Consider the following 72089-nt stretch of genomic DNA (forward strand, 5'->3'; position numbering starts at 1 on the left):
GACCAGGGTTTGAGTCCCACACTGTCTGTAAGGAATTTGTACTAACATTCCAATTGCTGGCGCTGTAAAGGCGTTGTGCTAGCCACTACGCTGACCGTGCCGCCTCACAGTATTATTTCCTGTTTAAACTTTGTCCTATCTTTGATGTTTACATAGGGGGGTTCCCTTAGGGTTCAATTTCTTCTTTCCAGCATTTTCTGTGCTCCGGCAATGGCCATGTCCCAATGTCGTCAGATTAAAGAGTTACAATCTGTATTCACTTGCCTTCTGCATTATTATAATACAATATAAACCTGATGATCTGAAATGGTCATGACCGGGACTATTTCGGATAAACAATATTTTCGGATAACTGGTCATTTTTTAAAAACAGCCTAGTAGCAACAGCAAATCACTTGTAACAGTGTTTAAACAACAAACAACAAGGGAAGGCTTTTTAAGTGTGCAATAACGTTTAATTTTCACCAAAAAAGCAACCTGAACAAAATAAGATTTTTTAAATTAAATTTTTTCAACCTGTCACATCAGTTTCGGATAACTGAGGATTCCTAATTGTTTCAGATATCCTCATTTATCCAAAATTTTTCGGAATCAAAATGACATAATTTCAGCTTTGAAGTTTTTCAGTTAAATGAGGATTTTGGATTTTTCCGAAATCCTCAATTACCCCAAAAAATTTTGGAGTCAAACAGACGCCATTCCAGGTCCAAAAAATTTGGATACTGAGGTTTTGAATAATCTGATTTTGGATAATTGGAGTTGTACTATAGATCATTTTCATTCAAGATATTTAAAATAATGACCAATCATCAAGGCCATAATTAAACACCACTTGGCATAGTTAGACTACAATATATTGCGTTTTGGGGAAAAAGAAACTGTGTATTCAGAAAGGGACTCGTGCTTGACATTCCTGTAAAGGTCTTTGAGGCATTATGAGCATGGTAGCTATCGGAAATGTGATGAATACTGTATATGTAGAATTAAGGAAGCTTTTGGTGGAGGATGAAAGCAAAATTACTTTAATAGAAAAGAATGTAACATAAAATATCAATTTTTCAGATTGCTTGGAAATCTATGATAGCCCACTGGGATTCTGTTCTCGTGCCAAATTTAGTATAGGTACTACTGATTGAGTGACATGTTTGCAAATAATAAGCAGGGGATAGACTCTTTGGAAGTGTGAGGGAAATTGGGAAAGCATATTGATTAGATGGAAAAATGAGTTAAAACTACCAAACCAGAATTCAATATCATAACTTCTTAGAGGATTTTTTTAATAATATGAAATCTAATAGTTATGCTTGTGTTGAAATAAGCTTTGTGCTGTGGGATTTGACATATACCACTTCACAAGGCATCCCCTCATTTTGAAGCCATAACACTATTCTTGTTTATATCTTGGGTTTGTAAAATATAAAACCCAAGAGGTTATGGCCAATATATAATGCTCTAGCAACTTCTTGGTAAAGTATTAGTCTTCACATTATGGGGGGTTTGGGGGTGGGGGAAAGCATTGAGAAACCTCAAAGCAGGTTTATTAGAATGGTGTCTGTTGCCAGGAAACAAATATAAGAAAAGAAGGATTATTTTCCTTCAGGGCATTATAAAAATAATTAAAGATTAGTAGATACTTGCTGACTATTTCCAATGATCTTTTCAGGGTTGAAAGGTTTTCAAAATTAGAACTTTTGGCTTGCACGGAGCATGAGCAGTGACAGGTTTTGCCATTTTTGCCTTTCCATGTGAACTTCTGAATCCTTTTCCTGTGATTATTAACTCCCAGAGAAGGCCATTCAATGATAAGAATTTAATTACTTTTGGATAAAATGGATTGGACTAGATGCTGTGACCCAGATGGATTTAAATAGGTATTGAGATAGGTAGTCGAGCCCACATGAATAAATATTTAGTAAAATAACATGATGGAAAACTTTGGATGCTGCAATAATATTCCACTCTAGCATTACTGATTCAATCCTTGATGAACTCTGGTGTGAAATAAACTGACTTGCTTTGTTTGACAGATGATTCTTCAGCATGGTGAATTGTCTCCAGAAGGCTTGCAGGGAGCTCATCAATTCTCTTAAAGGTTTTGGTTTTAGTTCTGCTGGGTGTCTTCTAGGCTAGCCCAGAGTGGTAAAGAGGGGGAGGAGGGAAGTATAGGGATTTGCTGTTTTAATCATCATTGATCTATGGAACAAGCTGTATTACTTGTTACCAGTTATTAGCTGACTCGCCCCCCCCCCCCATCTTCATTCCCCTGTCTCCTTTCCTCTAGTTCTCTCTCTCTCTCCTCCCCCTTTTTCCATCTGTCTCCTTTTACAGATCAATTCTCACCTCTCCTCTTATCATAACCATATAACCATTTACGGAGCGGAAACAGGCCATCTTGGCCTTTCGAGTCCGCACCGGTTCACTGATTTTGTGCGTCCCGTTCTTCTTCTTAATATCCAATAACACCTTTTGTTTGTTGGTGTCCAGACTCCACACCCTCTCATTCTTCCACCTTTCTCTCTCAGTGAGACACCTGTCTGCTTTTTGCTTATACCTTAAAGAAGGGCTCAGGCCCAATATGTTGGTAATTACCTCCCATGGACGCTGCGAGGTCGGCTGAGTTGCTCCTGCATTTACTGAGTGTTTTTACTACAATCAAAGCGTCTGCAAACTTCTGTGTTTCACTCCATTAGGTGAAGAAAAGCGTGGCCTGAGAAGGAAGGGGATAGGGTCAGTTAGAATATATTGGTCAAAGGTCCAGTTTGGAGTGAGCTTCATCTGATAATCCCAGGGATTTGATCAGAGAAGATACACCCTCAAACCTGGTAGATGCTAATTTGCTTTAGTGGAAAATTGATAAACAATTTTGAGAAAATCCTTGCTTCCTCCTTGTGTCATTCTCTTCTACCATATTTATAAACATCTTTCTTTAAAGACTTATTCATTGAATAACCCTGGACTGACTGGATTGAGATGTAGCACAGGCAATACACAATGCAGCACCTCACTAACGAACCCTTAGGGGTTGTTTACTGCATCTGGGGCTCCTGATGCGGCCTCTTTCTCAGGAAGGCTGGGTGCAGATTGGGAGATTGCTTCTTTGAGCATCTTTGCTCTGTCCACTGCAAAAGCAAGGTCCCCGCAGTGGCCAGCCATATCCCACTGGCACGTCTTTCCATGGCTTCTTGGACTAGCAGATTTAGACCACACGTAAATTAGAGGAATAACGCCTTGTATTCAATTTTGGCAGTCTCCAAGCAGGTGACATCAAAACTGACCTCCGATTTCCAGTAATCCACTTCCCCTGTTCTGTCATCTCTCTGACCCCTTTCCCATGCCTTTGTTTGTCCAGCTCTTCACTCCTTCCCTTCCTTTCTCCTTCCCTTCCTTTTTCCTATCCTAGAGCATCTTAGCCCTTCCCCCAGCTCCACTATCAACTTTCAACTTTTTTCCCCCCTCCCCTGCCTATATCTACCTATCATCTACTAGTTTGTGTTCCTCCCCCTTCCCTGTCCTGCCCTCTTACTCGGGTGTTTACCCAATTTTTTGACGTGCCTGAAGAAGGGCTGAGGCCTCAAATGCCTATTGCTTCCCATGGATGTTGCTATGGAAAATAAACCACATGAACTATTTGTACTAGGCATTATCCATTCATTAATCCATTACTATGTAACAATTTACACACACTGTTACAAAAGTAATAATCCATAATGCATTTGCTACACAAGGCCACAGTAATGAATAGAAGGTGGTGAGAGACGATGAATCACGTGGTGAGAATACAGGGTAAGGAGGATGGGTAAAAGTTAATGGTGGCGGAATAGCGTGGAGTATGCCGTCTGAAGCATGATTAGATAAGGGAATGAGAAACAATAGTGGCAAACCAAGGATTGGTATGCTTCTAAGATAGGGACATGATTGAACAAGCAAGGTTAGAATTGAACATAAAAAGAGGATGCATTATGTGATCAGTGGGCAGTCAAATGACTGGTTCTTTTGATCGCTTCAGCTTTTGTTTGCAAATAAAGGCTTTAAACTTTTCTGAAGAATTCTCCACGTTGCCTGACTCATTTTTGGACATCAAAAAAACCGTATGATTGCATGAACTGCTGAGTTCCAGAGCACTTTTTTCCAACATTCTTTTACTGACATATTTAAAAAAAAAAATCCTCCTAGCTTTTCCATTGTTAAACACAATCTGTTGCAGGAACTCATTAGGTCAAGCAGCATCAATGGGAGAAAAAGAAAGGTCGGTTTTGAGCTGATTCCCCTGATTGAGACTACCCATCTCCACAAAGGGTTTTGGCTTGAAACGCAAATCACTCTTTTTCTCTCCCTGATGCTGCTTGACTTGGCTGAGTTTCTCCGGTGTTTCACTTCTGATTCCAGCATCTGCCGTCTCCTGCACTTTTCTCTTGGTTGGGACTCTATTGAAGGTATTGCATTAGCATAAAATAAACATTTACTGACATGTTTTTTTGTTGTTCTTCAAAAAAAATTGTGAATGATTTGACTATTTGAGAAAAGATTAAAGGCAATATTTAATCCTATATTCCTTTAAATATCTTTGGAATTTATTTGCCATTTAACTTGATACATGTCAAAATAAATAATTAATATTTTCTGCTGCCATGTTTGGGTGTCAGCATTACTGCTTGTAGTTCAATTGTAATTATCCACTATGCAATTAAAACAGCAGATGCCTTTGACATTTTAAACTCTGGACAGGAGGGAAATGCAGCAACTGCTGTGATTCCCTTTTGATAATGTCATTTACAAACAATAATTACTACATGGCGGATAAGTGTTTTGAAGACTTAATTATTTAAGGTGTCCAAACACATGCTGTTTCTTGTAAGGGAGGAAAGATTTTTCATTAATAATTAACTTGAAGTAAATTAAATTGAAGGAGGCCATAATCCTAATAGAAACGGCATGTCATTTTCTCCATAATGTAGAATTTGTAATCAGGCAAAGGTGTGGTCCTGAAAGTGTCGACCATTTATGCTGTGAGGCAATGTCTCTTGAAACAGGTCCTTCTCATGATTTATTAGGTGCAATGTTACACTGAGGGGCATGTCAAAGACCACATTATTTTAAAGAAGAACAATGTGCTCCCTGCTGCCATGGTTAATATTTGCTCCTCAACCAATATCAACAAACAAGTTGTCTGATTATTTTCAGATTGTTGAACCCTGGAATTGGCAGATATGTTTTCTACTTTAAAATATTCTTTTGGACCCTGTGAAAAGTGCCGTGTTAAAAAGGAGTTCTTTCTTGCTTTAACTGTCCCAGGGACGTTTTACTTCTGACCCATTGTTTACTCCATCCAGAACAGAACATCCTGCAGGGTGTCAGTGCAGGAGATCATCTAGTAGAGAACACTAGCACAAAAATGAGGACACATTTCAATTATAGATGCTGAATACCAAAAAGAAAAACTCTGTTCCTTTAAAACTAATTAAAATGACATGTAAACTGATTCAAGCTGGATTGTGTCGAGGTTGTTGTGGTAGGACTGGTTAGTTCCACTTCATTGGTATTCTACTGCAGCAAATAACATGATTTCTTTTTGTAGGATGTCATGTTCATTTGGATTATTAATTTTATAGTAATTGGAGTGTTTATGGTAATATGTATAATTTGCATATTTACTAAATATCTCAGAATAAATCTACAGTTAATTAGAATGGCAATAATTCAAGGGTTATTGCTCAAGTTATAATTTTATTTCCTAAAGAAACTTAAATTAACATTTTAAAATACTTGTTCTGCTTTAGATGGAAATTAGTAATGAACATCTACAAAGAGAACTACTGAAGAGAAAACAAGAATTAGCACACTGATTTTAAAAAGGTGAGCTGAGTGAAAATTAAGTAACAAAAGTACAAAAAATTGAAGCATGCAATTATCAGAGCTTTTAAAAAGCCGACAAACTGAGCTTCATTAATGCAAAAACTAAAGCAACATGTTTGAAAAGATTTTGACTTCGATGGTCCTCACTGAAAAAACATTTATTAAGTACTTTATAAATGAATGAATGTATCAAGATAATTGAGTGGGTTCAGGGATTATTTGATTAAGGTTTGTAGAATTTCGATAAGAATTAAAAAAAAATCACCTAAAGGATATTGGACAAGGGACAAAACTTCAATCAGAACAGTGCTTTACAGAAAAGTAGAGATACTTTTCCACCCATGTGTAGGTTTCTCCCCAACACAATAAATGAATTGATGTTGTTGATAATTTTGAATTGGGGATTAATAAATCTTTAATATGATGTTAAGTGAATCAGTGGATCAGCAAAAATCTCACTGAATGACAGGACAGGGTGAAAGGTCTGGATAATATTCCCTGAAACAGAAGGCGAGGTAAAACTGATCTGATTCCAAGCCATTGAGGAGAAGCTGGTAATATTTGTGGGGTTTCTTCAGTATATTAGGTTTAAGGAGACTTCCCTAAATGAAGAGGGAAAGTCTAATAGAGAAGTGATTTTTAGCTCTGGAGTGGGATTGTATAAAAGATCTCCCACCAAGAGGGGAACACAGGGAATAAATAATAGATAGAGCTGGACAAATGTAGAGATAGGGAATTGTATGATAGTCTCAAAAATTTATTTCATAAGTTTAAATTTTCTGGGGGGCTTGGCAAGATGGCATAGAATCTAGACGTGCAATCTCGACCTCTCTGGCCAGACTTTTAAATACCCGTTTTTTAACCCTTTGTTTTCGAGTTTAAACTTTTAAAATTTTAGTTTAAGGTATTAAGGAATTATTATGGCCACTAATGGTAAAAAGACTAAACCTCAAGTTCAAAAGAAGTTACATTTTCAAAGTGCTGAAGATTTGGGGCCTAGACGACTTGATACAGCCCCAGGCTCAATTTCTTCATTGCCTAAATCCCAAAGATTGCCTGTGGGGGCTGAAAAAAAACCTGTTGCTCACCAAATGAAGGATGGCGCTGGAATTACCCGTCCTCCAGAAGAAGGTGCGTGTTCCCAAGAAGTGGACCCCGATTTGCAAAGCCTTTTGATTTCAACGGAGAGAGCACGCAGGAAGACTATTCCATTGTTGGAAATGCATCAGGTAGCATTTCAATCTGAAGAAATAGTTTTTCTTCGCGAATTGAAGTTTAAATTTTATTAATTTCAGGACAGAAACCCATTGATTCTACTGAAATCATGATGGTTATTGAATTTTGGAATTAAAAGGGAGTTGGAGGTTGAGAGGCCAGAACATTCATTTAGATTCCTTGAATGGTGTTGGACTCTGGCTTTAACTTACTCTTAATTTAGTCTATGTGCAGTCTGAGTCCAGCGCGTTCTTTGAATGAAGTGATAGGAGAAGGTATTCGGTTCAACAGTCAATTTATTACACAGCACAAGAATAAAACTTAACAGAGCTCTGGGTCAGTCTGTTAGTTCATAGGTCACCTGCCAGTGAGCTACTCCCCGAGACTGACCCCTATTGTCCAATTGGCACAGTTTATATAGGTCAATCTTATCACACAGAACAAAAGTTGTTTTCCCTGCTAGATCTTTTTGCATAAGGGTTATCACAAGTCATCTCCTGTTTTGCAGATTTCTGGGGTGTAGCATTCCCATGTTAATCCTCCAGGCCAGACTATCCTGTTGTTTAGATCTGAAATTAATTCATCCCCAGATATTTCTAATCACCATTCGGTCCCTGTCTGGCCAATTTCTGCTGTTCTCTTTAACACCTCCTCGTGCCTTAATCTTCCTCCTAGACTGGTTTTCCATTCCCTTTGATTCTTGCGGGCCATTCTTTGTTCTGATCTGGCCTGTGTCTCCTGTGCTACTTCCCACCTCCTTCAGTTGAGCATACCTCCTAAATCGTTTTATGCATATCCTCTCCCTGTATCTTGGGAGCGGCCAATTTCTGTTCAGCCAACTTTGCTCCATGCTGTGACAGCCACTTAGCCACATTCCTCTTTCCCTGACTCATGCAGTACAAATAAACTTATTAATTAATCATTTATTTCATAATGTTTTAACCCCTAGATTCCAACATGGAGAGGGGTGATGGCTGGAAATAGAAACTGGGAGGATTGGGAATGGTTATTTAATAAACTGTGCGGATGTGCAGAATGCTCCATGAATCCTCCACGCTAAATTTTGGAGTGAGAAAATACAAAAAATATATTTAAATTTCAACAAACAGCATGGCAATAGGCCTTTTCAGCCGGCAAGCCCATGCTGCCCAATTACACCCAATTAACCTACACCCCGTACATTTAGAAGGGTGAGAGTAAATCGGAGGAAATCCACGGAGACACGGAGAACACACAAACTCCTTACAGATACTGCTGGATTCGAACCCCCGTTGCTAGCGCTGGAACCGTATTGCGCTAACTGCTACATTAACCGTGCCGCCCCCACTTATATTGCTGCTCCCAGCCTAAGTCTTCAGTATACCTATGAAATAGTGAAACGGCTGAACCAAGAGTGATACCTGCTTGAACTTGATGGATAATATCAGTGACGTATCTGGTGCTACCCAGCTTGTGCTTCAGTTCAAGAAAGGGAAGATGGAATGATCAGAGCAGTAAATAATGACCAATTTTAAAATACACTTAATACATGGATAGGAATAGTTTGGAAGAGTATGGACCAAATACTGACAATTGGGACTAGCCCAGATTGCATCTTGGTCAACAGGGGCAAGTTAGACTCCATGTAGAAACAAAATCTATATGATGGAAGTGCATAGGTTCCAGGTTTTGATGGGTATGGGCTAGAGTGCATTGAGATGTTCAATAGATGCTCAGTCCTTGAGCCAAGATACAATGACTTGATGCACAGAAAAGGGTTCAAAATAAGTCAAAGTTTCTGTACTGTAAATATGAAGTAAGCAGATTTACATTTTGGCAAATTATGAGATTGGAAATTAATTTCTTGTTACTAGACTTGAGTTCTGGTCAGCTGGAGTTACATATTCCAGCTTCACAATTATTCCTCTTGAATACTGAGCTTGTATTAATTTCTGTTTGAACAACTTCACACAAATATAAATGTTCAAAACACTTAGAAATACAACATAATTTGTCATTTTGGATGCAGGCATGGCCTCAGTACTGCAAGTAATGAATCTTCCCTCTACGAGAACTTTGCAACTACATTTACCACGACCACATTACACAATGTGGGAAATTAAGTGAGCTGACCTCTTTCCATCCTCATATAAACCCCACGAACTGAGCCTTCACAACTTGAGCCAAAGCCTTTTCTCTCTGGATCACCCTTCAGACTCTTCATCAGATCAGGATTTTCAAAACAAAAAAAAACACTAAAGGTTTCAATTATTTGATTATCTGTTTAAAATGCAGAGTGCCTTTAATTTCAGAATTAATAATCTTAGATTATATTTAAAAAAACATTTTAAATCAAAGGAACTTTATAAATAAAGGCCTTGCATTAGGCAACATTGAGAATACGATAAACCCAGTAGTTATAGAACACCTTTGATGTCTTCACACTGACTTAACATTGGAACAAATTTCATCTGAAATATTGGTTCTGATGTTATAGAGATAAATGCAAATACCAATTTGTAAACCAAGTTCTATAAAGAACTAAGATAAATGATCAATTAATAATGGCAACAGTTGAGGCTCTCTCGGTAGAATTCCAAAACTGTTCAGAAAGATGAAACATAAAATCTCATCTGAAAGATGCCATCTCCAGTATCCTGGATCTGTTCAGCTTGCGTAGCTGTGTAATAGAGAGGAATCCACATCCATAACAGAGCTCCTCACAATGATTCATGCCTTTCAAGAGGAGAACAATGAAGGTTATGGAAAATATAATTGAGTCTGCCTACAGAGAGCAATAAAAATTTCCTTTCTTTGACAGTGCTTTCATCAAAAGTGCTTTGTGAATTACTACCAAATGTGAATGCAGCCTCAGGGGGGATAAAAATTTGATAGCCCCAGAAATCAGTTCAAGGGATTGTGATATGTGATTAACTTGTTCCCGTTGATTGACAACAAGCCATCTTGTCTCGATATTTGACTGCTTTCAGTGTGCAGCCAGGGTTGTTGACTGGATGCATCAGTGTGAAGGGCGATACAAAATTATGACTGGTTAGATCCAGCTAAAATTTGCCATGCTAATTAATGCTAGAATGCATATGTTAAAGAAGAGGTAGCTGAAGTGAGTGTCAGCGATGATTTTTGGATAAATCTGACTTGGGAAACTGTGGGTGGTGAGTCTGTGGAACTCGTTGCCACAGGTGACCATAGAAACGAAGTTGTTGGTCATATTTAAGGCAGAGATTGACAGATTTTTGATTAGTCAGGACATCAAGGGTTACGGGGAGAAAGCCAGTGGGGCTGAGTTGAAGGATGGATCAGCTCATGGTTAGAATAGCAGAGCAGGCTCGATTGACCAATGAGCCTTCTTCTGCTCCTATATCTTGTGATGAAAGATGATGCTCCTTTTTAACTGTATTTTTTCTCCAGTTCCTGCACTTTGCCCAAGTAACATTTACCTTGCACTTTTTGACAGTGTAACAGAATACTCTGCTCCTTCGCTCATTATTGCACTACTTGCTGTACTTATGTATGGGTTGACATGGCTGGATAGCATGCTTTTCACTGGATCTTGGTGCACATGACAATAAACAATTCAGTGTTTTAAATACTTAATCCTTATGAGTCTCTTGATTTGATTCAAGATTCCTTTATGTTCATGTAATAGTACATAATATGTACTATTACACAACATTTCAGTCTGCTCTACATAAAAGAGTCACATTTATCGTTGCCCGGTGCCCCTTACAGTAAGAGAGAAAGAGAAGCCAAAGCCACCATCTTGGTCACATAGCCCCAGGGTTGCAGGATTTAAAAATAAAACACTGTTGGCTCATTCGACAGGCCATTTAAAGCCTGCACAGAGCAGTGAGCATGAGAAGCAGGTACTTGAACCCCTTGGAGTAGTGCTGTGTCTCCGCTCCCTGGTTTTCCAGGTCTGCATCAGTGGCAGCGCTGCTGTGACAGCAGCTCTGGCAGCTCAAATTGTGGCTTCTAACTTTTTGCTCTATTCAATTTGTTGTCATATTCACTTCACTGACCTAAAGTATTGCTAGTATTTTTTGTAAAGGTTGTTTTATTCTTGCATGTAATTTATGTGTGTCCCTATAATGGACCATATCTCTATGTTAGAATATAAACATAAGAAATAGGATCAGGAGTAGGCCATCCGGCCCATCAAGCTTGCTCTGCCATTCAATGAGATCATGTCTGATCTAATCATTGAATCAACTCCACCGACCTGCCTTTTCCCCATATCCCTTAATTCCTTTTTTATGTAAAAACCTATCTGAATAAACCTTAAATATGTTTAATGAAGTAGCCTCAACTGCTTCCCTGGGTAGAGTATGCCACAGATTCACTACTCCCTGGGAAAAACAGTTTCTCCTCATTTCTGTCTTAAATCTACTCCACTGAATCTTGAGTTCTGGTCTCACCTACCAGTGAAAACAATTTTACTACCTCTATCTTATCTCTCCCTTTCATAATTTTATATGTTTCTATACAATCTCCTCTCATTCATCTGAATTCGAGTGAGTATAATCCTAGACAATGTAGTCTCTCGTAGGCCAACCTGCTCATCTCTGGGATTATCTGGGTGAAATTCCTCTGGACTGCCTCCAAGGCCAGTATATCCTTCCTCAAGAATGGAGACCAGAACTGCACACAGTTCTCCAGTTGTGGCCTCACCAGTACTTTGTACAGTTGCAGCGTGACCGGATTGAATTCACTTCCTCAAGCGATGAAGGCCAACATTCCATTTGCCTTCTTAATAACCTGTTGCACCTGCAACCCAACTTATTGCCATTCATGCACAAGCACTCCCAAGTCCTTCTGCACTACAGCATGCTGTAGTTTTTCATTATCAATGATCTTTGTTCAATCTAGTTCTCAATTGCTTCCATCTGCTTTTCAGTTCCTAAAGAGAGTAGCTGTGAAACTGTCAGATTTAATGGGTTAGGAGTCTCCTTTGCACACAAACAATGTCAATGAAATTGAAATGATGATATTTGTGAGAAAACAAATGTTATTCTGACTGCAGATGTTCAGTTCAATCTCCAACTCTCCTTGTTATAGAATCTCAATCATGAGAATTTGATTTGCCAGAACAGCTCCCATTTGATGCTAATCAGATTTTGACATGCTCTAATCCTTTATCACTATCAGAATTCTTTGTACTCTGTCAAAGGACACTGAAATCAAATATTGCATTTTAAATGAAAAAAAACTATAGTATAATTCAATGTTCCTTCAAAGGTCTTAAAATTAATTTTGGTTAGCAAAATGTCAAGCTCATTCCATGTCAGCTTGTCAGGAATCTTTCACGAAGCATGACAATTATAGTCCCGAACAGCTTGCGATTTGTAATTATAATTGTGTGGAGAAAGGTCTGTCTAATCTTCAGAAGCACAGAATCTGAACTATGAGAATGTCAAATATTGCATTGGATGTCATTTTGGCTGCCATTTGAGATGAAGGATTGTGCTGAATTAAATCAGCTTCAGATATCGAGTAAAGAATAGGGCAGCAACAATACTAAACCATTGCATTTGAACAAATAGGTTAAATCAGAATACAGTTTCAAATGATACATGAATTGGATTGCATAGGATAGAATGGACAAGGAATCTACATCAGTTAGAAGTTATTATGGACAGCAGAATGAATAACTTGTGATAACTGAATGCCATTTTGTCATCATATACTCCAAACTTTTTTTTGTACCTTAACTGCTAACTCATTCCTGAAATCAGCTATTAGAGATATTCCCTGAATGAATATTCACTAAACAATGGATCTATAAGGCAAGATGGCTAATTCTTTGACTGGAATGCTTCTGTGGGAAGGCTCCACTTCAATAACTCCCATATTTGTGCTTTTATTATCCTTGATAAGTAAAGGTTATCTTGACTTTCCTTCTTACTCTCCTCAACATTTGAATTTGTCTTCATGTATAAACACAGTTTATGATATGTTTAAATTAATGTGAATGTGATAGTACAGATTCTATCACCAATGTGTCTATGTACAGATGGTAATGGAGGATGACTGTGATTGGCTGAGAGTGTAGCCACACCTACTGGCAGGTCTTAAAGGATTGCTCCTAGCCAGACCAGGTCATTCTGGACTGGTCGACCTACTTGTGATACGCTCCAGTCTTTTAGTTAATAAAAGCCTTGGTTTGGATCAACAATTCTTTGGTTCTTTCGATGCGCTCTACAGTGATTACTTTCATATTTTTGATATTATGAATCTTAAATTTGCCTCTTTTCCAATAAAAAAAAGCCCATGATCATTTGCATTTTATTTTCCTCGCAGGACAAATTTGCCCATTCTCAGTTGATTTGGCTGTGCATGAGAAAGTGTGTACACTCTCGAATGATGAAAGAAAGAGAAAAGAGCTTAATTGTTTCCCATGTACCTACAAAAGATCAATGTTCTTTCAACCAGAGCTCTGAACTTCCATTGCAAACAGTGGTATAGAAAGGTGAGTCAATAATGTGCAGAAAGATGCCAGGGAGCAATAAACTACTGTTATTTTCTGCCTTGCAGTTCTTCTTCCATAAGTTCTGCTTTTGACAATAATGGAACTATATAAGGAGAAAATAATTGCACTTCAGGCCCTTCAGCAGCTCTGAATGTCACAGCTGTTTGAATTCACCATAAATGTATCTACCTAATTTTGTTACAAATGTGTTTTTAACTGTTATATGTCTATATCCTCTGATTTCAGCAAGTACTTGTGCATGGTGTATCATTCTTGCCAAAAATGCAATATCCAGGTCAATTTATTAATGTTTTGCGTTGGAAGCGGGCAAGGTGGGGGTGGGGGGGGGGGGGAGAGGAAGACTCCCATACTCCAGTGATCTTTTCTTTCTTTTTAAAATATTTTTATTGAGTTGAATAGAAAAAAAACCCTTTATATGTGGTCTTCTAACTAAGGACTTAAATCAAATTGTATCATATACATGTCACATGAAAACTGTAAATTCGAAGTATAACCTGAATTATTAACTTATACCATTCAAAACATTGAATTCTATGATTATATTGAGTTAACAGTTCACCCATTCTTCATAATGTAGCCAAAATCAATGTTGAATAGAAAATAGATAAGATACAAGATATAAGATTCCCTTATATATAAAGAAAGGATATATTTCTCAGGTATTTTCATCTTATTCTATGATATGATCAATGTTAATGATCCACTAGTTTCCTAGTTTATCTTTACTAATAAAAAGAAAAAAATAGGAAAGAAAAAGAAACCTTAATAATCCAAACCCCCCCTCCCTCTAAATAAACAACCACATTGTTAAAGTAATATTAAGACTGGAGGCTCCTGTGGGGCTAGCAATTGTCCAGACCGGTTGATGCCACTCCTGCTGGACGCATCTTCCACTGATTTTGATATACTTCTGATCTGAGATCACGTCAACACTAAGAATGAAATCACCACTATCAAACTGTTTTCATTTTAGCAACCAGATAAGCACGATGTTTTGGAAAGTTGATAAAGAAAATACAAATTAAATGGAAAAATCAAGGAATAGTAATTCAAGCACAAATTCAAGTTTATTATTTTTATCCAATTGCATAAATACAACTGAAGAAAACAGCATTCTTCAGTCCTCAGTGTTTAAACATGAGGATACGAAAGTTGAGGAGTTGTGGATGGAGTTGAAGGTTGTCCAAGGTTATAAGAGGATAGAGACAGGATGCAAAGTTGGGCAGAAAAGTGGCAAATGGAGTTCAATCTGGACAAGTGTGAGGTGATGTAGGCTGAGTACAGGGTTAATGGTCGGTGTGGATGAACAGAGACCTTGGGGTCTGTGGTGGTACACCACCGGCCTACTGCAGGGGGCAACCTTTGTACCTGCAGGAGTGTAAGGGGACAGGATAACACCTGGCCGGCTGTTAATCAGTCGGCCTGAATGGATCAAGCCCCACCTGGTCGGGTGTCAATCACCCTCCGGGATATAAGCCTGTACCGGCCTCCTGAGGCCTCACCCAGATTTGCTGCAGCCACAGCCAGCCTGGCTCTGTGGAAGTCTTTGTGGATTAAAGCCTGTTGTACAGTCTTTACCTTGTTTGTGTCTGATTCTGTCTAACAGTGCACCACAGGGTCCAAATCCAAACAAATCCAAAGGTCGCTGCACAGGTTGACAGGAGAGTTAAGAAGGCTGATGTGATGCTGAGGGATTGAGTTCGGGTGTAGAGAGGTCATGTTGCAACTCTACAAATCTCTGATAAGACCACACTTAGAGTATTGTGTTCAGTTCTGGTCACCTCATTATAGGAAGGATATGGAAGGTATGGAGAGGGTGCAGAGGAGATTTACCAGGATGTTGCCTGCATTGGGAAACAAGTCTTATGAGGCAAGGTTAGCAGAGCTAGGCTTTTCTCTTTGAAGTGTGGAAGGATGAGAGGAGACTTAGAGGTTTACAAGATTATGAGAGGCATAGGAAGGATGGACAGCCAGTACCTTTACCCAGGGCAAGAGTAGCCAACACCAGAGGACACGTATACAAAGTGAAGGGAGGGAGGTTTATGGTAGACATAAGGGGTATATACATGTTCGGCACAACATCAAGGGCTGAAGGGCCTGTACTGTGCTGTAGTGTTCTATGTTCTACATATATACAAATAGCACACAAATTTATATATTGAAAACCAAGAATAGTAAGAATTAAATTGAATAAGCTGGGGAAAAAAAACTGATTTGGTAAAGATGTAAATTATATGAAATGTTACACTATTTTAATTAAAATTGTTAAAGATGCAAGTTATAAAATAAGTTTTGGTGGTTTAATTTAAAATCTTTTTTAAAAAATTGATGAAAAGATGATTATTTTTGCCTAGGATTATAAAATCATTTTGAGTCGTTAACTAGGGCATTTATTTCTCAGTATTCATTATTGTCCAAACAATGAATAAAATGAGAATTATTGATACATTTCTCAGGACTACAAGTTGTTTTTGTGCCAATAAATGTAATTTAATGTAATTGATAATCAATATTTTTAGCTTTCAAATAATTAAAAAAGACAATTGACACAGTTTTAGATTCTTGGAAGTGAGCAGCAGAGAATGAGGGTAACGCTGCGGCATAACTCTTTCTCCCTGATTTGCACAACCTTTAACATTCCTGCATGACAAAAATGTAACAGTCTTGGTTGAAAATGTTTAACTGATTCATCATTGGGGAAAAGATTCATTGACCTTTTATGAAGAAGGACTACCTTGCTAAAGGCTTGGGTCTAATTTGAAGGCAAGGTCTTCTTGTTCTGGACTCTCATACTAGATGAAATTTGTTCTCTCCATTTTTCCTTTCACTCCTAACACATTAGGCCCTTTTTTATGCTGAAACCCCATATTAAAGCCAGCTCAAGTAAAATAAAAAGGTCATTTTATGTTTTACGGTGATGCCCTATAATGTGGATTCTGCGTTGCCTTTATGGAGAGTAAAATCGGGAGCTGGCTTCCAGAGCTGAGGGAGGCCAGGTGAATGGTGCAGTCAAACATACGTGCCGGGAAGTGAAAGTGCCAAATTCGCAGATGGGTCCAACATTGTGTGTTTTTACTCTATTGGACCTGCTGAACTTCTGCAGGATTATGTGGTTTCACTATATATATATCTATATAAATCTATCTATTTATTAATTTATATATTTTTCTTCTTTGGCTTGGCTTCGCGGACGAAGATTTATGGAGGGGGTAAATGTCCACGTCAGCTGCAGGCTCGTTTGTGGCTGACGAGTCCGATGCGGGACAGGCAGACGCGGTTGCAGGGGAAAATTGGTTGGTTGGGTGTTGGGTTTTTCCTCCTTTGTCTTTTGTCAGTGAGGTGGGCTCTGCGGTCTTCTTCAAAGGAGGTTGCTGCCCGCCGAACTGTGAGGTGCCAAGATGCGGGGTTTGAGGTGATATCAGCCCACTGGCGGAGGTCAATGTGGCAGGCACCAAGAGATTTCTTTAGGCAGTCCTTGTACCTCTTCTTTGGTGCACCTCTGTCACAGTGGCCAGTGGAGAGCTCGCCATATAACACGATCTCGGGAAGGCGATGGTCCTCCATTCTGGAGACGTGACCTACCCAGCGCAGTTGGATCTTCAGCAGCTTGGATTCGATGCTGTCGGCCTCTGCCATCTCGAGTACTTCGACGTTAGGGATGAAGTCGCTCCAATGGATGTTGAGGATGGAGCGGAGACAACCCTGGTGGAAGCGTTCTAGGTGATGCCGGTAGAGGACCCATGATTCAGAGCCGAACAGGAGTGTGGGTATGACAACGGCTCTGTATACGCTAATCTTTGTGAGGTTTTTCAGTTGGTTGTTTTTCCAGACTCTTTTGTGTAGTCTTCGAAAGGCGCTATTTGCCTTGGCAGGTCACGGGCTGACAGCGTCATCGTGACATGATCAGCGCTCCCCTTTGCAGCCACTTTAAGCAGCATTCCTTTCATGGAGGAAGTGGAGAGACTACACTTTTTAAGTACCCCCCCTTTAAGTGTATCCATCCCCCAGGCAGATGGAAGCTGGAGTGTATTTCACAGTCCATCCGCCTTTGGACCTTTTATGGAGGCAAGTGCAGTGATGTAAAGATGGAGAATCTCTGTCTTTATATTCGCCTTTTTTCTTTATGAAGGGGTCCTTACATTGGTAATTACTAGACCCAACTTTCTATGGAGAGTTTAATGGGAGTCTTGAGTAGCCACAAAAAGCACTGTGAGTGCTAGTAAAGAACACGGAAATATGGCAGATGAGTAGTGATGATTTATGTTTCAGGTATGTCTTGTCTCCTGGCATTTGACTGGCTAATTTGTGAATTGATAAGTCATTTACCTCCTCTTTCCCCCTCCCCCCACTTTAATCTGTCTGACTTCTCTACCAGTCAGCAGGAGATACTTAAGTATACTGTATAGCATTACATTTATCGGAATTAGCACTTATTTTAGGTTTTTTAAAAATTGTGTCCCTTGGTGCAATAATTTTAACAATGACACTATGTATGCACAGTACTTACTATTAATTCTCTAAACAGTGTGATTTCCGGCTCATGCTCTGCCCTATCGACTTGATTGCTAGATTACAGGATGTATACTGCCTGAGTCAAATAACGAAGGAAGCTGTCCACATCAACAAACTCTGTAAATAAAGAATGGCACACATTGGACTCCAACACAAGTTGTGATTTCGAAATCAAAATTGCCACAAGTCCTGCTATTAGGAATGTGTTAATGCTTTCGTCCAGCCATTCTCAATGGCGGGGGGGGGGGGGGAGGGGTTGGGTCCCTGCACATTTAAGGGGAACACGGACTGAAAGAATAAATATTTTTGTTTTCTATGCTGTTAGTAGGAAAACAAGTACGGAAGAAACCAACTAAAATTGACTGCTTCACAAGGAAGGGGATCCATATCTTTGTGCAGAGTCCTAAGGGGGGGGGGGGGCACAGCCACAATAAAACCTTGGGATTGGCTGAGCTCAACTTATTTTGCATTATGGCAGACATAAGTTGAAGTATATCATGAATAATTACATTTTTATTTATTAATGCATGCCAAAAAAAGGAATCCTGAACCTTGTTTTATCATTGAGTGTGAACATTTATTTGTTCAATCTCAATAAACATGCTCATTGTAAGTCAAAGTCATACTGTGTTAAATATGGTATCTGCACCTTACTCTGGATAGTTAGCATGGTATTATCGTATATGCATGTGTGATAGTTGGCACCGTGTAAAAGTTGATCATGTAAAAGTTTGACCCATCTGGTCTTCTGATGCCCCGACCGCAGACGCCGCGGCCACAGGCTCTCGACTCTCGATGTCCCCTGGCCAGAGGTCCCAACACCATGACTGCCAACTCTCCCCCAGGACCAGGCCCGGCCGCCCACCAAACCGGTCTCCCGACACCCCGACTGCGGACCCTCATCCCAGCCACCCACCTACCTGTGCTCCCAAAGCATTGTAAGTGGATTTACCACTGGGTTCTGGCCAGTCGCCTGCTCATTCGAGCTCCGATGACCCGAGCTCCACAGATACTTTCTCTGGCCAAAAGTAACATATGTGTAATAGTCAATCCCGTAAATTTTACCCTAAAAAATCAATCCACAAAATTTGACTGTTACACCTGCACATTTGGTACCAATGCACTCCACTACTGGAGTCCACAAAGCACTGGATCTTGCTGAGATTCTCCACAGTGGGTTCTCAGCTCCTGTACATTGGTACTTAAGATATGGTAGTCTGGACCTTACTCTGGATAGTTAGTGTGGTATTATTGTTTTATGGGGATTATGGGCTGGTGGAAGGGAAGGCAAGATGATTAGTTATTTTTTTATTGAAGGTGATTTATTTAATGATTTAATATTTTTATTTGAGTTTATTTATATTTAATCATTTTAAATTAATTTAATGCATTTGAGAATGTTTAATCTTATTTTCAATAGTTTTTAAATGGTTCTGAAAGTCAAATCCATTCAGAAACCATTTAAAAACCAGTATGCAAAGCTGGGGAAATACATTGCTGTTGTTCAAGATTTTGGAGCTGTCTTTGTTACCAGGGGTTCTAGTTTATTAACATAATTTCTTCATGTCATTTGAAGCCATTTCAGGACTTTGTTGCTGGACTTCCAGATGCTTTGGCTTGGGCCAGCAAAGTATGCATCCAGATTAGGTGAGGTAAGAGCAAAACACTAAAGTCTGTAGACACTGTTACTGAGGTAAAAAGACATTGCTGGAGAAACTCAGCCAGACAAACAGTGTACTTTATATAGCAAAGATAAGAAACATAACCAACGTTCCAAGCTTGTGCCCGTTATCAAAGTATGAGCAAAATGTAGGCAGATGCCCAAACCAAATGGTGGGGGGAGGGGGTGGGGTCAGGGGAAGGTGCACTATCCCAAAGGCAGGAGGTGGGTAAGGGAGGGAGGCAACACCAACAAACAGGGAGAGGTGGGATTGCTCTGTGAATGGAGAGGAAAGGGGTTGGAGTTGAGAGCTGCAGGAAAGAAGACAGAGGATGGGGAAGAGAGGGAGAGAACACAAAGGTCTGCGGACACTGTGATTGAAGTGCTGGAGGTCAATTCGCTGAGCACCTTCATTCTGTCTGCATCAATGACAGGAGCCTCCCAGTGGCCAACAATTTCAATTCTACAGCCCACTCCCCATGATTTCATGTACTGTGAAACCAAGACCACCCAAAAGTTGGAAGAGCAACACCTAATATTCCATCTGGGCTCTCTCCAACAAGATGGCATTGACTTCTTCGGCTTACTGTCAGCCTGTTCCCTCTCTACCCTGTCTCTGTCTTCTTCCCTCCAGCTCTCCACCCTTCTCCATTCACAGAGCCATCCCCCCTCACCCTGTTTGCTGGTGTGCCTTCCCTCCCTGTGGGACTGTGCACCTCCCCTTGCCCCTCCTCCCCACCATTTTGATCGGTCACCTGCCCACATTTTGCTCATACCTTGATGAAGGCCTCAAGCCCAAAACGTTGGTTTTATATCTTCATCTTTGCTGCTTAACCTGTTGAGTTTCTCCAGCATTGTGTTCTCACTCAGTGAGATCAAAGAATGATGCTTATGAATGTTGAGCTGGTGCCTGTGAAAATGGAATCACGTTGCTGAGTTGTTCTGTTCATATTTCATTATTTGCTTATGGGACTGTGTTTAATATTGCCTGTCTTGTTCGGAACATTATTTAATGTTAAAGCTGATGATATAACCAAGAAAAGATTAAATTATAATGATAGATTTTTCTGCAAATAATATAAAATAAAATCTTTACATGAGCAACCACAAATATAAGTATTTAAAAAGCGATACACAATTGAGAGCTATCTGATAACGCTGAATAATGTTGCCCTCTGCTTCATTTTGGAACTGATAAGATATTCCAAATTTTGCAAAAACAGAAGAATTGTTTGAGGACCTCCACTGGGAGGTCCCTCTCATTGATGCCGACAGAGCAAAGGTGCTCAGCGAAGCAATTTCCAGCATGATGCTTCTACTTCAATCAAGTGTCCGCTCTACATTAGATGAAATAACGTGAGTCTAACACTTGAGGCACAATCGAGGCATCTGTGGGAGGAAAAGAATGGTCGACGTTTTTTTTTGGCCTGAATCCCTTCATCAAGGGTTGAGAAGCTGGTGTAAAGAAGCTGGTGTAGGTGGAGTAGACGTGCCTGGTGGTGGGGTCTAGTTGCAGTTGGCAGAGATGACGGAGGATAATGTGCTGAACGCAGAGGCTGGTGGAGTGAAAAGTGACGAGCAGAGAAACCCTTGTCCCTCTTCTGTTTGAAGGGTGGGGAGTGGGTTAAGAGTGGAGCTTCAAGAAATGGAGGGTATGCAGGAGAAGGATCTGCTCACAAGAGTAGAAAGGAAGCCATGATCCCTGATAAAGGAAGCGATTTCAGCTGCCCTGGAATGGAAGCCCTCAGATGCACTGAAGGAAGAGAAACTGGGAGAAAGGGATTGCATGCTTACAGGGGACTGGGTGGGAGGAGGTGTAGTCGAGATATATAGCTTGTTTTGTGAGATGGAGACAGAGAGATCTCGAAAAGGAGAGAATAGTCCATGCCTACCTTTCTTCACTTCTAACCATCTTCTACAGGGATCATTCCCTTGTTTACTCATCCCTCCCCACCAACCTGACTCCTGATACTTTCCATTGCAATGCAGTGTAACGTGTTCTTACACCTCTTCCCTCACTACCTTCCTGGGCCACAAAAAAAACCCTTCCACATGAGGCAAAGATTCACATGCTCCTCCTTCAACCTCCCTGACTGCATTTGGTGCTGCTGATGTGGCCTCCTTTACATCGCAGACCTGGGGAGCGTTTTGCAGCGCATCTACACTTTGTCTACAATGGCCACCTGAGATGTGGAGAACAAGTTCAGAGGGTCTAAAAAGTGATGAGTCTGAGCACAGTTTAACCACAAACAAGGATCTTTATTTACACATGGGGGAAATCGCAACAGCAATCACACTCACACACACACAGACAGAAAAACTACACGTGTTTCATGTGCATCAGACGCAGTTAAATAACTAACACTGGCTACTCCCGACAGATTGCTTTGAATCACGGTTCTCTCAGCTAAACGCGAGGACAAAACAAAGAGTACCCACCGTCCTTTGCTAATGTCAGCAAAACCAAGGAAATGATTGTGGACTTCAGGGGGGAAGCCAGGGGAACATGACCCAGTCCTCATCGAGGGCTCAGTAGTGGAGAGAGTCAAGAACTTCAAATTCCTGGGTGTCATTATCTCCAAAGATCTGACCTGCACCATCCACGTTGATGCAATCACAAAGAAGGCTCGCCAGTGGCTATACTTTGCGAGGTGTCTTGAGGAGATTCGATAAGACTCTCGAAAACTTCTACAGGTATACTGTGGAGAGCATTCTGCCTGGTTGCATTACTGCCTAGTATGGAGGCGCCTACTCTCGGACAAGAATAAAATCCAGGGGTTGCTAACTCAGCCTGCAACATCACAGGCACCAGACTTCACTCCATCGAGGACATCTACATAGGTGGTATCTTAAGAAGGCAACCCCTATCCTCAAAGACCCAGGCCATGACCTCTTCACTCTGCTACCATCAGAAGAAAGGTACAGGAGCCTAAAATCGAGCACTCAACGGCTCAAGGACAGCTTCATCCCTGCTGCCATCAGATGCCTCCATAATCAATGAACCAAAGACACTGGCTTACTTTTTGTGCTCTATTATTTAAATTTTTTTATAGTAATGTTGTAAGATGGTTATAATATGTATGTTTGTACAATGACGCTGCTGGATAACACCGATTTCATAACTTGTTCATGACAATAAATTCTGATTCTAACTAGTAGCACAGCATCCCGATTAACTACAGAATGTAATTACACTGATATAATGAATAAGGCACAATAATCCTTTATAGGTTTGCACCACAATAGAACCTCCCACTCTCTGTCCCGGCACACACCTAACAATTGAATCTCCAGTATCGCCCATGGCTCACAACCTGGTCTGGAGCTAGGGTTCTTTTCTGGGGGAAAGAGAGAGAGCTGCTCCAGGTGGTGGTCTTTATTCTGCAATCGGCTGGAGGGGCCAGCTCTGGTATACCCAAATAAGGCAAGGTGTGCTCTCACCTATGGATGAGCTCGACCTTGATTTGAAGGGGAGGTGACTTCCGCCAAAGAGGTCATGTGACTCTTCACACTACACCACCCTGAGTTCCCAGTTGCAACTGGGATTTCAACTCCCCTTCCTGTTCCCACTCTGACCTGCCCTGGGCCTTCACTGCCCGAGTGAGGCCCAGTGTGAAATAGAGCAGCCATTCTATACCTTTTTTTACTATGGCCCCCTTAGGAATCTGCTCAAAGTTTTCGGGCACACTTCGCTGTGAAGCAGTCAAGTTTAGTTGGTTTCTTCCAGATGTCTCTTCAACCCAACCACATTAAAAATATTTTATGGTTTCAGTCCATGGCCCCCCTTTAAATATGCTGTGCCCCCGGAAGTGGGGGGCATGTGGCCCACATCGATAATGGTTGAACTTGAGGAACAACATCTCATGTTCCTCCTGGCTATGTGTGGCCAAATGATATGATCTTAGAATTTTCTGATTTCAAATAATGAGTCCCCTCTCTCTTTTTCTTATTTTTTTCCCTTTCCTTCCCCTTCTTTTTGTCCTCACTCCCACCCAGCCCCCATCCATTCTCATCCCCCTCCTCTTTGATTCCCTACTCCTCCACTTCTATCTCCCCACTGGTTTCTTTCACTCTCCCCCCTCCCGACACTATGAATCTATCTGGTCCCTCTTTATACCATCATTCTCATCTTCCCTTCTTATCATATTCAAGCACTGACATCCTTTGTCTTCTAATCCCCCACTCCACTTGAGATTACTCCTCTCTCTCCACTTGACCATTTTGTATTCTTTCCCTCTCTCTCTCTTTGTCTGGCATCTGGCATTCTACCACCTCTGTCCGTCTTGCTTCTCCTCTCCTGGTCCACCAATTCCACACAGCCCCCTGTCTTTGCACCAGCTCTCTTCTCCACATCCTCTATTTTGAGTGAAGGGTTTTGGCATGAAGCGTCGACCAATCTTTTTCTCTCACTCATGAGCCGAGGCTGAATGAGAACTGCATACATGTGCAGGAAGTCCCAGCCACTGGGATATGGTCAGATTGGTCATGAATGATGCAGCTGGTGGCAGTGACGGGCAGAGGGAGCGGGGGATGCAAACCACATACCATTGCCATTCTACCTCTTGAACTCACTGCTCTCTATCAATTGCTGCCCACCCCTCTCCACTGAACATGCCTGTTGTAGGGCTGATAGGCAGGTCAAAGTAACAAGAAAACCACAGTCGACCATGTTTGCCAAATGAATCCTGACTTTCTATCTTTCAGAAGGCAGAATGTACACAGCACATAGGTCAGTGGGCAACTGAAGCACATAATGTAGGGGAGCATGAAAATGAGTCAGGCATGGAAGGGAGAAGGAGATGTGGACTGGAAGGTATGCTGTCTGTACAAGAAATATTTTCAGCTAGGGTGGCTGCGCTGAAAAGAAAATTATAGTCATTCAAATGGAGCTAAACTCCCAAATAGATTTATGCTCAGTTTCAATTTTCTGGTCATTGACTGGAATGGGAAAACCTGGAAATGGACCATAAACCTCCTTTGAGCTTTGCAAATATACCTCCAAAAAAAATTCACTGTATTTCATTTCCTGTGGAATTGTTAATCTCTAGTGTAGAAATCTCTTCTTATTTGTGCTCTCAAAGGGTTGAGATATCAACTTCGATTTTTGCAGCCGACGGTGAAGCAACATGCTCACCAGTTTTCACAGTATCATCTGTCCCCACTCATCCTCCACTATGGGGTTAAGATAAACGGAACAAACAGTGAGGATCTTCAATCAAATCTTCAAAGAATCCTCATTAAAACAACCAGCAAACATAATATGGATTATTTAAATCAGGTAGAAAATTATAAAATTAAGTGAGAAGGGTAAAATAGAATTCGTTCGTTTATTTATCATCTGATTGTACAAGAACAAACACACAGAGACATAACACCCATACAGAACAATGATACATAAGCACTGATGAACTGCTCATATACACTCACTGTGACTCATCTATTTATTTACTTCCGTGTAAAGGGGGTCCATGCAGGGTGGTAGGGGTCCTCACTGATTTTCTGAGCCCTCTTTAGACAATGATCCTGGTAAATCACGTTGACGGGGGGTGGGGGTGGGATGGGGACTCCTGTGATCCTCTCTGGTCCTGTGGATTGACCTCTGATATGATGCTCTACAGCAGTGGTTCCCAACCTTTTTCTTTCCACTCACATCCCACTTTAAGTAATCCCTATGCCATCAGTGCTCTGTGATTAGTAAGGGATTGCTTAAGGTGGGATGTGGGTGGAAAGGAAAGGTTAGGAATTACTGCTCTAGACTCTTGTTACTGAAATATTTGGCTGGAGAAAAATTGTCATTGGTCCATTTCCTTTGGAGTTCTGAAACCGTGCACATAACGAGTCAATGAGGTATGATTACAAGAATGGTTTTCAACCTTTTTCTTTCCACCCACATCCTACTTTACGAAATCCCTTACTAATCACAGAGCACCTATGGCATAAGGAATACTTAAAGTGGTATGTGAGTGGGAAGAAAAAGGTTGGGGACCACTGCTCTACAGCAACCATACTGCACTATGATGCCGCCGGCCAGGACACACTCGCTGTACGAAGTTGACAGGTTTCCCAATTCAGTCTCCTCTGGAAGTCACTGTTGCGCCTTCCTGACAAGTGAGGAGATGTTGTATGTTCACGATAGGTCATGACTTCAGTGGACTTTAGATGCCAATTTCAGCAGAGATCGGTTTTCCCCTGGGAAGCCCAGTTCTCTGAGTAAATAAGAAGAGTTGCTTATCAGACAATGGAAATGTTGGTGGCTACTGCAATCTCTCTGGAAACATACGTTGGACGTTGCACAACAGTACTAAAAATTCTCATGCTACTTGACGCTGATGACTTCTCCCCACAAAATAGAACAAAGCAGGGTCATTTGTCCAGGTTGTGCATCCTTCTATTGGCATGAAGGTTCATCTCAACCTCCTTAATCATCCTGCATTTGTTAATGGTGCCTTCATTTGTCAGCAGTGTGTAGCAAATGGCTTCAGCTGGTTAAACAGTTCTAATTAAGATGTAAAGATAGAATGATGAGCTGAAGTGAAATGAAAATTACTGAACAATTTTGGTTTGAACATTAAAGATAATGACAATTCTGACTTCAACTCAAGGCAGTTTGTGTAAAATAAATATCATGGAATGAAGGTGAGCCAGGCTAGAATTTTATTTACGTTGCCTCAGGATGTCCTGCTACATTCAGGTATACTGTCCACTCTCAAAAGCTGCTAGCATTTCCATTATGTTACCTGCTCACCTTAACATCCTTCCCCCCCCCCCCCATCACCACTCTATGTTGGTGGGGGAGGGGGGGGATCTCTGATTATTGCTAAACACAGAAGTCAAAGGTGAATGATATATCAATTTTATTCAAGAGATTGAATTTTGGACTAAAACTAAATTTCTAAAGCATATTAAATAAACATTCCCATTCAACTCTATCAAATACCTTCTCAGCATCAAGCGAGATAACACATTCTGGAGTTTTAGATGAAGGAGAATAAACAATGTCCATGAACCTGCTAATATTGAAATGCGAATAATGATTCTTGATAAATCTGGTCTGATCTTTAGAAATGATATGGGGAAGGACAGTTTCCAATTCAGTTGCCAATATTTTAGAAAAAAAATTAGAGTCCACATTCAATAAAGAAATAGATCTCGATGATGCACATTCAGTGGGGTTTTTGTCTTTTTTTGGGGTTTAAAGAGATAAATGCTTCATAAAAAGCTTGTGTTAATTTACCTACAAATAGGGAATAACCAAAAAGAAAGGAGATTGGAAAAAGATTTGAAAAAGTCTACTGGGTACCCATCTGGCCCTGTTGCTTTACCAGAGTTCATTGAAAAGATTGCTTTCTTTATTTCTTCCTCTGTGATGGGTTCATCTAATACTGTGCTTTCATTAAATGGCACTTTCGGAATATTCAATTTCCTTAAAAGTTCATGCATAATAGTGGACCCAACCTTATTTAATGCAGGCAATAGAAGAGTGCGCCAAGAGAAGCACTAGACAAACAAATGAATATTAAAAGTTCTGACGTAATGAATTAACTGCTTGGTTTTTATTACCAAAATTATGATTGAACTATACCAATGATAACAATCTTAAGAAAATGGGAGAGAAACTTGGAAACGCCACACATTTGTTTTCAGATGCTGATGGGATTTCTGATCTCTGAGTAGAGTAAAAGTCCTAAAATCCTGACTGCTCAGGGATTGAGTCAGTCCGGATTATTGGATTTTTCAGATTCTTGGGCAGTATTTTTAAAATTCAATGAGAATAACAGGTACATTTTGATAGTTTATTAATGAAGCATTTTTTCATAAAAATACAAAGTACAAAAAAGCAAATAAATATCTTTTTCTTACATTTCCGTGACTTCTGCATGGTCGCTTGCTTGCCGCTGTACATCTCTGGCACATCTGCGCACATACACGCGCTCACACACACAAAAAAGTTGAGAGTTTTTGAGAAGGCCAGATACTCAGAAGGTCCAGATTTCTGGCATCCAGACTTTTGGACTTTTGCTGTAGATAGATAGCAGAGTGTGTGCATGTACTGTATGTGATCAGAGATGGCCTGTGGATTGAGGACTAATATCTGGAACAACCCAAAACCTCCTGCTCCTCACCTGTGCACACAGGAAATAGGTGCACCTGGACTCCCAAGGCCATAATTTTTATTGTTTTGACATTTTAAAAAAACTTCAATAAATACAAATAGTCGCATTGCTCACAAGAGTAAATATAGCATAAAATCCCTGGCAGTCCTATTATTAATGGAGGTTGGCACTGTGTATCTGGTGTCTGGATCTTATCAAGCAAGCACAGCTGTGGAAGGATAGAGTGATGGGATTTGCATAGAAATGGACTGAAATAGAATGACATTCCAAAGACAATGCTTTCACATTACACTGACATCAATGAACTGAGCAAACCTATATTTAATTTAGAATACAGCATGGTAACAGGTTCTTTTGGTCCACGTGCCTATGCCATCTAATTGCACCCAACTGACCTACAACCTCAGTATGTTTTGAATGGTGGGAGGAAACTAAAGTACTCCGAGGATATGGGGAGAACATACAAACTCCTTACAGAAAGCGCCGGATTTGAACCCTAGTTGCTGGCCCTGTAACAGCGTTGAGTTAACCGCTACACCAACCGTGAGGCCCAGGACTTTGCAACCATGATTAACATCTATCCTCTTCCATTAAAGACATTCAAATATTCACTGATCTGGATTATACATTATTATACGCCTGTAGACAACTGAAATATTTATAGTTAACACTGGACAATGAATATTTTGCTTTCTGAACACTTTTGGGTGTATATTACGGATTTTAGGCTGCTGATCACGAAAATTACCTAAAACTTTCCTATCGTATACCGTTTTTTAGATATAACCTACTTTTGTGATTTCCTATCTTATTTTAAGTCTACTTCAAGCATATTAAACCATGAATGGCAACATGTCATTGAAAATACATTTTCTGCAGTCACACTTGGAGTTCTTCCCTGCTGATCATGGTGCCATAATGATGAACATGGTGAAAGGATTTATCAGGATATTGCAACCATGGTATAGTGGCATCAGGGCAAGCGATATCCATCAATGCTGGCCGACTATTGTTGGACACTGACATGAGAGGCATCAGATGCTGAGTACAAATGAAAATCAGCAGCAAAACATTTTTAGGTCGGTTGAACTAATGCAATGTGCCAGCGTCAATATGCCATTAAACAGGCTAAATTCAATAAAAGTTAATTAAATGTTTCTCCAACTTAACTGAAACGGAAATTATCTTTGTGTTCAACTTGAAGTTGTTTATCATAATCCCCAATTATTTTTCAGGAAACCAGCCTTTTGGAAAAAAATTGTTGTCCTGTGTTATTGACTATCTTGTAAAAAGCTCAGGTGATGGGCTGGAATTTTAATTAATCGCATCATGTTGTTGCTCAGTCACTTGGTCAGAATTGCAAGCAGATATCCTCTCTTCAATACCTTTGTCTTTCTCAATAGAAGCTGAGCTTTTGAGACTAACCTATTGTTTTGAAGAACCATTTTTGCACTGGTTGAATTCATTTCTATTCTGAGATACTGGAGATATTGGGTAAGTTGGAAAACTTAGCAGGAAGTGAGGAGTGCATGAGGCAAGATGGCAATGCAGGAGATCCCTAACGTGGACACATGCTTGTTTAATTATAACAGCAGGTTTTAGCAAACTCAATCTCTGACCTACTTTTACCTGTCAATCTTCTGATCTGACCAAATTAGATGTTGCCTGCGAACGTAAGGCTAAGATTCCACACACACACTTTTCCCATTGAATTCCAACATTTATCCCTTATGGATGTATGGGAAATGGAATTCCAAGAGGGAAATTCATTACTTCCTTCAATCAATTTAATATTTAGATGTTACATTGTATCTTTTTCTTTCCAAATAATATACCTTATTTATAACGTATGCAACAAATGCAATTGGGAGATACTTTTCTTTATTTTCAACATGCCATCAATTTAATTCTTTCTCCTATTATGTGTCACCACCATTAATGTCTCCCCCTTAAACATAGGTTTCAGTCCCTCAGTGTCCAGTGATGTTAGCACACTAGATATGTCCTTCCCCATGGATTCCCTGTAGTTGTTACATTGAGTTTCTGTGTGTCCCTCAACATGTATTCCTGGAAGGTATCAGTCAGTAGCAATCACTTATGGACATCTCACTGCACTGGAGGACCATGTTTTGGGCAGAGAAAAGGTGCAGCTTTCACCCATTTGATGATCTTCCTCTAACACTGAAGACCATTTTCCCCTGAGAGCAGAGCTTGACAAGATACACTGCATCTCTCTCCATATCTTTTTGGCCATCAGAAAGTCCATGAGGAAATGGTCAGTTACCTTATCTAGACCATAATATTTTCAATAAATGCAATCAGATCATATCTTTCTCTACATTCATTGTACCATCAATTAAATATATTGCATCAATTCAACCAGCCTAGTTTTGAAATGGCATGAACATTACCTTTAACCATCAGCTTTAAAATCTGTGCTTTCCCAAATTTCTGTTTCTGACACCAATACCCCACAGTGCTGATATTTATTAAATTTGGGATTTAGAGAAAAAAGGGAAATTAAGGAGAACTAGTCCCAGTTTGCATATATTCACATTTAGCAGACCTTACTGGGGAGAAACTAACAGAAAAATGCTTAAGAGCTTGGGTTCAAAGATAGATACTCTCCTTTTGCTATTCTTCAAATTATATCCATAAGATATAGGAGCAGATATAGGCTATTCAGCCCATCAAATCTGCCCTTTCATTCAATGCAGGGCTCGGATGCCAGTTGCGAGAGTGATCATTGTCTTGTAATGAAGTCCATGGGATGCCATAGGTGCTCTGTTTAATAAGGGATTACTTAAGGTGGTATATGAGTGGGGAAATAAAAGATTGTGAACCACTGTCCTGCACCATGATGTGACCGTGAGCTTGAATCACAGTTCTGACCTGGTCAACTTTATAGGTCACTGTGTTCATTATACATTAAAAGATTAAAAAAAACCCAATATAATGTTGAGTCAGGGAAATGAATAGAACACTTTTTTTTTAAATTAAAAGACTGGTGTAAGAATGTGACCCTGGCTTCATAAAGTAAAGAGTGGGGGGCAACAGAGGACAATATGAGGGGATATATTTCAAATCAGCCACTAATACATGAATAGTGAAAGAGGTTAAAAAAGTTAGAAAGGTGGCTTTCAAGTAGAATGAAGAATGGAACCAAACTGAAGAAATCAAAAGCCATGTGCATATGCTGTATTAGTTCCAAGCCAGCAATAATGAACTCCTCCAAAACCCTCCGAACAACTTCCATGGATGAAGCTGCTTAGGTGCATTTAATGCAATGAAATAGACAATTCTGACATCACCGAGATTAATCCTGTACTTATTGTTCTCCCTAAGGTAGAAAACAGATGCTCCCTTGGTAGAAACAAAGGGCAGGATCGGGAAAGGTCACCAAGAACATTTTACTCTGAAATTACTAATGCTTGTTTTGTGCTGTTATGAAAAATGTTGTCTGCAAGAGAAGTTAATAATGAGCATCCGTTGTTTTGGAAATCTATGTGCTTGGTGAAAGCAGGAAATGTTTTTTTTAAACTGTAATTGGAGTCACTATGTGCTCTAGTGTGCAATTTGAACTCAACAGGAGGGAGAGAAAATTATCAGGCATTCATCAGCTGTGCTCAAAAACTCTTGTGATTTAATACAAGCTTGAAAAATGCAATTAGATTGAGGCAACTACTAAAGGCTGAGGCCAAGTGACTGTTCCATTATGTATATTAAATATCCCTGTGGAGGAAAGCTCATGTGCGGTTGTTCTGTGCAAGGTGAGGAATAAGAATACTTGCGATACAAGTTTTGAAGCTGTGTTCTTGGATTGGTGACACCATACAGAGTAGCTCATTCAGGCAAGGTCTCAAAAGTTTGTAGTATTCTGAGAACCATATTCCAATGTTACCAAAGGACATGATGGAGAGCGAGAGGTGAATTTACCCACCAAGGTGATATAGGTGTACATAAGAAATTAGTTATAAATTCTGAGCTAAAAAACACAATGCTGGAAAAACTCAGCAGGTCAAACAGTGTATTTTATATAGCAAAGATAAAGATACATAACCAATGTTTTGGGCTTGAGCCCTTCCTCAAGGTATGAATGAGCAAAATGTGGGCAGATGCCTGAACAAAATAGTGGTGGGGGGGGGAGGGGTAGGGGGAAGAGCACGGGCTCACAAACAGGAGGTAATAGGGAGAGAAGACACACCGGCAAACGGGCGGAGTGATTGATCTGCTAACCTTTCTGCTTGTATTAAAAAAAATCTGGTCTTTAGTCTACAATGACATCCATGTAATTGGTGGAAATGACCTTAATCTCCAAAGTTTAGACCTTGAAGTTCAGCAGATGACTCACCTGAATATTTCAGCTCAAAGGCATGGCTACAGGAATTCCTCATGGAAGTCCCTCTCACTAATTATCTTTAGTTGCCTCTTTAATGACCTTCCTTGCAGGTTACAACAGCTAAAACAGCAGGTATGGGTTTACACGGTGCATTAGTCTAAGAGGTGAAGGAGGTGCTTTCAAACGAGAGCTCCCTGGATGCCAAAAATATTATCCAGTTGGAGCTAAACCAGGTCTTGGAAGCAGAGTGACATGTGCAGACACTATTGTTTAAAAGATTTAGTGTTACAGGTTGGAGGTGACTTTCCTGACGATAGAAATGTAAATGAAACAGAAAAAAGTCTAGTTGAAGTTAATTTATCATCCCATTGTACCAATAAAACCCAATGTGACAGCATTTTACGGTCTATGGTGCAAAATACTGTAAACACACAAAAACATAACACACATACAGACAAACAATACATATACACAGTATATATATATACTGTGTGTATATATATATATGTATATAAATATATTGCTAATAAGTAGTAGAGTCTCAGAGTTGTTTTAGCTGTTCAACCATCATTCAGCATTCTCTCTTCTTTGGGAAGAAGCTGTTTCTCAGTCTGGCGGTTTTGGCTCTGATAATCCTGTCTCCTGTATCTCTCTCCCGACGGGAGTAGCTAGAAGATGCTGTGGATGGAGTGGTAGGGGCCTTCCCTAATATTGCGAGCCCTCTCTAAATAATGATCCCAGTAAATGACATTATTGGTGGGTGGAGGGGGGGTGTTGGGGGGGGAGGGGGAGAGGGAGATCCCAGTGATCATCTCTGCTGCTTTTATGGTCCAGTGCAGTGGTCTCAGCCTTCTAAGGAAGCATAGTCGCTAAATTTCTTGGAATTAACTTAACTAGTGACCTGTCATGGACACACACCTCCTCACTTGTCAGGAAGGGGCAACAGCAACTGCACTTCCTGAGAAGACTGAAGCAGGCAAGGCTACCGACCACCATTATGTCAACCTTCTATAGGAGCTCTATCAAGAGCATCCTGTCTGGATCGGAGGTCAAACCACAGGACCAAAATAGTGACAGATTGGATCACTGGAGTCTCCTCCTCCTTCCCCCCTGCCCCCCCCCCCCCACCACCATGGATGTGATCTACTGGGATCATTGTCTGAAAAGAGTGCCCCTTTCACCCTGCATGCAGCATCTTTCAGCTGCTTATGTTGGTGAAGAGATGCAGGAATATCAGAGCCAGCACCACCAGGCTGAGGAACAGCTTCTTCCCACGGGCAGTGAGAACGGTTAAGGACCAAAGGAACTGTTCACACTAACCATCCGAGATTCTCATTTGTACAAAACAATATTCATTCATTTATTTTTATAGATAAAATACCAGTTTCTCCAGTGTTGTGATTTTACTTCAATCAGGGCACCTGATCAGGGCATCAGACTTTTGTGTTTTACAACATGAATGTACGATACGGCATTGGGAATCTTCCTTATCAGGAACAGAAATATCTGCCATCGGCTCTTAGTGTTTTTAACAGTACAGTTAACAATTTATTTCAATTCTAGTACTGTCTTTGCTATTTTCTCCATGAAAGAAAGAGAAAGTTAATGTATTCAGTGCCCGGCACATGTGATTGTTGTAGAAACTGGCTGTACCAGGAGTTTGCACACCTTACAAAGGATCGGTATTAACAGGGGATTTTTAAAATATCATTATAAGACATCAGTAATACATTGCCAGTGGCATGTTGTTCTCCACTGCAGACTGCTATAAAGAGATTAATCTTATTCTCTTGTCTAAATCACCATGAATGAGTGAAAGTGAATTCTTACCACTTTTGATAAATGATATATTCCTTTTGTTGTTTGACCAGTTGTGCTTGGAACTGACTCACTGCCTCTAAATGGTGATTTCAGGAAGCCCACAAAGTGGAACTGGGGACCCTACAAAGGGCCACAGGACTGTGAGACTCCAGTAAGCCTGCCCCATTCAGTAGAGGCTCTGGTCTGCTCATTTCTACGGCTCGTGCTTTCAGCCTGCACTTACATGTTGCTGTTGGGCTGGACTCTTCAACAGCATCATGAATTGGGTTATGTGGCATTCTACCACATAAAATCTCTAAAGTAAAGCCTTTCAGTCAGTCCCTTGGAAAGCAGTGGGAGGAAATGACATTCCAGTAAATTTACAATGCACTCGTTCCAAGCCCAGACTATCCTTCCTGAGCTTTGGTGCCAAACTTGTCGTCTACTCTCCACATATGATGACCTGCAGCATTACTTTTACTGACCTCTATTTTCATACTTTGGTCATCCATGTTCATGCCAAAGCCTCCACTGCCACCTGGAAATCTGTCCTTTCTTGGTCAAAAGTGGACAACTCTTTTCCTGACGAATGAAATCTACTTTACCAGGAGGAATGAACCTCATGGAGTAACAGGAGATAGCGAAGAACCATTTAACACCATCTGTTTAGCTTTCTGCCCTCTCACACAGTCCAGGTGACGTTCTACTCTCGTTTTCCCTCAAGTCTAAGGGTTAATAGGGCAGAAGAAATCTATGGGAGAAATATCCGTGGGATTCTGCTTTATTGCTGTAACTGTTTTTCTAAAGTTACAGGGAAGAAGAAATTCCAAGGAATTTCACCCTAGTGATGGAGACCCCTGTAATCTGGAATTCAAGCAACCGGTAGCCTCAAGCAACTGGCAAAATAAAAGGTAAAAAATGCACAAGTTTAAAATTGGCGCACCTCACCGTTAGCTCGCCAATCATGTGAAACCCAATCTCAAGCAATCAGAAAATTCACTTATCCGGCATCTACCAATCACCTTACTTGGCTGCTGAGCATCTTTCAGCTAAAATGTGTGAAGAAATACTTCATTTCTTCAGTACATTTTAGAAGAATATGGAAATTGTCTTGTATTTGTTCACCATTATTCATTGTAAAGAGCATGATTCTATATTCCAAAGGCCTCAGCTTTCACTTTCGAATATGCTGCCTTTTGGAATAGGGAACAAGGGATCTGAAGTAACTTGAGGACAATTGTGATAAGTCTGTCAAATCCTGCTGTTGACATGACAACAATCTGGTGCCAAGACAGTTATGTGGAATGAAGGGGAGAAAATGGAATGACTTAATTGAAATTTAAAATCACTTTCAGCTTTTTCATACTGCCTCCTAGCGAGGACTGAAACAGGCAAGGCAACCGGCTACCATTATGCCAACCTTTCACAGGAGCTCTATTGAGAATGCCCTGGCCGGCTGCATCATAGTGTGGTACGGTTGCTGCAGGGATATGGTTCAGTGTTCAATCCACAGGACCATATGAGTTCGGAGAGAATCCCTCAAGTCCCCCCTCCCCCCCCATTGAAGCGATCCACTGGGATAATTTTCTGAAGGGAGTGCGCAAAATCATTGAAGACCCCCTTCTCCTCCTGTCGAGAAAGAGAAACAGGAGTATCAGAGCCAGCGCCAGGAAGTTGAAAAACAGCTTCTTCCCTCAGGCAGTGAGAATGCTGAATGGCCAAAGGAACCGCTCACACTAACCATCTAAGTCTCTTATATTTACAAAACACTATTGATTTATTTATGTGTATATATTAATACTTCTCCTGAATATGAATTGTTTGACTGTATGTGTGTTATGTCTGGTTGTGTGCCTGCATGTTTTGCACCGAGGACCAGAGATGGCTGTTTGTTGGGTTGTAGTTGTGCAATCAGATGACAATAAACTTGACTTGATATACCAGGGCATTGCCTGGATTGGAGCATTGCAGTTGCTATAAGGGGGAGACAGGAAAAACTTGGTTTTATCCTCTGGAGCAATGGAGGCCCAGGAGCCCTGCAATAGAGGTATATTCAATTATGAGGGGAATAGGTAGGGTAGAGAGAGGAAAATCTTGTTCCCCCAAGGTGTGGAAAGACAAATGGGCATAGATTTAAGCTGAGATGTTGGAGTTAGACGATCTGAACGAATTGGACCTTATGGAGGGAAATGATGATTGTTCTGTGAGAGGCTATTTAAGAGTTAAATAGTTTCCCCAGATAATGTTAGCAAACAGTGCGTTCATTAATTTCAATGGCGAGGAATGATTGAGAGAGACAACTTATCTTTTAAACTAACTGAATTTACTTAAAAGTTTTAAATTGTTTTGTATATTTTTATAATTTGATTGCTTCATTGCTTTTAATACCTTTTTCAATGTATCTTAATGCAAGACATCTAGGGGTTATCAATGTTTTTCAAGCTGAGGATTGATAGGATTGGCCGATTGTAGCCATTATATTAGAATGTAAAAGACAGGTAAATATGTCAACTGTTCAGCTTCTTGAGTTGCCTCCACCATTCATGCAACATTCTTTATCCTCACTTTCCTGAACTTTCCCTACACTCATTATTTGTCTCATCTTTAAATGCCTTCCCCCACACCTCAACCTAACCCCATTTCTCTGTGACAATGAGTTACAAGGACTCACTCCTCTGAGAGAGCGAGACTCAGACTGGGTCTCCTTATTCTGGCACTATGCCCTCTGATTATGAACCCTCCATCGCATTTATTTTCTCTGCTCCTCTAAGATGGAGCTGATGGAGCTGCCACGATATGGACCCAGGAGAGCTGGGAGTGGAGACACAGTGCTCTTTTGTGGGTCCGTACTGCCTGGTTGTGATGCCAACAGGCCTGTACGAGCTTTAAACAAACCATTCAAGGGGCTGGCAGTGCTTATTTAGCATCTTTGGAACCACGGATGCCCGTTTCCAAGATGGCTGCACTCAAGGGGTTGCGGGCTCGGGGGTGGGTGGTGGTCAACAGACTGGCTCGGGCCACCAGAAGTGGGGCAACATCCAAAGATCGTCCTGCACCCACCTCCCCCCACCCCTACATTATGAGAAGGAGAAACCTGGGAGATGACTCTACAGGGAAGGGGACCACAGCAAGAGGACCAGCGATGGGCTCAGCGGCTGAAGAACCTGCACAGGCTGCTGGAGACTAGAAAATGGTGGTCAAGGGATTCAGACTGCTGGAAGTCTTGTGGAAACCAGGTATTGGGACCGGGATTCAAGAGGATGGTGATGGGAACAAGAGCTCCTGAAAGGGTCTTGGGCGCTGAAAGTTTCATGATTGTGTCGGACATTTGGATCTGGGTGCTCGGGTTTGCTGATGAATCGGACAAGAGTCTGTGTGACTACGGGAGCACTGGAGATGAATCCATTGACACTCAGTGTCTCTGAAGGGACTCTCTTTGGGGGCCACCAGGCCACGCAGGTGGTGCATCTTTGTATGTCTTTACAGCAGTGAAAGGCAGACACATTTTGAGTTACTAACAATAAAAGGCATCCTGAATTTTGAAGGTTGTTTCTCATTCTTCTCAACAATATCGTGTACAATCCGCTCAATATTTCCTCTCTACCCGTGAGCTTCCTCTGAACTTCCTCTCATGTGATGAGGTCTTCCCTTAAGCAGCAGAACAAAATTGCCCAGATATGGTCCCACTAGAACCTTGCACAGTTGCAGTTAGACTTCCTGACTTGAAACCCTATTGAAATAAGAGGCAACATTCCATTAGCTTTTCCTTTTACCTACTGCACTTGTGTTTTGACTTTACTGTGGTTCATGCACAGGGACTGCTTAAACATCAGTCTAAAGTATATAAAGTGAAATATATTTGCTGACCTTTGGTAATCTCAATTCTTTTCAAAGTTTGGGCGATTGATTTGTTATCAGCTCAAGGTCATTGGTATTTACCCATTGTTTTGCACAAGGGTAAACTGCTTTTTATTGTCAATCTATGTTCTACTTCACTTGCAATCATACCATAGTATTGATTTTTTTTCACTCCATGTGGCCGTTGTTCATTTCACCCTATTGTCTTGGCATCAGAGATTCAGAATTCTCTGAATTTATCAGTAAAGACAAGAGTACGATGGAGCATCACTGCAATTAACTCTGGATACCAAAGGTCACAACGGAAAGGTCACAAATCCATTTAGCGAATAGACTGATGATTGGATGCTTTTATCCCTTTTCCCATTTGAAAGCAGGGTCTCTGGTCGAACAAGTGATCAAGCATAAGTGTGAATTCTCTGTTTATAGATCCGATCAAATCAGGGTGCAGGATCAATGGGTCAGGTGGCCAACTCCTGCTCCTATTTCTTATGACCTTATCGTATGCATCTGTTTCTAATTTAGTTTTGTTACGTGAGATTGAATTGAATTGTTTACTATCACATGTACCTTGGTTTAAATCTTGATTTTAAATGCTATCTGAGGCAAGTCAACCCTTACTTGAGTAGAGCGAAACACCGAAGGCTGCAGATGCCGTGATTGTAGTCAAGAGTAATATATCTTTAACTCCTATGGTCGCTGCGAGAGCAGCTGAGTTCCTCCAGCATTTCTGAGTTTGGACTGTACTTGAGTAGAACCAGATAGTACAAATTAAAGCAAAAGCACAGTGTTACAATTCAAACAGAGCATGGGCAACATTATCTTTACTAAATGAGATGTCTGTTTAATAGGTTGGAAGTGGACACTTCTTGAGTAGATTTACTTTGTCTTCAAGTAGAACTGCCTAGAAATTGCTAATGGTTTTGAAATTAGGTAACTTTTCAGTTTGCTTTGATCATTTTTCTGATTGGTTTGAGTTTGCGAAACTCAGGTGGGGAAGTCCAGGGTGGGGTGGGAAGGGAAGGGACAGAAACTTAAAGCTAGAAACAGCCAGTCCTGGGTGATGTTAGAAAATACATAAAGATAGTGAAAAATCTGAAAATTGCTTCCAAAAATCCTGTTGAAATGATGTCGTTACAAATGTTAAAGCTATGATAGAAGGGAAGGGGTATAAAGGAATCCAAATTGCAATGTTTAATGGTTTATACTGTAAAATATTATTAAAAATATTTCAAAAAGAAAGAATCCTGTGCCATTCTTTCCACATTTAACCTTCATATATCGGGGATTAAGTTCAGGAGTCGAGAGGTCACGTTGCAACTCTCTACAAATCTCCGGTGAGACCACACTCAATATTGTGTCAGTTCATTGTCGGAAGGATGTGGAAACTATGGAGAGGATTTACTAGGATGTTGCTTGGATTGGAAACTAAGTCTTATGAAACAAGGTTAGCAGAGCTGGGACTTTCTCTCTGAAGTGAAGAAGAGATTATTATTATTAAGAGGTGACTTAATAGAGATTAACAAGATTCTGAGAGGCATAGATAAGATAGACACCCTGTTTCCCAGGGTGGGAATAGCAAACACCAGAGGACATCTGTACAAAGTGAAGGGAGGAACATTTAGGAGAGGCATCAGGGGTAGGTCTTTTACATAGAGAGTTGTGGGTGCCTGGAATTCCTTGCCCTGGATAGTGGTGGAGGCTGAAGCATTAGGGGCATTTAAGAGACTCTTGGACAAGCACAAATTGTGAAGTGGGAAGGGTTTAGTTTTTTTTGGTAGGAACATATAGGTTGGAACAACATCGGGGTAAGGAGGTCCTTTATTTTGTTGTAGTGTTCTATGATCGATGATAACCTCTTTAATTCTTCAGAAACTTGCATGAATTCACGTCAGAGGGAGAAACAGTGGTATCAGTCTGGTTCTCACAGAAAAGATACAGATATTAGTGCCAGCAGGTCTATCTCACAGTTAGGATGTTGCTTTATTTTTTTCCTGTGCACTCAGGATTATTTGCTTGCCAACCTGCTCCCAGCAGCTGTCTCTTTTCCCTTCCCTCAAAGCTTTCAACTCCACCTTTTGTCAGAGCCTTCAATTTTTTCATCCTTGGTTTGCAATGTGTGGCCTTTTGTTTGAAGCTCAAGGGCTGTTTTGGTCCAATTCAAAAGGAGATTTGGTAACAAGATGCTCAATTTCAAATAGATTTTTGTGCATTCCACCCAACACTAAATTCCCTTCTTACCAACGTTGAGAAGATGGAGGCTGCTCATTGCAGTCTTAATCCCTTGGGTGAGATTTAAAAAAATAAGGCTTTCAGCAAGTTCACTTTATTCGTACCATTTTAAAATAAAAGCCATTGCAACTATGCAATGAGATCTTACACTCTGTCCTCCAGGCTGCCTGAGATTAATGCTACTGTAATTATAATCCACAAATTGATAAGGATAGATGAAACAATTTTACCTTATCCATCGGGGAGAGAATTCTTTTTCCTTCGAAATAAAGTGACTGGAGGTGAAATTGTTGCTGCTTTGTTTTAAATATTGTTCAGATAAATATATCGACAGTGGACTTGATAAGTGGAACAGCAATGCATGAAAAGATTGTTTCATTGAGGTGGGGAATTCTGTGCCTCTTGGTCTGAGGGATTTGAGAGAGTTATAGCAACAAATCATTATTCTCCTGTTGACTTTGATCTTAAATAGTAGAGAAACATTGAAGATATTTCTCCTTTAATTACCTGTGCCTTTTGGAACAAAATCTGACCATACTGCTGCTGTTGTCAGGTTCAGAACTGCAGTCAGTGATAGTTATTACAATTCCACTATTCTAAGGAAGTTGAAATGTATGTAATGAAGCAAAAAAATGGAACCATTTGAGAGAATGGCTACATTTACTCTGCCCTTTCAACTTGGGCCTCAATCAACTAAAATCAATCCACTCTTTAAGTTCCTTTCAGTACCACTGAAATAGATAACATAGTAATTGATTATCCAGTCATTTTTCCTTTGTTGTTCGTGTGAACCTCTATTGCAAATTATGTCCTATGTTACATAAATGATTTACTCTGGCATATAAATTTTGCTAAATCCTCCTACTCTTTCCCCCCCCCCATCCCCATTTTCAACATTCTAGTAAAATTTGGGAAGACAAAGCAAAATAAAAAATAATTTGCTGGAGGAGCTCAGCAGGTCCAGCAGCGCAGGTGGGGTAACTATTGACGGTTTGGTTCGAAACCCTTCATCGAGACTGAGGTGTCGATGGATGGCAGCCAGAATAAGGAGGATAGGGTTGGATGGGGTGAGACAAGTTGCCTGTGGGAGATGTGTGAAACTGGGAGGGGTGAAGGATGATGGGCAGGTGGCATCGGAGGGGAAAGTGAGGGGTGGAGTTGGGAGACTGGAGAAGGTGACAGAGAGTGAGATAACCAAAAGGTGGAAGGAACAGGTAGGGCGAAGGTGACGAGTCCTAGAATCTCCTGGAGCTCTTGGCCCCAGCGTCCTTTGCTCTTTTTCCATACAGCTGTATAAACCCACATTCACCTACTTAGCAAACCAAACATGAAGTTCTGAGAAGCAAGACTGAATCAATAACAGAGTAGCCACACTTAAAAATGTTGATCTCAATTGTAATTACTGTTATCAGAATTAAGAATTAGCAATCATGGTTCGTTCCATAAATAAATTAGGAGCTTTTATCTTCCATTTCAGCCAACTAAAATAAACCGCAGTGTATCTGCAAAATGTTATCAGTAAAATAGGCTTTATCAGAACCATCTTTCTTGTACAGCAACATAAATAGCTCACCACTAACCATCAAAACGGATCAGGTTTCACACTTGCATGCTCAAAACTCAATAGTCACTTTAGAAGCCTTTAACTCAGCCATTTTTTTCAAATATCTGCAGCCTGTCTCCCCCAGGGCTTGGTGCATCTTGGCAGGCACAAGAGATTCAAGCATTTGTCCTTGCTCTTGGGAGGATCAGTATATTATTGATTGAAAGATGTTAGCACACAATCCAAAAATGTCAAGATCACTTTTCACTGAGTCGTCCATCGTTGCTGCCTAGTAATGCTGAACGGGCATAAATAATCAGGGGCCAGACATTATGAACTGAGTTTATCAAGTGACCAAAATATCAGAACTGTTCAGACCCCATCCTCAACTTTTTTTTTTGACCATGGCTCCCTTAGGAATCTGCTCAATGTTTATGGGCCCCCTTCCCTGTGAAGCTGTCAAGCTTACTTATTTTCTTCTATATTTCTCACATATGGACTACACAAAAATAAAACCAAACAAATGTTTTATGATTTCAGTCTGTAGACCCTTCTTAAGCGTGTTGCCACCCCTGTTGAGAATGGCTGCTGTACAGGATTAATTAAAAGTGCTTCGGCATCAACATCGCACTCTGACCAATTCAGGCTTCCATGATGTATTTTGACTGAGAATCATGAGACTGAGAGAGAAATTCAACATGGTTTTAGACCGAAAATTTCTGTGTGATTTCTTCAGGATATGCACATTAAAAGCCTGAAACTTAATAGGACCTTCTTGAAAAAAGACAATGTAATTTTTTTTATTTTGCTATGTGCTAAATCTGTAATGTGGCAACTTATTTGGGTTCAAATGCATTTCTGAAATGTTCATTGCATATACAGTATGTTATTAAGTACCACTTTATCAAAAAGGATACATTTCTATCCTGGGAGCGTGACGTAATGAAATATGATTTGTTGTAAATTGCAAATGCTAGAAATTGTACACAATATTTCCATTTCCATTCCATTTGGATTCAGCAGGAAAGACGAGGATAACTATTTCTTATCCCCCCCAAATCCAGCTACAAATATTGTGGGGCTCTGTTAGCCAGAATCAGGCACACACAAGGTAAAGACTGTACAACAGGCTTTAATCCACAAAGACTTCCACAGAGCCAGGCTGGCTCTAGCTGCAGTAACTCTGAGTGAGCTTCGGGAGCCGGTGCAGGCTTATATCCCGGAGGGTGATTGACACCCGACCAGGTGGGGCTTGATCCCTTCAGGCCGATTGATTGACAGCCGGCCAGATACAGAGGTTTCCCACTGCAGTAGGCCAGTGATACACTCCTGCAGGTACAGGTGTTGCCCCCTGCAGTAGGCCGGTGGTGTACCACCACAAATATAAAAGCAAACAAGAAAAAAAAAGGGAATTTAAAAAGATGAGGGTGTTGGTAATGAATTTGAATAATTTGAGAGTTTCTATCAACTCAAGATAGAGATGTGAAATCATTGTATAATTCAAGCCCCCAGTATCCGGCTACAGGGATTCTGTGACAGATTTGTGAATTTTCTGGTTGCCTGAGACTCACTTTTACAATGCCTAACTAAAACACCCATATTAAGAATAAAGATTACAGTTTTGGAAAAGGACATTCAAGAAATGGGCTTTGAGGATAAACATTGTCAATGAATTACTAAGAAGCTCAAATATAATACAATATATACATATAAATGGGGGAAAAAAACAAGATCTAAACAGAAATACTATGAACTAGGGGAAAGAGCTCACAAGGCCCTCTCCTGGCAGTTGAAAACAGAACAAGTCTCCAGATCAATAAATATGATTGAGCTAGACTTGGACAGGATCTCTTATGAACTGAAGGATATAAATGAAGCTTTCAAGCAATTTATGTAATTCTTAATCGGTGGGGTATTTGAATAAAATTGAGAGTTTCCTGTCATGATTGGATGTCCCAAATTTGAATTTAGAAGAAAGGGAGGCGTTAAATGCTCCCTTTACCCAAATTGAGATAGGGGAAACGTTGGCCTCCTTGTAAATTAATAAATCCCCAGGAGAGGATGAATTTCCACCAGAATTTTATAAAGAATTTAAAGATTTATTAATACCTCTGTTTATCGAGTTATTAGATCAGGTAGTGGTGAACAAACTCTCCCAGAGTCCTTTTCAACAGCAGTTATTATGGTGATACCTAAAAAAAGATAGGGATCCATTGAAACTGTTGTCTTATAGGCCTATAACACTTTTGAATATGGACAAGACACTTGGGCTGGAAAGGCAATAAACTCATGAAACACATGATTGCAAATAATAACCGAAGACTGTGCTGTCAATGCCAAGGCAATCACAAAGCATTTATTTGTCCATTCCTGCTTCATTTAATGCATCATGTTGAAGATACAGAGGCTGGTCTATCACCAGCAGTGGCTGCTCAGAGGGCAAGTGTTCAAGCACAACAAGATAGAGGTGTCTTTGAAAAGAAAGAGGCCAAGTTATACAGCCCATAGACATAAAAAGCAGAGTATCATCTCGGGGGGAACTGGAAAATGTAAGCCAGGGTTGTAATCCTGCTATAGGAGACATTCCAATTCAGGTAGAACTGAGAATTTCAAGGTGACAGGCTTTTTAAATCTAATGTGATGGGCCCAGAGAAACCCCCAGAGGACCCCAAACCCAGCAGCAATAGAAATTCACCAAGACAAATGGTTACGTAAGCAAAAGTTACTTTTAATTTTCTTTAAACAAAAAAGGATCAAACTTTAACATTATTATTAACTTAACCTCCTTCTAATTCTAAGTTCACATGTACGCAATGTATGTGTATGTTCAGAAAAGTTCTTTGATTCACAGTTCAATCTCACTTCTCACTCCTTCAAGTTCACCAGTATCAGGCAATTCTTATACTGTGCACAGAATTTAACATTTATGAATCTTCACCAGGCTTGAAAGGTAAATGGTTATCGCTCAGGAAGGTTCTTGTTGGTTTTCAGAGAGAGATTTGTTGCTCATTGGACACCCACAACTGATTCCTTCTGATCAGCCTCTTCAATGTCTTGCTGAACCATCTTGCCCCATCAGGGTTTTCCAGATGATAACCTCTTTCTTTCAGGTTTCTGTTTCCATTATCTCAGGCAAAACATTATACAGCCAGCCATCTCCTCTTATATGGACCACAAGGGCAGGCTGAACTATGAACTCACAAACCATTTTCAAAATAGGGTTTCAAGCAAGCTTCCAAAAGCTACTGCAGAAAACCAGCAGTCTCTCTCTCTCTAGAGAAAACCTGTTTGACTCTCTCTGTTTGCTACCCACATAAACTTCCTAAAACAGCATACTCCACCAAAACAGCTTGCTGACTCCCAAAATCAATTCACGTGAGATCTTATCAGTTTCCTGAGATGGGCCCTTTGCTCCTCGTTGTGAAAATCTCCAGCACAGGAGTCTATTGTCTTTGCAGACATAGGCACCACCTTATGCATGACTCTTGCATTTTAAAATGAGATTGGTTTTGAAACATTTGTATCTGTTTGTGACCTATCTAAAACCCCACAATCTATCTTCCAAAAACATATCTATACATAATATATAATCTGTCACACTACTGGTGATTGGGAGACTAGCATGTCCTTCAGATAGAGAACCAGCCAGGGCCTTACACCAACAATGCCACAGAGACTGGCCAGCATGTGCTGCATCAAACATGTGGCTCTCTTTGATGAAAAGTATTTGGCTGCTGCTTCTGGGAACAAATAATGAGCATCCATTCAGTCTTTCTCAGATAAGGGACAAATACAAATTCATTAAAAAATAAGCTAGACATTAACTTTTGTGCCACATCTTTTCTCTTGATTTTCTAAAGCTAATAACATAAAAATGATATAGAAGACCAATGAATAAAGAAATTTGTTATTTAGATTCTTCAATATATAATTTTTATCCTACAGCTGATGTCAAATCGCGAAGATCGCTTTACCAGTTGATCTCTGACACATATCTCCTCACTTGCCAGGAAGGCACAACAGTGTCTGCATTTCCTGAGAAGACTGAACTGGCTACCATTATGTCAACTTTCTACAGGACCTCCATCGAGAGTGTTCTGGCCATTTGTAGCACAGTGTGGTACGGTTGCTGGAGAGAAATGGATTGGGGAGTCAATCCACAGGACCATAAGAGTGGGAGAGAGGATCACCGGAATCTCCCTCCCTCCCATCGATATGATCTATTGGAATCGTGGTCTGAAGAGGGCGCACAAAATCATTGAAGACCCCTTCCACCCTGCACACATCTTTCAGCTGCTGCTATCGGGAAAGAGATCCAGGAGGATCAGAGCCAGCACCTCCAGGCTGAGAAAAGGCTTCTTCTCACAGGTAATGAAAATGCAGAACGGTCAAAAGACCTGCTCGCACTAAGACTCTCATTTTCATGAAACAATATTTGCTTATTTATTTGTATATGTGAATACTTGTCCTGCATATGTATTGTTTGTCTGTATGCGCATGATGTCTGGTTGTGAGACTATGTGTTTTGCACCGATGACCAGACAACACTGTTTCGTTGGGTGGTACTTGTGCAATCAGATGACAATAAGTTCGACCTGGCTTGACTATCCAGATATGAATCACAAACCTGTTGAGTTTTAGGTACTCAAATGCATTGTACTATCAATATTCCCAGAGCTAAGTACATTATCTGGCTAGCTGAAACCATATCCAGAATAGCTTTTTTGCAACAGATGCCCCTGACATATACTGGCAGCATTTGACTATAACACGGAGGTGAACCTTTCATTTCCCGTCTGTTCTGTCAGGAGTCCTGCTGAGGTCTCTTCCAACAGTTCAAAGTGCAGCAAGTGCCAGCAGCAGTGATTCACCAGATGAAATCAACCTGCAAACCTTGAATCATACAATGCTGACACAATAAGGAAAGTGGTTTGTCAATCTCTGCAGCAGTTCGGCAGGTTTACATTACAATTCCAGCAGAATACAAATTATGAATTAGAATTGAAATATGTGCTTTTGAAATGTGATGTTCATACTGAGTAACTGCAATAAAAGCTTAATTAGCCTTGCAAATGGGATATGTTGAGCTACAACACTTCCTCTGAACGAACTCTTCATATACTTGACTTAATAGCAGTAAGTATAGCTTTTCATAATATTCATTTTAAAAATAAGAATTAATGTGGAGCGCAAGGCATTTTTTATCTTTGTTTTTAATTTTAAAGAACTATACCATGTACAATGTTATGAAAGAGTACAAATTACTCAATAATTTCAGAAAGAGCAAAATATACAATTTGAATAAAAACAGCTAAAACAACAGCTGAGATCCAGAGTGGTGCCACAAATTATATTACTACGATTAGATTTTCAAACCCAATTACCTGAAAATTACTTTCAAATTGCTTTTCTTTCCTTCCTTGAAATAAGTATTCAAAATGAAAGAGTCGTATGATCCCTGTTGCCTGAAACATTAGATTGCGCACATCGAAACAAACATAACAATGTTGAGGAACAGGACAAAATGATCTTTTTCAAGATTGCACCTTGATGTCTCTGTGTTCTGGTCGATTGTTGGACAGTCCTCTCTTTACACATAGAACATTGCAGCATGGTACAGGCCCTTCGGCCCATGAAGTTGTGCCAACCCATATCTACCTACCTCAAAAAAAAGACATGAAACCCTCCCGACCTCGTAAACCTCTATTTTTCTTTCATCCACGTGCTTGTCTAAGAGTCACTTAAATGCCTCGATTGTTCTAGCCTCTACCACTATCCCTGGCAATGCATTCCAGGCACACTGTATTTAAAAAAAACTTACCCCTGATGTCTTCCCTAAACCTTCCTCCCTTCCCTTTGTACAGATGTGATGTGGTGTTTTCTACTCTCACCTTGAGCAAAAGGTGCTGGCTCTCTAACTTATCTATGCCTCTCATAATCTTCTAGATCTCTAGTTGTCCACGGCAATTGGGAGTAGGTGCTTCTTCTGATCTTTTTCTCCTGCTGTTATGTAAAGTTTTATCCCATAAACAAATACAAAATATATACAGTAAACTGTTCTGAAGACAGCCCTTTAATAGTCTGAGTACGCCTGGGATTGTCTGATCTCAGAAGCTAAGTAGGCACAGGACTGGTCAGAACTTGGAGGGGAGGCCACCGAGGAACATTAGGTGCTGTAGGTTTCTGTGAGGGCACTGGTCAGAGTGGTGACTCTGTCTGCCTTACAGTAGATAAAAGTTTAAAAAAATTATGTATGTTACATTCTAAATGTAGTAATACATGACAATAATTGAACCTTTACCTTTTACCTTTTATCTTTAAAGTACATTGACTGCTTGCATTACTCTCTGCTTTGGTATTTGAGTGTCCAGGAATGCAAGAAGTAATGGCAAATGGCAAACATAGCCCAGCCTATCACAGGTACCATCCTCCCATCCATGGAAGACATCTAGGTGAGACACTGCCTCATGAAGACAGCCAACGTCGGAAAGGATCCCCTTCAACCACTTCGCCACCTCTTCTCCCTGCTGCTCTCAGGAAGATGTAAAAGCCTGAATTCCAGTACCTCTAGGTTCAAGAGCAGTTATCAGCATCTTGAACCTCATGGTACTACCCTAACCATAGTCACAAATAGTTCAAGACCTACAAGAAGATGTGTTCACACTATTGAAACCTCATCTCTTTTTCTTGCATTAACTGCAAATGTAAATATTCCCCTTCATATACTTTTATATTTATTTTCTCTTTTTATGTCTTGGCATATTACTTCACTTGGTGAATTGAATGCACCTGTTTGCCTGCAGCAAGTAAGAATTTTGATGCAACTGTGCTTTGCTTTTATGAATATGACAATAAATGCTCACTAATTTAATTGTCATGTTTCAAATCCTATCTGGGATTCAACTCCAATTTATTCACAGCAGCTATTTAAAAAGTGCTGGTTGCGGAATTTGAAGGCACAGTGGTGCTGCTTCTCAAACTGCTACTTCACAAATCTAGCAGCCCAAGGCCAATCCTACCTTTCAGTGCTGTCTGCGTGGAGTCTGCAAGTTTTCCCTGTGACTCTGTGGGATTTCTTGCGTGTGCTTGTTTCCTCCCCTGCTCAAAAATGTTAGGATTCCCTGCAGTTAATTGCTTCCAGTTGGTAGGTGAATGACAGCATCAGGAGAAGTCATGAGAATGCGAGGAGGATTAATGGGAATACCAAAGGATTAGTGCAAACAGGTGCTTGATTTAGAGGTGCGAAGAGCCTATTTCTTTGTGATTCTATGCAGGACATGCACACTCTCCATAGTGTGTTAAAGAGTATTGTAGTGATCTGGCCTTACACAGTGGTGAATCTTTTTATATGCTGCTTGTATAATAGTACATTGGGAGCCTTTCAGGAATGTGTGGGGACTGAACAGTCAACCTCTTGTAATATGAGGTTTAAAAGAAGTCATGGACTTTGCAGTGTAAGAATAGAGGTGACTCATTCAATAACATGATTCGAGAGATAGAAATTACTGATTAAAAAGGATAAACAATGATTACAAAGTTCTGAGCAAATCCTTCAAAAGCGAAGGCCATTGGAAGAAGAACTACCATTCTATCTGGATTGAAGTAATTTTTGTACATTAGCTTTTATATAAACAAATCCTTTCACTGTGGATAACCTTCATGAAGTCATGCAGAGCCTTGGTTTAGGGAAAAAAAAGCTGGGTTGATCTCAAAGGAAAGAAAATTTCTTTCACCATTTGTTGGATTAGGAATTGCTTACAGCAAAACCTGATGAGCTCGTCTTCAGGTTATCTATAGATGAGTTCAGTCGACCTAAAATGTTGTTTATTTCTCTTTCCACAAATGTAACCTGATCTCCTGACTATATTCTGCATTTTTTCTTGTTATCTTACATTGCCGGTGTAACAGAGTTAAAAATGAACTATATTAATTCTTATTCCCAACTTGTATTTTTCAAATTTTATTTATCATTTAATGATTTTGTATCTGGGAATTTTACCTTAATGAGTTATTTTTATTTACTGTCATTTTATTAATGCTTCCTGTGACAATGACTTTGCTGTGCAACACCTCTTCTGTACCTCCTAAGCTTCCATGGCCCCTTACCTCCTGCCCCTTACAGTGCCATTTTGCATTGCTGAGGGTAAGCTGTAAGGAAATTGCACCGTTTCTAGGAAAATGAACTGTCCATGTTGTCAATCTTAATGTCTATTTTTCATTGTTAATATTATTATGTTGTACAGCTGGTTTTGTACTGTTTCAACCACTAATGTAAGTTTTGTGGATGTTTTTGGCTCCACTGTATTACGGTAGGTCATGTGACCAATATAGTGTCGCAGAGATTCTGTCATTTTTCAGTCTTAGGCACAGAGGTGAAAGAAGAAAAACCAGAAGGCAATTGATGTGACATATTGTCTTCTGCAGGAATGTATTTTTCTTTGTTATATGTTATAATTTTCATTATAATTTAATCACTTAGGCCCATGCAGTTTTTTAAAACTTGCCCACCGGGTGTCACTGTTTTCACTTTTGTTTATAGCTTTTCATGGTTTGAGAAGATTTGTTGTTGTAACTTAGTTGAAGTGTTTTCCTGTCAATCTTAATAGCTCTCGGCTAATATCGTGTACACCGAGTTGAGTACATATTGAAATGTTAAAATAAAGTATCTGCTTGGATTTTGAGAAAAAAAATCTGACAGTGCCACTTTGTACTGCTGAGGGAAGCAAATAAATGTTAAAAAATAATTCCTTTATCTATGCCCTATCCAAGCCTGTTACACCAACACCTACAGATTTTTACAATTTTCATCTATAAATGTTGTTGCAACCTTATGAATTGAATAATAACTTTGACGTAGCCTGAATTCTGCTTTTGGCCTGCTGTCTGAAAGCCATTCCTAAGCACATTGTAGGGGTCATTCATTCTGTATTAATACTGGGCCATGAAAACATTAAATCCCCAACATGTTTGAATTCACCAGTTGACCTTGCCCAGCATCCATGAAAAACATCATGTCCCGAGTAATAGGAGCAGGATTAGGGACACCTGCCTGTTGTGCCTTCTCTGCCATTCAATCACATCACGGCTGTTCGAACTGTGGGCTTCACTTATCTACCTGTTAATTCTCCTAGTCTTCAAAAATATCTATCTGTGTCTTAAAAACATGGGTGATGCTTGGGTCAGAGAATTCCACATAGTCACTACTCTGTGGGAGAAAGAGTTCCTCTTTATATTTCTCTTAAATCTACTCTCCTTTAATCCTGAGGCTGTCCCCTAGTTGTAAAATGACCTGTTTTTGTTTTAATCTGCATCAAACTCTGTCACTTTATTTCCCATTCCCTCCTCTCTCCACCCCCACAATAATGTCTGTAAACTGTTGCTACCTAATGTTTCATTAGCTGTGATGGTAATTTTTTTTCCCCCTGTCAATTTTATCTTTATTAAAATATGCCACAGCTTAAAAAAGCCATTTTATTCAAATTTAATATCTTCAAAAGGAAAGAGAATAATTCTTCCTTAATACAAATAAATTTCCACTTGCACCAATATAAATACAGTAATATTCGGTCCTATACACTACCTACTGTTTGTGACGAATTCCATCAACGTGTTGATGCCTGATGAATTTCACTTTACTCATTCCCCACAGAACACGCTTAATAAAGTATCTGTTCTTTAATTGAATCATGATCGATGAAGTTATGGATTTATGGAACAGCCTGGAATTTATTTGCAATCTCTCTTCAGTCTTGGAGACATTTCAATCTTTTTGACCTGTTAGCAGAATTAAAATTGAAATCTCTCTTCTGTGTTATTCTTTGAATCAAGTCAAACCATCTGAGAATTGACTGTCAAGAAGGTGGTTGCCAGAATTTTAATGAATCAGTCAACAAAGAGAATGTTAAATGGTTCTTCAGATTCTAGTTCCATAAAAATGCTTTATCATCTCACTTTGAGATTCTTTAACCTAAACCCTGGGACATTGCTCTGTCCTAAGCTCCTCAAAATGAATCTGCTTACCTAGAGACAGGGACAGCTGTGGTGGCAATGGCTGGCTCCGTGTTGATATGTGGATCATTTACACATCCTGGATTTTGGGCAACTCACCTGAAACTTCATAATGATCTGATACATATGGATTTACAAGCATTCATCTTAGCTCATTTTAACATCTGGATAAATTAAAAATATTCTATATATTGGGATGAATTCTGTTTATTTTTTTGAATGGATGCGATTTCAGATATTAGAAAACTGAAGATATTTTGGAGAAGGATAAGTCCTGCACAAAAGCTATTTCACCACCGGAGAAAAGCTTTTTAAATCTGAAATATCACCTGCCTAATACTGCCTTAACCTCTACAGCTGACTCTTTTTGGCTTTGGATCTCCAGTAAGTGCAGGACTACGCTGCTTATGTGCATTAAATGGGTCTAGAGTGAATGTGCTAATCTTTTTAGTTTCAGTGAGTAGTTGAAATCAAGTGTGTCGTGAACTGATATCAAATGGATTAGTCTCTAATGCCTGCTCATTGGAATCTCCTGATGTGTAAGAGGAGTCCTTGCAGAGGAAGATGATTCCACTCTTTCACCTTCAATGCAGCCTGACTTGATTTTTGTAATTTGGGCAGTTAGTGCAGCGGTTCATGCAACGCTGTTCCAGCGCCAGCACTGCCTGTAAAGGAGTTTGTACAATCTCCCCATATCTGCTCCAGTTTCCTCCCACCTTTCAAAACGTACCGGGGTTGTAGGTCAATTAGGCGTAATCTGACAGCAGGGGCTGGAGGGCCGAAAGGGCCTGTTACCGTTCTGTATGTCTGCATTTAAAATTTGAAGAGGAGCTGTTAGAAATTTGTTCAAGTTTGCAGATGCGCAGTACTGTAGTGGCTGTATGTTGTGCACTAGTTCTGAAATTTAGTTCCATTTAAAGTTTAAAAAAAATCAGATTTATCTGAAGTGAGCTACTCTGTGCAGCCACTGTTGAGCTTTCAATGACCAAGATGGATTCCTTCCTGAATTACTCCAGTGCATCACTGAATCAGTGCTAGGGCTCTACATAGTTTAAAACTGTTACGATGCCCTATATCTAAATAATTTTTTAAAAATTAAAATTAAATGAACTCAGATGTAAATAGCCCCAGGCACATACTATACAGGTAGTCCAGGGCAGTGTATGGTCTTCAATCAAACCACCTTGGTTTTGATTTATTACCCTCTTCTTTTCAACCTGCCCATCCTTCCCCCAAATGCCTTATTTGTTCCAGGCTGTGAACTTTTATGCAAACCACAGGATACTCTTCTGTTTGAGGGTGGTGTGATTAGTGTAGTGGTTAGCGCAACGCTGTTACAGTGCTGGTGACCGGAGTTTGAATCCGGCGTAAAGAGTTTGCATGCTCTCCCCATTTCTCCAGGTGCTCCAGTTTCCTCCCACCCTTCCAAAAACATATGGGGTTTGTATGTTATTTGATGTATTCGGGCTGCGTGGGCTTGTGGTCAGAAGGGGCAGTTACTGAGCTGCAAGTCTAAAAAAAATGATATTTTTTGAGAAATTACATTCACATAACAATTTATTTAAATGGATAGTGCCATCAGATTCCCATCCTTCTCATTATTACTCTTCTTCCTTGTGAAGTTGGAGAAATACATCTATCAGTGCTAAATATGAACAAGAATGTTGGCTAACAGTTATACGTACCTTTGCACATTCAGTCCCATTAAAAGATTTGCAATGGATGTGGTTCGATTAGCTTAATTAGAATATTTAAACATATTTTATCAAAATTCTTCCACCGAATGAGCCAGTATTAAATGCAATGGGAAACCTTTAAAAAAAGTTTGGACTTCCCTGCGTGCAAGATGCTGACGATTTAATCATGAGTGCACAGCAATTTCTGCAATATTCAGCTCGCACCAGGGGCTCGTTAAATCATACTTGCAATTTACAGTAATGAATTTACTGGCTTAATCTGCAGGAACATTATAACTAAAATCTTCTAAGTTGCTTGAAAATGATGCACTTGAATGCTCAACATATATTCAGTGACGATACCCATCTTATCATAACTGCATCCAATTTACACTGAAAGAACCTTCTGACACTAAAGCCTATTTGCCCCATAAAAAAGGTATTGGGTCAATTAGCTGTTCCATATACCATTGTGCAGAGACGTGCTTATAAAAAATCTACTTTTTAGGTAAATGGAACTTTAATAACTTTTCCCCCACAGTATTTGCCACTTTAAAATGATATGGTAATATATTCCAGACAAATGTCCTTATAATGGGTATTATAAAAATTGTCTCTTGCTTGGTGCAAATTTGAATTCAAAGTGGACGTAACATTAGTTGGTTCCCAATGCATTGATGATAAATCCTCTGTAATTTTATCAGTTATCTTCAGATGTTCTTGTGAAATGCTGCATTAAAGAAATGGTAGATTGATTCAGCCTCAGATTGAAAACCTAAATAATTGACTATGAATTTTAAAAGGAAGTATTAATAAAATGAGCTTTGAAGGTTTAGCTCATGTATTTTATTGGAACACTCCTGTAATGTGCTGATTGAAGACGAAAAGACCTTTAATCAAAGCTGAAAAATCCACCTTGGGTCTAAACACTTTCAGAAATCTTTTGCAAATATTTGATACATTTCTAAAAGGCTCTGTGCAATAAAGGTTTCTAGTCACTATCTATGTGTTTGATTCAACGTGTCCAAGCTTTTTATTAACTGTTTTGAATAAAATATTGCAGATGGTAAAAAGATTGGGGTCAGGCCCTACTGCATCAACCATTCACAGTGGTCACCAAGGAAACGGACAAACAACCTCAGGCAGCACATCTTGCAGAGGCCTCCGAACATGCCCTAGAAGCCGTCAGCCTAAGGCAAGGATATCTCAGTATTTTCCATGCTTTTACCTTTATAATTTTCCCTTGACTCCAGATACTTTGCAAAGCCTTTATTATGCTGGTGACTTTAATGGAAACAGCCCAGTAGGAATTTGACCTGAGATGTAAAAGTCTGTGCAATCTGGCAAAATGTTGCTGCTTTATTCCACCTGAGAGTAAAAAGGGTCATCACGTAGAAGAATCATGTTCTGTGGCTTTGGTATTACAGGAGCTGCACTGTGAATTGTTAGTCAACGTTGGTGACCAGGAGACATTCCTCAATGATACAGTAGAAGCCCAGTAGTATACAAACGACACTTATAGGGACTGGTAGATACTGGAGAAGTTAATTTTTCAGTTGCTTGAGGTTGCGTATTGCATGATTGGTGAACTAACCACTAAGGGTGTGTTGGGGGGGGGGGGGGTGGAGGGCACAAATTGTAAACTTTTGTATTTTTTACCTATTTATTTTCCACAATGTTTTGCTGGTTACTTGAGGTTGGCAATTGCTTGAAATCTGGATAATTGGGATTTTACTGTTTACACAGTGTTCAGAATCAGAACCAGAATTTATTGTCACGAAGAAATCATGAAATTTGGGGTTTTGCGCTATTTAGACTCTTTCAAAATGGAAGTGGCCAACTTACTGAGCGAGAGGGACATTTCTAGGCATAGAAATTTCACAATATCCTTGCAGATTTCTGAAAGGTGCTGAAGGTAACATTTTGAGAGTGAGAGAGAGCTCAAATTAACAAGCTGTTGGCGGAACTCAGTGGGTCAGGCATAGTCGATATTTCGGGAGATGCCCAGTGATTTTCTTAAAGTGATAATCCCACCAACGGTTCCCTTTCTCAGTCAACATGAACAACATGAACTGTCACCACCCTGTACATTGTATGGTTGCCAAATGATGTCTGCTCTTGACTGGTCAATCATCTATCTGTACCTTCTCCGCTAATACCATTTGTTCTAATCATTGATTGGTGTGTTTGGAGGTGAAATTGTATTGGAGGTAGTGGAAAAGGCAAATTAGTTGATGAATGTGAGGCATGAAAAAATGAAAGGCAATGATGGATTGGCAACCATCACAAGTGAGAGAGGAAGGAGTGTGAGATAAGGGGAGGGGGTATCATGGAAATCGCAGTAAAGGGTCATAAATGCCACAGCAGAATAGGAACCTCAGATAAGAAGGAAAAAAATAATCGTGTAATTTTCTCTGGTGTGCAAACTTGTGGAAAGGATTCTGAAGGATAGGATCTATGAGAATTTGGAGAAGTACAGTCTACTCAAAGAGAGTCAGCATAGTTCTATGAAGGGAAGGTTGTGCCTCATGAGTCTAATTGAGTTTTTTGAGGAGGTAACAAAATAAATTGACGAGGGTAGGGTGGTAGATGTGGTCTATATGGATTTTAGCAAGGCATTTGACAAGGATCCCCATGAGAAACTCACCCAGAAAGTCATGTGGTATGGGATCAGTGGAACTTTGGCTGTGTGGATAAAAAAATTGGCTTGTAGGAAGAAAGCAGAGAATAGGAGTGGAAGGCAAGTATTCTGCCTGGAGATCAGTGACTAGTGGAGTGCCTCAAGGATCTGTTTTTGTGATTTTTATAAATGACCTGGATGAAGAGGTGGAAGGATGGGTCAGTAAGTTTGCAGATGGCATAAAGTTTGGAGGAGTTGTGGATGGAGATGAAGGCTGTCAAAGGTTACATGAGGATATAGAGAGGAATGTAGAGTTGGGCAGGAAAGTGGCAGATGGATTTCAATCTGGATAAGTGTGAGGTGATGCATTTTGGAAGGACAAACCAGAAGGCTAAGTACAGGGTTAATGGTCGGTGACTTAAGAATGTTGATGAACAGAGGGACCTTGGGGTTCAATCCATACATCCCTCAAGGTCACCACACAGGGTTGATAGGATAATTAAGAAGGCCTATGGGATAGTGGGATTCATTAATAATAGATCGAATTCAGGAGTAGAGAGGTCATGTGGCAACTCTACAAATTTCTGGTAAGACCACACTTAGAGTATTGTGTTCATTTCTGGTCACTTCATTAAAGGAAGGATGTGGAAGCTATGGAGAGTGTGCAGAGGAGATTCTCCAGAATGTTGCCTGGATTGGGAAACAAGTCTTATGAGGCAAGGTTAGCAGAGCCAGGTCTTTTCTCTTTAAGTGATGAGAGGAGATATAATAGAGGTCTACAAGAGGTCTATATAGATAATGTGGGCAGCCAGCACCTATTTCCCAGGGCAGGATCAGCAAACACCAGAGGACATATGTACAAAGTTAAGGGAAGGAAGTTTACGGGAGATATCAGGGGTTTGTTTCTTTACCCAGAGAGTTGTGGGGGCTTGGAATGCCTTGCTGGGGGTGATGGTGGAGGCTGAAACATTTAAGAGACTCTTAGACAGACACATGGATGAAAGAAAAATAGAGGATTACAGGCTAGCGATGGTTTAGTACTTTTTTTAAAGGAAGGAACATCAAGGGCCGAAAGGCCTGTACTGAGCTGTTTTGCTCTCTGTTCTACAACACCCTCAGTATTTCACCAGCCTATTTCCTCATTTCTTATTTCTCTGAATCTTCCTCTTGTTCATGATTTATTAAATCTTTGTTTCCTTGACGTAATACTGCTGCTTCTCAGCCCTTGACGGAGATGATCTGTGACTCTGTACATGTAGAAGGTACTGCATATATTTTCCGTCTTTTCTGGTTAGATCAATACAGTAGAAGGCCAAAAATCCAGTTGCCAGAAATCTCGACCACCCAAGAATCTGGACCTCGAAGATTCTCAATCTTTTTAAAATTAGCGGGTTTTTGAGTGCACAGAGATGCACGGCGGCAATTTTATATTTCTTTAGAACTGCCTGTTTCGATCAATGAAGCACGCTGTATTTGAATTTTAAAAGTACTGCCAGAGAATCCGGGAAATCCAAAAATCCAGATGACCCAATCCCTGAGCAGTCCAGATTTTTGGACTTCTACTGTATACATTCTTGGATTCTAATTATTTTACTCAATAAATTTTTAAGCAAGGTATGTATTGCTAATTATTCTCCTAACAGAAGCCTATACGATAACTCTGTGATTCTAACACTTGCTGCTTTGGTTTTCCAATAATAATTACTTTTAATTCTAATTAGTCCCTTGCTCAAGTAAGTAATCTATTCCCTGTTTCAAATGTTCACATTAAAAATGAGGGTTAATCCCAAATTATAGTGCTTTTTGCATCTTGACATTATTTTGGTAATTCTGCATAAACATTGAAGCAGGGAGTGTGTGTGTGGAACAGTTGTGGTGGTGTGCATATTTATTTTCAGGGAGGAAAGGTAAAAGCGAATAATAGGCTTAGAGGGTGACTTTGGCATTGGGCAAGTGCTCAACTAAGTTATCGCAAACTGTCAGAAAATTTGATGCTGACTTCTCCCAAAGAAATCAAAGCAAAGCATTGTATTTTTTTTACCCCAGATAGAGAGGAGTTTCAGTGGATTAAATTGTGCTTTGCGTAGTTACAAAATTAAGATTCAGCCTTTATATTTCTGATTATTGTTAAAGAATGCTGACGTAGCATCAGTTCTTTCTGTGTCTTATGTTATATACAATCAGACACTGAAACATTTTTTCATGCAATGTAAACATTACAAGCAAGGCCAACATTTATTGTCTCTCAAAGTATTTGTTTTAACATTTATATTTTGTGATGGGGATGGTCCTGGCCAAAAGGTCAGAATTATTGCTAATAACTGTTTGCTCGGAAGGTGTTGGGTCACCCTTTTAAACAGCAGCACTCCATCTGGTGAAGGACCTCTCACGATGGTATCAAGGTTCATGGTTCCTTTTATGGCCACATTGTAGAAGTAGCTACAATGACTGAAACACACCACAGGTCAGTACAGGTTTCAGTTGAACTGCTTTATTTGAATCTTTGCGCTCGCCTTTTATCCCTGCGCTGGCGGTGACATCACCACGCTGCCTAGAGGCGCGCGTCGTGGCTTAAGCCACGAGGTGCTGTTGAACCCCCGACGGCGGTTGCTCCTCTAGCGTTGTGTTACACGCGGATCCGGTTCGCCAGTGATCGATATGCGCTGCCACAGCGTAATAATACATAAAATGTAATACAGTTCAAGTTCAAGTCTACTATCATCTGATTGCACAAGTACCAGAGTGTTCTCTGGTCCTCAGTGCAAAACATGTAGGCACACAACCAGACATATCACACATATAGACAAGCAATACATGCACAGTCCAAATATAAATATATAAAAGTGCAGAAATAAATATTGTTCAGTAAAGATTAGAGTCTCGGATGGTGACTGTGAGCAGTTCCTTTGGTCATTCAGCCTTTTCACTGCCTGTGGGTAGAAGCTGTTCCTCAGCCTGGTGGTGCTGGCTCTAATACTCCTGTATCTCTCTCCCAACGGGAGTAGTTGAAAGACGCTGTGTGCGTGATACGTGATGCACTTCAACTTTTGACTGCCATAGGCAAATAAAGAGTCTCAGTGAGCATTGCCCAGCACCCCTAACGATAAGAGAAAGAGAAATGGAAGAGATTCCCTTCAGAAACATTGAGTGTCCGTGGATTCGCCTCCAACACTCCTGTACCCTTTGCAGCTGTGCAGGCTCTTGTTCAATCTATTGGCAACCTGAGTTCCAGGCGCAAAACCTCTGATACGATCAGGACGCCATCAGCATTTGAAGCCCTTCGGGAGCCCTTCTTGACCTCAGCACCCTCTCAAATCCCGGTTCCAATGCCTGGCACCCCTGAACGAGTTCCCCATTAGCCTACAACCTGTGTGGGTCCTTTGACTGCAAGTCGCAAGCAGCCCGCAACCCATGCCAGTTCTTCGACCATGTCGCCCATCACCTACAGTTTGTACAGGCCCTTCAGCCACTGAGCCCCTCAGTGGTCCATTGCCAATGTCCCGTTCCCTGTAGGGTCATCTCCCATGCGTCTTCTCCATGGGGGTGGGGGTTGTGTTCTCCCAGTTTCTGGGGCTCTGCCCAGGATTATATAAAGCACACATGTCAAATTCTGGCCCGCGGGCCAAATTTGGCCCGCGATATAATTATTTTTGGCCCACAAGATCATTTCAAAAATGTATTAGAGGTGGCCCGCCCTGCAGCGAGAGCCGATGCTGTTTTTTGGTAATGTCACCCCCACCATCCTCCCCCTTCATTGCACATCCTTCCCCATTGTAACACGAGAAATTGTAACACGAGAAGTCTGTCGATGTCATCAGCCGGCAAGCTAGTTGGAAGGCTCCCCGCACAACCAGTCACTTCTCCCACCTGTTGAGCGGTGCAGCGGATGGGCGAGTACCTGTGATTTCCTGTCGGCACGTCGGGCATGGCAGGCTGCGCACGGCCCCCGGGCAGCGCGAGCCCCGCGCGACTGGCACCGGATGGCCCTTCCACAGCGCGAGCGCACTTCTCCCGGTCACCACGGCCTTCAGCGCTTGCACCCGCGCGGACCCCAGGGACAGCTGGTTCAGCCCTGCACGTGAAGAGAGAGATGGTGGCTGTCCGCAAAGGCTGATCGGCAGTGCGCTGGGCCTGAGTGGGTGGGTAAGCAGGGGTGGGCAGAGGGTGTAGGTGAGGAATAATGGGCAGGGGAAGTTATGGTGGTGTGAGGGGCAGTTAGAGGGAGGGATGAGTAGAAGGAGGGGTGGATAGGGAAGAGGTAAAAGGGGAGGGGCAGGGCGAGTAGGGGAGGGGTGATTAGAGGGTGAGAGACGGGTAGAGGGAGGAACAGGTTGAGGGGAGAGGCAGTAGAGGGGCGTGTATAGGATGGGGTGGGTAGAGGCAGAGCAAGTGGAGTGAGGGGTGAGTAGAGGTTGGGTAAAGGACTGGTCAGGTAGAGGGATGGTGGGTCGAGGGCGAATAGAGGCCTAGAGCCTGAGGAGTGAGCAGGAAATGCTGAGTCCTGATGCAGGCCAAAATGGACACAGCCTGTGAATGCTGACTACATCTCCACAGGGACCAAATAAGTTTCCCTCAGGTCAAGCAAAGGGTGAACTTGAGGTACCTACTCCTGACCTGTAACATTATCCTCCTAAAGTTACATCCTAAAGTTTAACATTACACATGTTGAAAGAAGAGAAAACATGCAGATGTTGTTGAAAATTTTCAATCAATATTTAGTTCGGCCCTCGACTTAGTCCAAGGTTTTAATTTTGGCCCTCCGTGAATTTGAGTTTGACACCCCTGCTATAAAGCAACATGTGTGATTCGTTCTCTTAGTTACTCTGAGCCCCATCCTGGCTGTGATTTGTGGGCATCACTAGAAGTCCAATAGTGAGGGATGTGCATGAGGGGTGGGGGGGTTCAATGGTGGCGCGCAACTGGGGGGCTATCATGGTTCACCTGGTTTGTCTTGTACCATCAAATCTGCAGCTCGATGGCTGTGTGCTGGGCCTGTACATTGGGAGTGGCAGGGACTGTTTTTACTCACTCTCAGTCATCTTTTGGTTGTCTTGATGTCTTATAGAGAAGAAAGTCTGTTGTCCTGATCAGGATTAATTTAAATGAGACTGAAATAATCCTGCAAAAAATTCAATTTTGGGGTAAAGGGGATGAGCAATCAATTCTGGCCTTGCAAGAGACAGCCAAATGAAAAAAAAATCAACCTTAACATTTCGTGTTACAACTGTGAAATTGTGCTCACAAGCCCTTTTCTCGAATGCTCTTTAGAATCAAAATGCACAACACAATTATCTTCAGTGATAGAAGTCGCTTCCAGTGAACCTAATATTTTTTTGGAAGGCTTCCAATTAAAATTCAGTAGAATAATGAAAGCAGTGAGATTTAATGTGCATGTATACGCATAAATAAATGAGCCAGAATTGCAGAATGAGGTGTGCTGATTTGTGAGTCTAATGCTGTACATTCGTTATGCAGGGCGCTGTGAATTATTAGAAAGCCTCATCAATGTCAGGTCATGCAAATATTTATTGAAAGCATTAAATAATAAATTGAACAGTCTGCACATTTGTAAATCTGTCATGTTTGGTTTCAGTTGAAAGCATTGATGTGCTAGATTGTGGTACATCCTCCCTCTATGAGGGGGGGGGGGGGTGGTGGTGGTGGGGGTAACATAAACTATAAAACATCAACAAAGGTCACAATCATCCTTTTGTTCAGTTCTACACAAGCTCTAAGGACCATTGTCTGGAATACAAATAAAATAATTGTATGTAAATTTGCTAAGGAGCATCCTTTCTCACAATAACACTTGAAACAGAATTTATTTCATTCCTTCAAGTTGTACTTATAGTTATGGAGGTAAAAATGACAAAATACATTTAACTGTTAATCCTGTCAGTGACCTATGGAGTTAATACATGCTGTGTTTCTCAATCGGGCGCTTTGTGCAGGTCTGTCAGGTAACCAATTTCAAAGTGGCCTTTCTCCCCTGTGAGAACTGATCTGAGGCATCACTCACAGACTGTAGGACCTGTCAGTGGTGGGACTTAAACCCACACACACAGCACTGTCAATAATCTTAATCTGTGCCTTGATCTCCTCCGCTTCTCCTCCGTCACCTAAAACAGAACATCGTTGTAAAAAGTGCACAGTTCAAAAGCTTAAAACCAAAATCTACTTTGTGGAATTGTAATAGATAATGAATGAATCAGATTGACTTCAGTGGAATTAAAAAAAATGTGAGCTGATATTGCTCCCAATCAGGCCCTCACACCTCAACATTTGATGATGTGTGGAGATGAGGTGAGCTGTGAGTCGATGCATTTGTGATTTGCCACTTGCCTTCTTACTAGGAGAACACAGAACATCAGGCCAACTTACTAATTTGTGGACTGGTAATGTGGCTGACTCTCTTGTCACTGGGCGTTATCCTCGTTCAATTTCTACTCCAAAGAGAGAGTTTCCAGCGTGTGACTAGAAACTGCAAGTGGAGAGGACAAGAGATTTGTGAATTCCCAAGGGATGTGCCATTCCACCAACTAAAATTGTGTTCCCCACTTGTTAAAACCAGACCCCAGTATTAATCACTACTGTGGTTAATGTTGGGTCATCGCATGCTAAACTAGTTATTGCTGCAAACAAGCACACTTTACCCAATGTGAAGATTTTCAATTGTAAGAACACTTCCATTGCAAATCAAAAACTGAAATTCAAAGTTTAAGATTCAGATTTATTGTCAGAGTACATGCATGACATCACATACAACCCTGAGATTCTTGTACCTTTGAGCGAGGCAGAATTACCCCTAATTGGTAGGGCAAAAAACTGTACTCAACGTGTAAACAAATAAAGAAATGTAAACAAACTGACTGCATTATGGAGAGAAAAAAATCAAAAAAGTGTAAAAATAAGAGTACTTTATTGAGTTTGTTGTTGAGGAGTCTGATGGTGGAGGGGTAATAGCTGTTTCCTGAACTTGGTGGTGCGAGGCTTGTTGCACCTTTGCCTCTTTCTCGATGGTAGCAGCAGGAAAACTTTAAATCAAAATAGAAATTGCTAGAAATATGCAATGGGTCAAGCATCCATTCTAATTTTCCTACCACAGGCCTATGGCAGATGCCACCTCACTGGCTCTACACAAATACCTGGAACACCTGAACAGCAAAGACACAGACATCAGGTTGCTTTTTATTGAATTCAGTTCGGCATTTAACACCATCATTCACTCAAAACTGATCAACAAGCTCCAAGACAGTGGGCCTCAATACCCCACTGTGTAATTGGATCCTGAATTTCCTCACCTCAAGACCACAATCAGTGAGCATCGGTAAGAACGTCTCTTTTACAATCTCCATCAGTACTGGAGCACCACAGAGCTACATTCCTAGCCCCCTGGGTCTACTCACTTTATACCTATGACTGTGGTTCAGTATGACAATAGAACCATTTACAAATTTTCTGATGATACCACTGTAAAATGGGGTAATGAGTCAGAATGATGTACTATCAATGATCTCATATTCAACGACACCAAATCCAAGGAGGTGATTGTGTTTTCATTTTAACTGCTGAGTATTTATAGCACTTCCATTATGGAGGCTTGTTTAACCTCCAAACCTACTGTATCTGAAAGTATGCATGAAGACTATGCCATTCTGAAATGTTATTAAAGAGTTATGAGTGAACAAAGATGTTTTGGGTTAGGACCCTTTATTATTATTCAGATATGTTATTTTCTGGGCCAATATGTTTCTCAATGTGGCCTCTTATACAGCACAAATAGAAGCTACCAAAAATTTTAATGGCACAGTTGAAGGCCTGTCTCACAGGTCGAATTTTTTCTTGCATGTTATTCTCAAGACTCTGAGTCTAGCTGTGTGGAATTGGTTGTGGAGCTCAGGTCATTGAGTTGGCAGTAGAATCCCCATTATCCAGCACCAACGGATGTCGGATATGTGATTGAGACTCACTCTTCCAATCCCTAAATAATACATCTGCATTAAGAAAACGCCATTTAAAAGACAAAAACAGCGAAAAATGGAAAGTAATTTGAAAAAAAAATCAGTATTGTAGCCTTTATTTATGTAAATTCACGTAACTTACAAAATTTAAATTTGAACCCCTGCCACTGGTGCTGTAACAGTGTTGCGCTAGCCGCTACGCGGTGTTGCCATTGTAATGAACCTCCGTCAATTTTTTAATTTACATTTTTTTTTAACCTACCGTTTGTGCCGGCTTATAGGGCAAAACTTAAAAATGACACCTCAAAATCCCGGTCGTCTTGTACGCTGGGTCTAAAATCCGAATCTTTCCAGCAAAGTCTCAACACCACTGCCATCTTCCCCCTCCACCTCCATATCCTATCCTCATCATGCCGGCTCTGACTCAAGTATCACGGTCAGACCCTAGGCGCATTCCACTACCTTTCTCGCACTGACAACCTGACTCACCTCCACACAAGTGTCCTGGTCGGTGCTTCAGCTCACCTTCCTCAAGTTTGAAAACAAACTCATCTCCACACAAGTGTCCTGGTCAGGCGCTTTCCACGTGGTGACAACCTGGCTCACCTCCATGCGAGTGGTGACAGCGAAAAGAATGCACGCCCATTGAGGGGCATTGATAGTTCAGTGGGGATAACCTGCTCGTGCCCAACAAAGTCTCAGTGCTCCCCAATGGGGTCCATCTGCCCAGTCTTATTTAATTGGATTTTATTTATTTATTTCCCCTAATTTTTTTTGCTGGTTGTTTGAGTTTCCAGTTGTTTGAATTCTGGATAATGGGGATTCAACTCTACTTAAGAGAGAGATTGATGGTTCCTGATTAACCAGGGCATCAAAGGTTATGGGGAGAAGGCTGGGCAGTGGGGCTGAGTGGGAAAATGGATCAGCTCATGATTAAGTGGCGGGGCAGACTTGATGGGCTGAATGGCCTATTTCTACCCCTATGTTAAGGTCAAATGGTAATGGCCTCCTAGGTTTGCTGAGGTGAATTGCAGGAACACATATTTGTTGTCTTGTCTCGGGCAGCCACTATTAATGATCCAAGTGCTGTGCTCTTGCTCTCACTGGCAAGGTAGACAGTTGCCAGTTATGGGCAAAGTGGTCTGGTTCTAGGTCATGCTCAATGGTTGGTGCAGTGGTTAGTGCAACGCCTTTACAGCGCCAACTTTCGGGACCAGACCAGGGTTCAAATCCCGCGCTGTCGATAAGGAGTTTGTACATTCTCCCCGTGCCTGTGTGGGTTTCCCCTGGGGGCTCCCACTCACTCACATACCAACTTAAGCAACCCCTTACCAATCACAGAGGACTTATGGCATAAAGATTGCTTAATGTGGAAAGTGAGTTTAGGGATCAGTTTGAAGACCACTGATTCAGAGCATTTAAAGAAAGACAGGATAACTGAAACGTGTGAAAGAATAAAGATTGCTCATGCTTTTTAATTAATATGGAATAGAAGAGCAACTGCCTTCGAGGTATTTTGAGTTTGATGAAAAGATGGGACATTATTGGGTTATTAAAATAATAGTTCTTTTCAACAGTGATGTTTAAATTCAGAAGCAGGTTTATTTCATTGGCAAGTTGTAGGAGTTCAACAGAATGTAGATTTTTCCCCCATTTCCATCCTGTAATGCACAGGAATAATTAAACTTTCACAGATGCCAATTGTGATGACAATTATAAGGTAAACAAACTAAATTCTCTGTTCCATTCCAGATATCACTGTAGATTCTATCAGTATGATTGATCGTGTTGGACATGCATACAACGCCCTCACTGTAATTGAGCTGGCATGAGAAAGATCCCTCATTTCTTTTCTGATAAATGTTTCCTTGTGAAAATCCAGTCAAAAGAAGTTTGCAGTTCTCTAACTGATATGTGGGTAGAGGAACCTTCTTGTGGGCAGATTGAGAAAATGTTCCAAACACTTTTTTCGAAATTTATTTATAGTATCTCCATACATTCATTTCAAATTGACTTAGTATAATATTACATAATAGATACTAAATAATTTTCAAATTTTCACCCGCCCCACCTCCCCTAACCCCTTAGGAAACCACCTTGTGGTGGTTAATTCCCAAAAACCCAAATGGGTGTGGTATAAACCACAAGTGGCATATGACTTTCGGGAGAGAAGTACCACTCCCTCCCTCCCCCCCCCGGCAGACAAAATACACGTATAAACCGAAAAATCATAATTTCTTATATCCATAAAACCCCGGTCCATCAATTTAACCAATCTTATTCATAAACTCTTTTTTTTGAAAATCCAAACTTGATGTTAAATTTTGCACACTTTCCACCCTCCCAACACTGAGTTAAACATTGTTTACAATCAATAAAAGCTTTTTTAAAATTTTTTTTTTTTCAAGTCTTCCTGAATTTCATCCACTGAATTAAAACACCTCTGAACATCCCAGTTCAACACCGAATCTTCCATTCTTCTCAGTCTCAAGTTGAATTTGTAGCTTACTTTCAAAAAAAGTTTTTTTCAAATCTTTTAAAATTTTCTTGAACATAATTCCTTCGGTCTTGATCTTCTAAAGCATCAATGTTATTCATAAGTTCTTTCTTCTGTGTTTCCCAATTTAATACCAAATTTTCCACTTTGTCAATCTTCTCAATGTTAAGTTGAAATTATTGTTTATTTTCAAGAAAAAGTTATTCAAAATTTTTAACTCTTCTTGGACATTGCTCCTTCGACTTTAATTTTAAAAATCATCAATCTTGTTCATAGTTTCTTTCTACTGAATTTCCAGATTTAATAATAAAGTTTCCGTTTTTTCCAATTTTCTCAATATTAAACTGATCTTGTTGTTTAGTTTAAAAAAAACCTTTTCAAAACTATTAAAATCTGTTTGCAATGTATGCATACTCACAGATAATAAATTCACTCTTCCAATATTCCATCCAAAAAAAAATCACTGATAAACCTTATTGCAGGTCAAGGAGTTCCATATATATGTTTATCTTCAGAAAATATTTCAAATATTTCAAATCAACATTCGTCGCCATCTTTCAAAAAGGAGTCCGAAATCAACTTTAATAAGTTCTGTTCTTGAGAAAATTCCAGCACCAACTCCGGCTCTGTCTGGGCAAATAGGTCAAATTTCTTCCAAAGTCAAAGAATATAATTTTGTTCTGTATTTATAGATAATAAATTCATCCTTCCGATATTCCATCCAAAAAAAATCACTGATAAACCTTATTGCAGGTCAAGGAGTTCCATATATATGTTTATCTTCAGAAAATATTTCAAATATTTCAAATCAACATTCGTCGCCATCTTTCAAAAAGGAGTCCGAAATCAACTTTAATAAGTTCTGTTCTTGAGAAAATTCCAGCACCAACTCTGGCTCTGTCTGGGCAAATAGGTCAAATTTCTTCCAAAGTCAAAGAATATAATTTTGTTCTGTATTTATAGATAATAAATTCATCCTTCCGATATTCCATCCAAAAAAAAATCACTAATAAACTTTAATGTTATCTGGATTTTTAAAACTCACAGGCAACCAATGCCATTTACTGCAATTTATCTTCATAAAACATTTCAAATCAATATTCATCACCATCTTTCAGAGGGGTGTCCAAGGCCAGCTTATCCGACAGTCCAATTAATGAGCTCCGTTCTTAAGAAAATTCCAGCCTTGACTCCGTGGTTCTGTCTGGGCAAGTAGGCCCAGTTTCTTCCAAAGTCGGAGAGTGTAGTTTTGTTCTGTATTTGAACTCTATTTTCCTTAATATTTGTTGCCATTTTAAACTAAAAACAATTGATAAACAAAACAAAGACTTTTAACAGAAAAGAAATATTCTTAAAACGGATATTTATATAACTGCCTGGGGGAGACCGGGAATGCATGTCCGCTCCCTACGCCATCTTGCCACGTCCCCTAAAATGTTCCAAACACATTGAATTTCTCTGTCACACTTTTAAACTTATTTGGAGATAATAGGACGTGGAACAACACCAAGATAAATTAAATTTAAAGCCCCAATGCATTGGGCTAACTCACTGCACTGACTCACACGGGAGTTGATATTCAGGTCTTGGTGCGTGTGCATGTGTGTGTGCATGCATGCATGTGAATGCATGTAGGTGCATGTCCATGTGTGTGGGTGGGGGGGTAGAGATGTTATGGGGGTATGGATATGGAGGATAGGGTTGATGCTACCTCGGTTCCATCAGAATAATGACATAATCTGATCAACTGTTCCCATTAAGGATTACAGAGATCATTTAGGTGTGTACAACTGCTAACAATTCAATAATCTGTCTATATTAAACTTGTATTGGCAGTGCTACAGGATAGTGGCACATTTTACCAATGCTCGTGAGCCTTAAGGTGATTAAAGCCTATTAATCACAACTCTCAGTCTAATGTGGTTGGTTGATAGCGCTACATGTATGCGATGTGATGGATGTACTATGACAATAAATCTGAAATCCTCTCCAATATTTTTCCAAGCCTTTCAAGGGGAATTTGGGATGTGCAATAAATGTAGTCTTGTATCAACTTCCATGTGGCATAAGTAAATAAACCAGAAGATTGTGGAGGCTGTTCCATTAGGAAATTGTGAGTATTGATGCAGCAAACAGTTTATTATAAAGTGCGCTGCTGGGCATTCTCTTCCATTTTGCAGAGGAATTCAAACCTGAACTTGCTGAAGCTCAAACTTTACTCTCATTTGTGTGATTGCAGCTGAAAATGTTTTACATTAGATAGTGGGGCTTGAAAGGAAATATCAGCCTTCAGCAATTCCAGGCAATTTAGCTCCAAACTTCAGATGCAAGCGTTCTTTTAAAAGCCCTGTCTGCAGTGATTGAGCTGTGAACAGGTTATCTGTTTTGGAAGCTTCACCAGATGTTATCTGGGCAACACCTGAAGCTGCCCTTATCTGAGATGGCCAGCGGACTCATCTGAAGCCCAAATGAATACAGTTTAAAAAAAAATCAGAAACGATGCTAAATTTTAACATGTTAAGAAATAATAATGAAAATATATGCTGTGAAAATATGTAATCTTAAAACCTATCTCAGTGCTGAATAATAATTAGCTAGGACTTCATAACTGTGACATGTATTTGACTAAATGAATTTTTTTAATGAATCATGCATTTTAATACATTAATCTTTCAGTAAAATGTCATTTGATAAATATTTCTGCAGTTCTAAGTTCATGGACCAGAATACTGATGTTGGTGACATTTAGAATTTGTGAATAATCTATTAAATAAAAATGACTATTTTTGATACACAATGTGGCATTTAAAATCCTATTTGCATAACCAATAGCTTCGATCAAACTGAGAAAAAGATGTTGAATTTATTGATGAGTAGGGTTCCATAGTAAATGCTTGCATGGAAAATAGAAAGGAAAATGGTGCTCCTGCAGAGTTTCATTATGTGGAACCATGTAGCACTAGTTGTGAAATGAAAGAATTGTCACAGCACTGAAGGAGGTGTCTTGATCCATTGTGTCTATGAAAAAGTTACCACAGCGGGAAGTGACAGCTCAAGGAGACAGTTTACACCACTAAAGTCTCCCCTCTGCTGGAAGGACTGAGGTGGGGACTTCAGAGGCCCAGCCCACAGGAAGGAATCTGCTTTTCTCTACTTCAGGTGATATATCACAGGCCAACCAGATCCCAGCCCCGCAGATAAAGCAACAGATGAGCCTTCATCCTGCATGGCACCATCTTGCAGAGGACCAGTACTCTCGGCTTGACCTAATGGCATCTCCTTCAGAGATGCTGCAGTTCAATCCTAACAATAAGAAGAATGTTTAAATGTCAGAGTACATACATGACATCATGTACAACCCCGAGATTCTTTTCCGAGTGGGCGAGACAGAATTATCACTTATTGGTGGTGCAAGACATCTGTACTCAAGAGGATACCCACACATATAAACACATATAGAAATATTAACAGACTGACTGCGCATTGCAGCAAAACTAAGAGTCCTTAAATGAATCTCTGCTTGAGTTGAGGAGTCTGATGGTGGATGGGGCAGCAGGTGTTCCTGAACCTGCTGGTGCAAGTCTTGTGGCACCTGTACCTCTTTCCTGATGGTATCAGCAAGAACAGAGCATGTGCTCTCTGATAGCAATGTTCTTGATGGTGGGGAGGGTTTTGCCTGTAATGTCCTGGGCTGTGTCCACTACCTTTTGTAATGCTTTCTGCTCAGGGGTGCTGGTATCCCCATACCAGACTGTGATGCAGCTGGTCAGCACACTTTCCACCACACCTCTGTAGAAATTTGCCAGGGTTTTCAATGTCATGTCAAACCTCCACAAACTCCTGAGGAAGTAGAGGGGCTGGCGTGCTTTCTTCGCAATGCCATTAGAGTGTTGTGTCCAGGAAAGATTCTCTAAGATAGTGACTCCCAAGAACTTAAATTTGCTCACCCCCTCCACCTCTGATCCCCCAATGATCACTGGATCGATCGTACACCTCTGGTTTTCCCTTCCTGAAGATAACAATCAGCTCCTTGGTTTTGGTAGCACTGAGTCTGAGATTGTTGTTGATGTACCGGTCAGCCATTTAGAACTTCAGGTTGGAGAGACAAATGTCCACCACGCTGCAGAGTTTCAGCACTCCTTTCTCTTTTGAAGTCATTTTCAAGCAGATCAATTGGAATGATGATCCACAAACATTATTTAACACGAGTGGCATATTCATCACCAGAGATAACAGCTTGTTCACTTACCAGTTCATCAAATGCTATCTATAATTGTTGTCAATAAGTTAATTTAGTCAGGGTAACCCTCAGCAGTCCATACACAGCAGGCTCTCATTCTCAAGGTTGGCCATCTCAGATACTAACAATTGGACCTCCATAGAGGAGTAGAAACCCATGAGGTTGTTGAGTTGGCAATTCACACCTGGTTATAACCATTTAACATTGACGATAGGGAAACAGGTCATCTTGGCTCCTCTAGTCCGCACCGATTTAAGTGACCTCCTCTAATTCCACTTACATCCTCCCTGCCCATAACCCCTCACATCCATGCACTTATCCAACCTTTTCTTAAATGACAAAAATTGACCCTGCTGCAACCTCCTCTTCTGGAAGGTCATTCCACTCAGTGAAGAAGCTCCATCTCATGTTACTTCTAAACTTTATCCGCCAACCCTTAACTCATGACCCCTCGTTCCAATCTCACCTACCCTCAAGGGGAAGAGCCTATTCACATCTATTCTATCAATCCCCCTCATAATTTTAAATACCTCTATCACATCCCCCCCACTCAACCTTCTACGCTCCAATGAATAAAGACCCAGTCTACTCAATCTTTCTTTGTATTCTAGATACTGAATCACAGGCAACATTTTAGTAAATCTTCTCTACACCCTCTCTACCTTATTGATATCCATCCTATAAGGTGGGGATCAGAACTTCCAAATTTGGACTCACCAACACATTGAATAGCCTCAACAACACCTCCCAGCTCCTATATTCTATGCTGTAATTTATAAAGGCCAGCATTCCAAAAGTCTTCTTTACCACTCTATCCACATGAGATTCTACTTTCAAAGAACGATGAACTGTTATTCCAAGATCTCTCTGTTGCTCTGCATTCCTCAATGCCGCCCCCCTTCACTGCCTACGTCCTGTTTTGATCATTCCACCCATAATGAAGCACTTTGCACTTATTGGCATTAAACTCCATCTGCCACCCTTCAGCCCACTCTTCTAAGCCGTCCAAATCCTTCCGCAGTCTCTGAAAACCATCTTCACTATCCACAACTGATATTTCAGACATGCTGACAGAGGAGATGGTGGAGGCAGTTATAACCATAACAAATAAAGAGGCACATGGACTGGCATTTGAATAGTCAAGGCCTAAAAGATTATTATCTAATGGAAGCAAATGGAATAGGTCAGCTGGATGTGTTGTGAAGGACTTGATTCAGTTCTGTAACATTCTGACTCTATAACAAGCAACCAAGGAGGCATTGCGGCCCAAACAAACCTTGCACATAGAGCACCATGAGGAATGAAACGGAGAGCACTATTTTGTTTGACATCACATGTATCACATTTGGCACTTTGGCCTGCCAGCTCTTTATTCATTTTCTGAATGATATTTGTGTAGAAGTTGGCTGCACGATTAAGGAAAAGGTGAAAGAGATAATATTAATCTTCAGGGGTTTTCTGTCCCTTAGTTCTA

The 72089-nt window shown here is 40.5% G+C and overlaps 1 long non-coding RNA gene across 1 annotated transcript; it reads left to right on the top strand.

Moving 5' to 3' along the window:
• Positions 1–5775: 5775 nt before the first annotated feature.
• On the top strand, positions 5776–19717 carry LOC138747164 (uncharacterized). The gene is made up of 3 exons (XR_011347341.1): positions 5776–5853; positions 13366–13534; positions 19644–19717. It is a non-coding gene; the product is annotated as an uncharacterized lncRNA (long non-coding RNA).
• Positions 19718–72089: the final 52372 nt, after the last annotated feature.

The sequence above is a fragment of the Narcine bancroftii genome, chromosome 12 (assembly GCF_036971445.1).
Source record: "Narcine bancroftii isolate sNarBan1 chromosome 12, sNarBan1.hap1, whole genome shotgun sequence".
NCBI classification, from domain to species: Eukaryota; Metazoa; Chordata; class Chondrichthyes; order Torpediniformes; family Narcinidae; genus Narcine; species Narcine bancroftii.